Source organism: Epinephelus moara, chromosome 24 (assembly GCF_006386435.1).
Source record: "Epinephelus moara isolate mb chromosome 24, YSFRI_EMoa_1.0, whole genome shotgun sequence".
Classification (NCBI taxonomy): domain Eukaryota; kingdom Metazoa; phylum Chordata; class Actinopteri; order Perciformes; family Serranidae; genus Epinephelus; species Epinephelus moara.
This window is the reverse complement of record NC_065529.1, coordinates 36,238,982-36,304,310: the sequence shown is the minus strand read 5'-3', so window position 1 is coordinate 36,304,310 and position 65,329 is coordinate 36,238,982. Positions and strand designations below refer to the sequence as shown.

Here is a 65,329-nt window from a genome sequence, read left to right as displayed (position 1 = left end):
AGAGCTAATTTCTTATCTAGGCCTAACCGCCATATCGATTTTTACTAAACTTGGTAGATATGTAGAACAGGACGCCTCAAGGTGACTGGAGAAATTTAACTCCAATTGGTAACTGGGTGGCGCTATAACAACAGAAAAATGCTTAAAAATGGCTAAAATGCGACCAATCGCTGTGGCTCCCCCTGTGGACCAATGTTTGTTTTTCTTCTAATTTTTGGTATGACTAAGTCATGGTATGGTATGCTGTGGTATGGACTAGTAAATAAAGATTGACTGACTGATTGATTGATTGATTGATTGATTGATCGATCTGGGCCTGCAATTGGCCACAGTCTCCTGTCACGGGCTACTTTTTCCTAAAGCCTGACAACAGAACCAGTCCCTTTAAATAACAATATACTGAATGCTTACTATGGGATGTTTGGAGATTCAGATATGTTATGCTTGTAGCAGCTAATATAGCCTCGAGCCAATTCAGTCAAGTAAAGAAGGGAAGCGGTCTGAAGAGGTCTGGAAAGGTCACTTTTTTATCTTAGTCAACACTCCTAACTTGTTTCATTTTTCAAACTTGTAGGCCTCGATCGCAACTGAAGCTGAATTTATCAGACTTCTCGCAGCTCCCTCTGGAGCCACAAAAGACTTTACAAAACTTTTTTCACACATGCTGTAGTACTTCCCACAATGTCTAAAATCTGTGGAGTTAACCTTTAATAACCAGGTATAAAAGTGTGTTTCTATTTTGAGTGTTGAGCTGGTTTACCATCAGTTTTTAATAACTCACCGTTCAGGAGGCACTCCCTCCACTACCACAGTGTCGACAGGCTTGTATGTGGCCACCTGAAATGGTTTGTAAGGAGCCACGGGCCCCAGCTCCACAGCCAGCGGGGTCCTGGCTATGGCTTCCATCTCCCTCACAATACAAAAAGGCACAGATCCTGGCACATCTGGGCAGAACTCAAAGTACATAGAGGCAGGGAAATATCCATAGTGGTTCAGCGTGTACCGAACCACAACCTCATAGCTTTCCCCTGAGGGAGACAGAGGGAGGCAGAGGAGGAGCTGTGAGCATTAATTACCTCTTCAGTTTGTTTGTTGTCAATGAAAACAGACAGAGAGGGGGAGTGTTCTCACCAGGACAGAGGAACAGTGGGCAGGCTCTGGTCACTCTCCTCTCATCCTCCAGAGTGAAACAGCGGATCTTGTGGAGGGCAGTGTAGAACGTGAAGTGGACGCAGTCTGTGCCCTTGTTTACGATGTGGAACCTGACGATGAACAGCTCTTTGAGATTCACAGTGAACTTTACCTTTCCACCGGTCGGCACGGGGTCTGACGTGATCTCAATGCCCCCCTTGTCAGCTGTCAGCGCTTTCCTGTAGGAGAGAGAGGCATGATTAAGCTGCAGAATTTACAGCTGTAAGGCTTGTAACTAAGACGGTGTACAAGTCTGCAAAGAGAGTGCATCTTGTAACTGTCTCAGCTATGCATGTCTCCCACTCCTTAGTCTCCCTTCCCCCTTGTTTGATGTCTCCTAGGACTGTCTAATATCAAATAGATGATAAGCTTTGATTCTCTTCAAATCTGTTTTCGTTGGTGAAAAGATATATGTCATTTGGATCCCATAATTTCTCTTCAGTGGTTTTTATTTAATCTTTTGATCACAATCTCTTTTTAAGGCTCTGTTTGATAGCTGACAGTAAAGATATGACAGGATATTAAATAAGAGAAGAGAAATAGAGACAGGGAATGACATGCTGCAAAGATCTCTGTCAGGATGCAAACTGGGGAAACAGCAGTTCAATCATTAAAGCCTTTGCCCTGAAGCCAAGAAGCAACCTAGACAGCTCACGAGTCTATAGAGCCGACACATATAGACAGACAAACATTCACTCTCTCATCAACTCCTATGGGCAACTTGTCTGCATGTCTTTGAGGAAACCTACACAAGTTGTCCTTCTTCGGAAAACTTAACAAAAGTCCTGTGCCAATATCTTGTTAACTTTTACAAAGGAGCGCTACCGAGCATCCAGACTGGAAATATAACAAACTGGTTTGGGATGTGCACGCCGGCCCAGAGCTCTGCAGCGAGTGATTAAAACCGCCCAGAACATCATTGGTATCCATCTACTCTGCATCAGTGATATCAGAGAGATGAGGTGTCTGCGCCGAGCCCAAAGGATACCAAAAAGATGATACCCACCCGAGCCGCAGCCTGTTCAACCTGCTGCCGTCTGACGAGCGATGCAGAAGGAGCCGCTGTTGTACCACCAGACTACAGAGCAGCTTTGCTCCTCAGGCTGTTAGAGTCATCAGCTCCATCGGATATAAATGAGTCTTCACATAAACCTCAGCTGTTCTACACACTGCACTGCAACTGTGGATTTTACATGGAGCTACTCTGTTATGTTGCTCTTCTTAAACATATTACCATACCATTACATTTGCACTATCCTCATTCTCACTACCTCAAGTCTTTTACACTCTAACTTTCATACTTAACTAATATTTCAGACATATGTTCTTTAGGTGCAGACGTGACTGTTACCTTCCTTGTACATATAATTTAGTTCTAATTTTTTTCTTTCATGCTAACTTGATATACTTTGTTCTATTTTACTGTTTAATTATATTCTAATTTAAAATATTTGAGTATTTGTCTACATATTCTGTGTGTGTAGCATGGAGCAAGCTACAACTGCATTTCATTGTGCGATCCTGTGCTATGTAGAGCGGCAGTAATGCCGTTCATGTGGACTCAGCTTGGGGACCAGAGGGTCGCTGGTTCAAGGTGTGAGATGTATTCCCTTTTAACCATGTGTTCACATGCGCATGTTGGCTGCCTTGTATATCCTTTGTCCTTTTGGAGCGTTGGTGGTGCACATCCTCAGAAATTAAAGTGACATGACTACAACATGCAATACACACATGAACACTAGGGGCAGTGTAGACAGAACGTGTCATGACGTGCTTGATACATACAATCTACAATGGACCTTTTTTTTTTTTAACGTAATCCACAGTGATGTCAGAATTAATAATATAGCAACCTCCTCCACTGATGCCATGTTCATCGTTTAAATCGTGCAAATCTGGAAGTTTCAAACGGTCTTAGTTCGCTCAGGTGGAATCCACCAGTAACACACATATACATTGGGCCTATACAAAAAGTTATAAATCAATATTTAATTGACAGTATCAGTATGTTGTGCGTGCCCATTTCCAACTAAAGAGGCAAACTCTAGCTAAAAAATATAAATATATAAATAACGGGGAACGTATTTGTTGCCGTACATGCATGGGAATTATAAGTGTGTGACACATCAAAAGCCCTGATTGGCAGCCAGTGTGAGGGATGATATCATTAAAAAGGAGAGAGCCATGAGCGGGACAATGGATCGCTTTATTGTACGAAGAAAATCACAACAAAGCACCAGCGAAGACGACCTGCCACCGAAAGAAAAGTCAATAGTCAGTAATACAAAAGCTACCTGTCTTATTTTTTCTTATTTTAATTTTCTTATGTCGTGATAAGAGTGATATCACACCTTATAGAAGCTATTGTGCACAGATGTACAGGTGTGCCTTGAGATTTTGGCTTGTCCTTTGATGTGCCTTGGGCGTAAAAAAACGACTGGTATACACAACGTGGTTAAAAATCAAGTGTATCTCTGGCCTAAGTCGCCACATGGACCATATACGCAGTGTGGACTGGTAGATGTAGAGGAGCCAGTTTGCCTCCTGGGCACTACCAAGGTGCTCTTGATCCAAGCACTGAACCCCCAACTGCTCAGGGTGCCATCCTGTGAGGCAGGCAAATTTGTGAATCCTAGGATAGCAAAAGAATAAGCCTTCGTCAGTTGGATTGGTTAAGTGTAATCAAGAGGAGTGGGATTGGTTAGGGTGAGAATGTCAGGGCAAGCCAATCAGAGGCAGAGTAAGGCGAACCACTCCTTCGCTATCCTTGGATTCACAAATTCACGTGAGGCAGCCCCCTCACTCTAACATCTCTCCATACGTAATACATGTGTTGTCCATGCTGGGGGAGCAGACTGCGGGTGTTATATGTTGTGAATCCTGAGGCAAATTGTGATTTGTGACATTAGGCTATATATAATTAAAATTGAATTATAGGTGCTGTTTGTGTATTTGAGCTTTTGTGTGCCTGAATATTAAAGAATGTTTTCTTATTTTCTTTAGTGGCAAAAGCATCAAGTCACCAGTATGATGAAAGAGCTCCTCCTAGACCTCTTGTGGACTCTCAACCCCTGTGCTGATACCCAGCATTCACCTTAACCAACCCTACTGTTGTAAAGTTCATGTGCTCTGAGTGGCAGGTGGCACCTTGTACAGTAGCCTCCACAACAAGTGTATGGATGAGTGTGTGAACGAGTGAATGTGATTTGTAGTGTAAAAAGTGCACTGTCTACACACCAAAACAAACCTACCTGTTCGCCTTTAACTTGTGAAGGATTTCCGTAGCCAACTTCTTCTTGGGGGTCAGCACAGGGGTCACAGGTGTGGAGGGGGCAGAGGGGTGTGCAGGTGTCTCAGGTGTCCTCTGAGGGCCAGAGCTGGGACTCTGTGGCGACTGAGGAGGGGCCCGGGGCCTCCTCCACTGGTCACAGTAGACTCTAACCTACAGCAGGGGTTAAAAATATAATGCTTCCTCATTCTGTTTCTGTAATTTATTTTTTGCAGCAGCATATGTCTGGACTTGTCCCCTGACAGCAGCACCACCACAGGAATGACATCTTACCTGAGGTCTGACATTTATGTAGATCTTCCCCTGCCTTATGTGGGCTTTGTTGAATTTCAGTAGGACATGGAGAACTTTGTAAAAGGTAGGGTCTTTTATTCCTTCTCTGTGAACACATACACACAGAGAGGGAGTGGCATTATTATATTATTATACACAGCCCGGTGTAACAACAGCATGTGAAACACTCTTGTTTGTGCAGCCTACCTGCCCCTAAACTCAGATTTGTAGATGTCCCGAAGTTCCTTCACGCTGGTGATGGATATTCTGTCTCCCAGAAATTCAATGAAGTCCAGTCCGGATTCAAGCGACTCCTGAAGCGACGACATGCTGACACACAGGCCGCTGCTGCTGCCGCCGACTGTCTACCTCACACAGTCAGATGAGGAAGTTCATAGGCGGACCAACTATCAGCCTCAAATTCCACAAGTATTAATGTAGCTGTCGGTGTGGATCAATTCCCCGTTACGTAATACTGCACGACTTTTGCGCATGTTTACAGCATACGGAAGTTAAACTTTTACGCCGGCATCGATTTCTCATTCATTTTTTGACGCTAATTTATCGATTAAATGTGATATAAATCAACTATGTGGCGCAGTTTACCGCAAAAGTCGAGCTGGTGAACGGTCTCCAACGGCTACCGGAAGGGAGCGTCTGCAATTGTTTCACACAAAGAAAGCGAAAACACCTCAGCGACAGAACAAAATACAAAAGTTGAACTAACAACTTTATTGCGTATACTTGTGTCTTTGTATACCTTTCAGAGTTTAGCCGAAGTTTAAATTTCCAAACACGATTTTTAAGAGGAGTACACATCCTCTGACATGTTATTGTTGACACTCCCTGGGCTGCTGTGTGTGGAGTCATGTGAAATGGGCGTTTCCATCGATTAAAAATGTTTAACAATTTATAATATATTTTTTCATGATTATAAAACACACCGAACTGCATTCATCTCATACCAAAGGATAAATATGTGTCGTACATTCTGTAACTATGATTATTTCCCTTATTAGGTAATCTACTGGTTGATTATTGATTGATTGGCTCAAAGTGAGTCCTTTAAGACTGTTGTTTCTGTAAGGTGTTGCAGAGTTGTGCCTGCCTGCAAAGGTATGCGTGCACCTCGCGGGAGCGCGCACAGCATTAAAGGGATAGTTCAAGTTTTTTAAAAGCTGTGTTGTTTTGTTCCAGTTTTATCAATAGACATATATTACGTATATATGTCTATAGTTTTATCGACAACTATGAAGGTAAGTTGCTAATGTGCTAGGGCTAGGCTAGCTAGCTGGCTGAACTGACGAACGCTAGCCAAGGTAACAAAGAAATCTTTGTTAGATTTGACAACTTAACAGGCTATTTGTAAATTATGTTGTGACGATGTATGATTACCGTTAACTGCATTCATAACACAAATTAATATTAACGTTATCTCTCCATTCCCAACAGTTTCAAACAAAGAATCTGCAGGCAGAGTCAGCATCAGGGCTAATTGTTTCAGGTCCATGATAAAGAATGAAAAACCTCACTACCTCAGAGTAGGAAGGATAGTCTAAAAATAAGATGTTCTGTTCGTTCAAAGCCGCAAGCATCATGTTCTGGTTGTTTTGTGACTAAGGTAACAGGTCACTTGCAATTTGGGATTGAAACAAGCCTAACTAAGTTGCATTTAACAGTACTGTAAGTTAGCGATCATCAGCTGGTAGCTAGCTATCCTTAAATAGGTCTCGATTGCATGGAAACACCAGAAACTGGTTGTGGCATTGTTCAATGTTCGCTCATTCAGCGTTCACTTAGGGCCTACTAACAGAGTTTGAACGTGAGTAAATTGAGACAGGTGATAGTGCTTTGCCCCATGACAGTGTTTCAAAAAAAGCAGAAGTTGATTGCTTATTTCTTGCAGTTGATAATGTGACATGGTTCAGGCTAATCATATTTTATTAGGCCCACTTCATCAGCCTGCTCTCAGCTTTCTCACTTTCATTTGTATTGAAGTAGTGTAGTACTAGCTAGTGTGACATGACTAACATTTTGTTTCAATGCATACAGATTGTCTTAGAAGGCCGCTCACTGGTGGAGGCAGTGTGTTCATGCAAAGCTGGGAATGCCGTCTGCAACCACAGCATTGCACTGCTGTTCCAGACTGCAGCCTACTCAGTGCAAAACCTGGCTGCTGTCCCACCTGTCCTTAACTGCACTGAAACGGAGCTCTAGAACCTGTAGCTATCCAGGAGTACTGTAGGATGAAGAACGTGAACTACTGGCCCTGCGGCTTCGTCATCCACCCAGATGGCCCGTGGTTAGGGTCATCTCCTGATGGCCTGGTTTATGACCCCACCGAGAGCCCACCCTTTGGACTGCTGGAAGTTAAGGCAAAGAGCTACGTGGACTGTAGCTACTTGAAAATGCGTAACAACAAACTGAGATTGAAGCCAAGCCACTGCTATTTCTGGCAGGTGCAAGGTCAGCTCCTCATCACAGGGATGGAGTGGTGCGATTTTGTTATCTTTGCAGAGGAGGACATAATCATACAGCGAATCTACCGAGACTGTGGTGTGGCTGCAGCCATTAGGGAGAAGAGAGATTATTATTATTTTAATTATTACCTGATGGTAATAATGTGAGGGGAAATAGAACTCTGTGATGGACATATTGATAGTCTATGTTGGCTAGTTTAGCTGTTTACATGTGTGAAGCAACTGACATGTTAGCATGTACAATTCTGACACCATCCTTGTATGGTTTGTTCTGTGCAGTTTTACAGTAAATTCAGTGAATGAAAATTTCCAGAGAAGGACAACAGTAAAGACCAGTCAACTTTAATCCAGCCTTCGACTCTCCTTGGAATTCATCATGTTAGCTATCTGTCTATTTGTCATATAATGTTGAGAGTGAAAGCAAAATTATTCACCTGAACAGCCTACAGTCTGATCATTCTACCCAGCCAGGTCACCCAGATAATGTATAGTGTTAGCAGATTAAATCAACATTTTATTTCATGCAATACCAGTGGTGCAGTTAAAATATGTACATGTATAAATTGGACAGCTAACTACATGGCACTGTGAGGTCAAGTTGCCCATTCCTTCACCAATGGTCCATTTTGATAGTTGACAAGGAAGCAAGCCACACTGAAGAGCTCCTCAATGCTTCCACACACCGACAGTTGTATGCTGGTGTCGAACAGTTTGTTCTCTTTAAGGCGTCGAACGCAGCGTTCTTAAAAAAAGAAAGAAAAAAAAATCAAATTGCGTTTATATAACACCTCCTACAACCGAATTTAACTCAAGTACAAGACAAGACCTCCTCACCTACGTGCACGCGAAGATGTGCAATGGACTGAGTCTTAATGACATCCTCTCGACTCATCTTGGCATTCCTGGAGCAAAAAGCAGGCCGGTACACCTTAATAATAAAATTTTAAATTATATTTATGTCGCACACTTTAAATTACAGAGTAATTCTAAAGGTGCTGCACAGAGAAGGATAAGACAAACAACAATAGGTATACAATATACTACACATAACAACAAAGAGGCAACAAAGGCAGTGTGGAAGAGGTGAGCCTTTAGGCTAGATTTGAAAGCAGTAAGAGAGTCCAGTTCCCTGATCGATTCTGACCTTGCATGGAGCCACGTTCTCTATAAGAAACCCTTTATCCACCATGATGGCCATGTCTGGTGTGAGCAGATTGGTGATGCCAGACAGTTTGAAAATCTCTTTATCACTCCTGGATCCTGCATAGAGGCCAAAACCCCAAATCACATTTATCACTTGCATGATTGTAACTGGTAAACTGCAGAGTGAGTGTGCTACAAGAACAACCAGGAAATGTATAGTCTCAACTCCACACACTGACAAAAAAACAGAATATGAACAGAAGGTTGTGGAGCAAGGGGAGAGGGAGGGTGTGCCTAGGCTACCAATTGGGTTATACCTTGGGAGTGCAGAGATAATAGATCAACTTACCTGCATACAGGCCAGAGACAAATGTAACCGCACCATGGGGAGCCATGCCAATCATGGCCTTCAGGGTTGGGTGAGACTTGTACGATGAAAAGACCTCAATAATAATAATAATTATTATTATTTCATTCATAAAGTGCTTTCAATCAAAGTGCTTACTCAATCAAAAGCTTAATCAAAGTGCTTACCTCACTCTGAAGCAGAAGAGAGGATGGGGCCTGGATGCGTATTTCGGTACAGTCAAGTATTACTTGGGTATCCTGGTAACCAGCAAACTCTGGCGGAAGGTGTGCTCTCACAGCTTCACGTGGCATCCATAGACGCTGGCTTCCAAGCAGCTGGTACAGGAAGTGGGTCCACGTGGCTATAATCCTGCTAACTGTTGAGCGGTGAATGTCAAACCTGTGAGAGAAAATAGTACAATATCAAGCTTCTTCATGTATACAAACTGTTTATTCACCATTTATATGTAACTTCCTTTCCTACAGGCAAAACATTGTCCCTGTACAACAGCAGAGGGTTTTAAACTGATGAGAGAAAAAAGAAACACAATATGAATATGTTTAATATAATTATAAGAATTGAAATGACAAACCGTTCAGCTAGTTCCATTTGAGACTGGCCCGTTGACACGTACATGAGGAACAACAGCAGTTCATCAATGGGAGGAAGTTTCTGAGAAAACAAATGGTTTTAGGTCAAATGCATATTTATTATACAAATATGGAGGTTTTTCTTTCCAGACAAAGATTAGGAGATGAAGCTTTAAAGCCTTCCTTCTCTTTGTCTGAAAAGAAAAACCTCTATATTTGTTTAATTGAGTAGACGAAATGAACCTAATCGAGTCATATTTATTATACATTACATATTAGTGTTAGATATTGTTGTTATATTTATATATTAGTGTTGGGTGGGTGACAGCCAAAAGACAAACAACATGATAATTATTGTACATGTATCCACACTGTGTGATGCATACCGTTGTTGATAGAGAGAAATCAGAGCAGCTGGCAGAGGCAGATTCCACCAATTTCCAAAAGTCCATCAAGTGCTTATAGGAGGCAAACCTAAAAATTTGATAATGCTCCCGTTAAGGGTCCATTTTTAAAAAAATTTTTTTTTAACAAGCATCCCCACAGGAAGGATGTTTTCAAGTCATAGATTTGATATGGAAGCATATTGCATTCACTTGACAAAAAAAAAAATCTGTTTTATTGAGTTATTTTTTTCTGTTTTTCGTGGGTTTTTTGTTTTGTTTTTCGGGGTAATTTTTTTTCTGTTTTTCATGGTAATTTTTTTTCTGTTTTTTGTGGGGTTTTTTTTTTTCGGGGTAATTTTTTTTTTTTTGTTTAGTTTAATCCAGTTTTACTTTGTTTTGGGTTATGTGCCCAACTGATTCTGGAGAAACACTGCAATGTCCAGCAGATCTGAATGGGCTTTTCGTCTGAACAACCGCAAAGTCTTAAGGTGCCTGCGTAAAGTCGACAAACTAATGATAACACCATCTATATGACTTAATTATTAATGATTAAACTAAACAAGCGGGTCATGTTTGCTTCCATTATATCGAGCTCTCAAGAAAGGAATGAAAGCGTCTGTTGTTCTATTGCTCTCTTAACAAAGAAAAAAATACTCAGAAAAACAGAAAAAATCACCCCAAAAAACAAACAAAACAAAAAATACCACGAAAAACAGAAACAAAATTACTCCGAAAAACAGTTTTTTTAATTTGTCAAGAGAATGCAATAGGCTTCCGTACTTTGAAACATAGCAACACAACACATAAATGACAAGTTGATAGGAAATGAAGCATATTATTCCCCCGTCCAAATTACCGCATAAATAAGAGTGGCGACGAGTTCCTAACATTAATTATTTACCAAAGTAACTAGACAATCAAGATATATATTCGTACCCAAGCTAAGCTAACTTTATGCTTTTCAGAAAACTAACCTGGTGTAGAGGCGAATATGCTCGTCTGAGCCTGCATAGCGGTCTAGGCAACAACGCGTTCGCAGCTGTAGAGCCTCTGCTTTGTGCTGCAGCGGTCGGATCTCCTCATCCTTCTCTTCAAGCGCAGTGAACATCTCACCTCTCATCTCATCTGCCATCACTGCTGTTTTGGGAGTTGCACAGTAATCATGATCATAGGGTAACGTTACCATGTCCGAGTCGGAGTGTGAGTCTGTCTGGTCCAGTCTTGGTGTGGGGAGCGTGTCATTCCATTCAAAGAGAACAGGTATAGCTCCTTTCCTTAGGTATCTTTTCTTCCCCCCAGGTCCCACCTCAATATCTCCCGACAGAAAATGCTTGCCACAGACACGAGTGGCAGGCGTTGGAGAGAACTCGTAGCGTCTTATTTTGATCAGCCACTGTTTTCGCACCTCGGGATCTTTAGGAAACGTGTGGAAACTTATTTCCGAATTAAGACGAGAATCCCGGGTACACTTGGGAACACAACAATGTAAACTGGACATTTTCACGTGTTGAAAAGTTAATCTATGTTTTTTATTCTTAAAACAACTCATTGTTGGCTGCTAGCTAGTAGCTACCGTTGGACAGCGTAGCGTAAAGAGAAGCACCGGAAGTTGCGGCGCATACAAGCGGTGACGCGCCAGTTGACCGCCAGTTGACGTGCACGTGCACGGCCTGTGCAGGTCTTCTTCTTTTGATTTGATTGGCAGCTGGCAACCAACTTAAAGGTGCAATACCGCCACCTACCGGGCTGGAGTGTGGATCAGTAGATTAGTAAAATAAAATCAAATGCCTGTGCAGGTGTTTATCCATAGACAGTATATTACATAGAGTGGATGGCTGTTGGCAAGTCACCAGTTTGGAGAAGCAGGCTGGAACATGGAAGCTACACAATCAACTGTCTATGAGGGGGTCAGCCATTCTAGCGCTCTCTTCAATACCAGACTCCATTGAGAAAAACAGTAATTTAACATGGCTGAGGTCAGAAGCTGCTGGTCTACTGCTGCCTCGATTAATTTGTTTTTTTTGTGTCATTGTGTGACTTTGGCGTTTAAAAGGGGCTACTTCTGATTCACCAAAGTCACACAATAACACAAACAAACTAACTGATTGAAGCAACAATGGACCACGAGCTCTCATATTCAACAAGGCAAAATTACAGTTTTTCTCAATGGAGTCTGGTGTCTTTAACAAGAGCATAGATGGGGGACTTACAGCTTCAATGTTGGAATGAGCTGTCTGACGGGAAGATAAAGGGGTGAAAATACTCTCAATATAGCATACACTTAAACTGATATTGATTCTTTTAGGTGAGACATACAGTATTTTAGGGGGTTAAAAATGTTTTGTCACCGACCCCCATCCGCAGCAGTACATTGCATAGCTTCCATGTCGGACTCCAGTGTGCTTCTCCAAACTGAGGGTGTGTAAACTGTCCCTATAAGCGAAACTACCAGACTATATTTAAGGCTATAGCAGTGAAAAGCAATAAATCTTTACATTTGAAAACTTAGAAATATTTAAGCTTGATAAATGATTTAAATAATTATGTATTAATCTAAATTAAGGTTGCAAATGATGTTTATTTTCATCATCTGTAGATCATTCCCTCAATTAAATAATCGTTTGGTCTGTAATCAAAAGAATATCGGCAAAAGGCAAGGCAAAAATATCCATCACATATTCCTAGAGTTAAAATATACATGTTTTTTGTCCAACAAACCAAAACCCAGACATAAAAAGTTTACTATGATGTAAAACAGGGGAGAAACATTTGGTATTTTTGCTTTAAAAATGACTTGAATGAGTAATTAATTTGTCAGTTGTCTCATTAAGTGACCAATCATTTCAGCTGTGATCCAATAGTTGCCAAAAAATATTCTATGAATCAACTAACCGATAGATCAAAATTGTTTCGGCTCTAATGAGATAAAATAGAAATGAAAGTCCTCAGAATTCCAAGTTCACAAGAGGAACCACAGATTTATGTTCTTCATTATAAAGCAAATCCCAGTGAACTTCAGTCTGCAACACACAACGGAGTTTATAATTTGATAATGGCACAAGATATTTTTGCAAAATATATTTATGCATCAAGGACTAGAGCCAAAACTTCAGGAATACTGTGGATACTGGCCCAAATTCCCCCAGCACAACCCCACCCACCCAACATTTTGACAAGCTGCCAACCAAACTCAGTGAGATTTTCACTTAAATATTATTTATTAATCTAAAATTTTAATTATATATTCTCCAAATTGTGTCAGTACAATATGGTCTGGTGCCAGTTAATTCTACTGGGGAGTTCTACATTTAATTTCATTTAAATTAATGTAGTAGTTTGCCAAAAATTCAGTCTAAAAAAAGAGAGATTATGTCAGCTAGTAAACTCCTCCTCAGGTCAGTAATTCCCAGAGCCCAGAAGAAAACAAACAAACTCAACACATAAAACACAAACGATCGCAATTGCTTGAAGGTCATATTTTTATTTCATGAATAATAAATTTACTTACAGTTTGTATAAAAAATATAGCAAAAGCTAAAGGCAAACAGCTAGCAGGAGGACACCAATACTTTGTCAGTCCAGGGGGGTACAGAGAGAGTATCACTGAAAATGTCTCTCAACAACAAAAAAAGGGGGGTGGGGGGGGGTGGGGGGGAGCAAAATATGTTCAGTGAATGGAAACAGAAGAAACATTTACGCTTTGGCTACAACCCTACGTTCTGAGGGATGCGTACATATAAACAGATCTTCAGACTAATTTGATGTGTCAAGTGTCTTTCAGTTAATATATCGAATTGCATACAGTATTTGCCCTCTATCGATAAAAAACTATAGGAGATATTGGAAGCTCTTAAAGAATATCAGTTATGTTATATAGAGTGTAGATTAGTTTGCTACATGACAGTAAAAGGGGTTTTGGGAGGATCCATGTCTATTTTGAAGCACTGGGGATCAGAAGCTGTGTGTGTTTGACATGTGACTGAGAAAACGAAAAGCAGGGAGTGACCCGAGCTCTCACAGTGTTACTGAAGGCATTGTTTGTGAAAAAATAACGTGTTTGCAAATGAGCGACAGTTACACCACTCAATGTCACTGTAAAATGAAGGCATCCCCTCGTAGTGCACAACGGCAGCTGTCATTCTCTGTAAAACCCCAAACAAAATGTCTCTTTTTTAGAAAGACATACAGTACGTTACGTTTGCGTCACACGTGTTTGCGCGAGCATCAGCTTCTACCCAATTTGACGTAACCCAAACAGACTGTTCTCTAAGCATTCTGCATCTCCTTGCCAATCTTGTAGCTGAGGATCTTGTTCCAGTCGATCTTGGTGCGGGTGACCGGGAGCTGTCTGCGTAAGGCTTTGAACGTGGTGTCCGACATGGTCTGATAGTTCTCACTGATGGCCACCTGGAAAGGATAAGTGCGTCGGTCATTTGGCCTTTTAGCGAGATACAAGATGCACCATGATGTCGTCTGTCAGGGCCAGTTAATTGGAAATATTCAGATGGAAAGCTGAACGTGTGAGCTGTGGAAGATCTTTACTTGTATTGTACATACTGAGATGATTTAAGTGTGTCAAATTGAAATGAAATGGCTTAATATTCTGGTATACAGTGGATCAAAAATTGGAATAGCTGTTCAGTTTTGATGTTGTAGTTTGCTAACTTTGTCTCAAAAGCCCAGAAAAGAAGGACATAATTTAATTATCATTCATTGTGATTTCTCTATGTTTACACGGGACATTTTATTGTCAACATGTAGTTCTGAAAATCTGATTGTGACATGTTTGTACTTTTTGTGGGATTGTTTAAAGAGTATTGTTCTGGATCTGGCTCTACTGAATTTGTCCTGACGCTTGGAACAATCATGACGGGGGCAACTCTCGTTATTCGTAACTCACACATACCTGGTATTCATTCTCTGCATCCTCAATAATCTTCACCAGCTCCTTTGCAGTCTGGCTCTCATTCTGAAAAAACATACATTTGTAGGTTAATTAAACTAATTAACACACATCAACATAAATCAAATATGACAGTCCATTTAATTATTTTCTACTTGCTTCTCAATTATCAGTGGCACTTATGCCTTCTGTTCACTAGAAGACTTTGAAATGACCTCAGTAAGACTTTTCAAAGACTAAAGTGGTAAATGGCGCTGCACTTGTATAGCACCTTTCTAGTTTTCCGACTAGTTTGCCATCTGCTACTCAGCTCAAACACACTCACACACCGATGGACCAGTCATCAGGAGCAATCTGGGGTTCAGTATCTTCCCCAAGGATACTTTGACATCCAGACTGGGGGATCAAACCCCTGATCTTCCAATTAATGGACGACCCGCTCAACCTCCTGAGCCACAGTCGCCCCAGTCTGACATCTACAGACAGTCATGCACTGTAAGATTATGCAGGGTCACAACTTGCAAGACCAAAACTAGATTCCTTGTGTTTATTTCCCATCCTGCTCATGATGGGAAACATTAAGCCAAAGTCCCTTTAAGAAATAAGACATATTAAGAATTCCTTACATTTCCACAGAAGTACATGACTCAAGGAACACAATATAAAAGGCGTCATATGTTGACACTATTCTTGTCAATTCCGCATCATCATAATCCATAAAGACAAACTGTGTTTGTGTACAAACTTGAAAATAATGATTTCTCACTAAATTAAGTGCTGGTTGGTGGATCAGACACACCCTATAACTCCACCAGTTTCTCCTCCTTTCCCACAGGACAAGAGAACCAAGACTTTCACTGTTTACTGTCTAACTGGTTTGCTGCTTCTTGTTTGGTGCTGGAGAGAGCACAGCTATTGGTTGTTGACAGTGTTTACATCACTGAACTACAGTATTTGCACGAGCCAAGACTTAAAACTTAAGATAATATTGACCATGTTTGAAAAGTCAAGACAAGAAAAAGACTGACGGATTGAGTTATATGACCACCTTACACCAAATAATCGAGATCACACGAGGGTGCACCACCTGAGGTAAAACTCGTGATTTTATTCTGACACTGGAAATTTGTCTGTGACAAATAAATCACTTAAAAAGTTGTTTGTTGTGAGGTCGGCATCAGCTTAAAGTGCAAACACAGACCATGGTTTAACAAGAATCTTAAGCTTTCCTATAAAACACTCCACAGTTTAAAACAGAAAAACTATTACTAAGTTAAAATACTTACAGACACAGTCAGGGCCTCCTGTATATCTTTATGGCTGACCAGCTGCACATTTCCGTCCTCATAATAATGCACCTGGAAATGACAACAAAGAAGATGCAAACAACCGTGAAACAAAACTAACTTCACAGTTGAGTTCATACTACAACCGTTAATGACTCAACATACCTGTATTTTCAAGACTCCAGCCACTTGTGTTGTGGGTTGCGAGATACTGAACTTCCATTCAGACCGGCAGCGACCGTTCCTGGAAACAAAAAATGTTGAGGAAATTACTTGAAAATTGATCCCAAACACATCTAACATAATAACACATCATTGCCTCTGAACCACACCAATATAACTAAGTGAATTTAAATTGCAAGTTTAAAATGAGATCATTGTCCTTCCATTGTCAGCTTACCAGAAGTTTTTAGGCTCAAACTGATGACCCTCGATACAAGCGATAATAGTCTGCTGGCCATCGATTGTTTTCCCATAAACCTGGAGCAGATGAAACAGGATGAGTCGGAGATTCAGGGTTTCATGCACAATCATTTATTTGTGGAGGCCCATGATGATATAAACATCTGCCGCCATGTTTTGTTTTGTATTTCTGGAGCTGGGCATTCATTAAGAGCACTTTTGAATTACATATTCCGATAGCTTATTAACTGCAACACATTCGCAGAGCGCCCTGTGGGCACAGACGGAGCAGCAGAACGTCAGGCGCAGTTTAAGTGAAACACAGTTTATGGTGCCTCTGCAGCAGCTGCTCCTCTCATCCATCGATCTGATCTATTTAACAATGATCCACCCCATGACTTTAAACTCAACAAACTGCTGCTGAGGAAAAAGATAAACTCATAAGGAGTTCCGCATGTGCTGCGTTCACAGACCCCCCAAAACATTTGAATTTAGAGAGGGAACGAGACTGACACACAAGCAAATAAAGGGGAAAAAAAAGACCCAGAATGTTAGCGACCCCAATTTGTGGACATTTCTGACCTCTATTCTTCCTCTTTGATTTAGCTGCTAACTGCTCTTAGCTACTATTTAATCTCCCACAGTGGGTCGCACACATAACACATCATCAAAATTTCACACCCGTGCCGCCCACCATCTTGTCCTTCCGGCTGTCCTGTTTATACAGACATTGTTTCAGCGCTGTTACTACCTCCACTCCTGGCTCAGAGGCAAGACATCTCTGTCCCCCCATTCTGCAGTCGCACCTTTCATACAGCACTGCGAGGTGGCATAATAGCACGATATTCCCACCTTCAACAGGCAGTGTAAAAGGAGCTATAGATTCTAACTGTGTGGGAAACACTAGTTGATTTATTGTGAGCAGTGCTGAATGTGACAGCTGATGGCGGTGCAGACTGAGAGAGCAATCTTACAGTGCAAACTCCACTGGGGTAGTGCTCCTTGACGTAGGCCCTCAGGGCAGTATCACAGGCGTCTCTCCATGACCTGAGGGCAGCCTCGCCCTCGTGAGGCTGGGGGTCGCTGGCTTCCTTTCTCAGGTGGTCAAACTTGAAGGAGATCTTGTTGTGGGGGTCAAAGAAGCGGCCATTGCCCAGGTCTCCATGCTCCGTTATCAGGACCTACAGGGGAAACAGACAGAGAAACTAGTTGTTAATAAAACTGTTAACTAAGGCAATGTTTTAAGAATAATGATGATATCTTTGTGGGTTTAATGGGGAAAGCAAAAGATTTGTTTTACTTACCTGGTCGTCGTATCCATCAATTTTGGCAAGGGTGAACTGATCCATGTTGTACTGGGCAAAGGCACTGTAACAGCAAAAAAGAATACAACCACAAGTTGTATTTACATCCACTATATCATTATTTTAATACAATAAAAAAAAAAAGAATGACACTCACTGAGCCGCGCCCTCTCTGAGAAGACTATCATTGTTGAGCAGTACTCGCACATCTGAAAAGAAAAATTAACACAGGAAAAGCATTAACACATTGTTTTCACACACATCTAAATGAAGGCAGTCCTTCAGATGACAATCAAAATTAGGCTCACCATTGAAGACTTCATTGAACTCTCCTGGAGGAGCGTGCAGCACAAAATTAGCTGAAATACGGACCTGGGAATAAATAAAACATCTTGTCATAAAAATTGAAAATAAAAAAAAGGCATCACATCACTGCAGTGTGTAAATCCAGGGTTTAGTTCCCTTCTTGGCAAAAGACACTGCGGTAGAGCAGTCTCCTTAATCACTTGCCAAATCTGCTGCATGTTTTTGGAAAGCCAAGCCAATCTACTCTTCTCCCTCAGATATAGCAGGTGGTGTCTATGAGAAACAAAAACCTGCAAGTAGCCACTAGAGTGAAGCAGAGAGCAGTCTGCTAACTTTCTTGGCTGCAGGCTCATTAGCTATATTTTGGCCACTCCTTAGATGGCAAGCAGGGTATGTCACCCAAGGGCTTTTCTTAGCAGCCAGTATGCAAGTGTAAGCATGTGGTGTCAAAGCCTAGGGGGTGAAGAAGTTGTGGCAGGTACTTGTGCTCTCATATTCAGAAAGGACTGTAATAGGTATTGGAGAGTTAAACATAGTTGGGCAGCACATAGAAAGGTGGAAGCAAAGTTTACTGTCAAAAGAGAAGTTGAAATAACCCCCTATTCTTTTTATAACACTCATTTGTGACCTTCACAGCTTTAATCAGTCCTACGTCCTCCTGTCACCGCCACATTATAGTGTGGCTGTGCCAGCGATGCCGTCTGTCAGGCAGACAGGGTTATTTAGCCTCCAGGCTGCAGCTGGCACTGACCTACAAATGGGCTGTCCAGCTGAAAGGGCAGAGGGGCATAACAATGAGTAACCTAGATTAACTTTGCTCTCAAATAGTCACTCCATTCAGAGCCCAGAGAGCACTCCCAGGCTCAGACTACTGTGCAGCTTATGTCTGATACCTACACTATCACAGTTAGATGTCTCATAAAGGTTATAATGGGGAATTCAAACCTTCCATTGCACTAATTTCTTTTTAAATGTATTTCAAAGGTTCGCTGTAGTGCTGCTGGGAGCTGAGAGCTCCTATCACACCATCAGCTTTAGGAATGCAAAGCATTATTTTACAACATGTAGCAGCATGAAGCACACCAGTCACTGCAAGCTTCAGTAACACTGCAGGAAGACGGCATCTGCTTCATGAATACACTGCTTAAAAAGTTACATTCATAGCAGCTAAATACAAAACACATGCAAACTCAGCTAACATGAGTGACTAACTTCAGCTTCTGGTGCTGAACTGATATTATCAAGACACATATTAGCAGCTATATTCGGTGATAGTAACTGGGTGTGGATGGTATTGTGCTGCCGATGCACTGTCATTATCCTTACTGTAAATGCAGGAAGTAGCTCGACTTCCTTCCATTTAGCATTAGCTTCACATTTCACATTAATTCAAACACACGCCATGTTAAACATCAAACTCAGCCGTGTGTACGTGTCATTGTTAATCACAGAGTAGTAAAAGTTAGCTAACTTACACCACGTATTCGAGCACAGGAACAACATGCAAGCTACAACTCTGAGCTGTCAAATACAACACTGCCTGGGTTAAGCTAGCTCCACCAGCAGACACCCAACACGGCCCGTTTGGCAACTCATGCGACATATTGAGTGTTTTATAAAGCACGGTTGTTATTCAAGACGAAGGTTAAAGGTAACAGAATAATGACAGTATGAATTTATAAAGTATTACCTTCTCCTCATCGCTCAGCTCCTCGAAATCTGCCATCTTGGCTCAATGAAGTGTTAACAAAGCGGCGGTCGCAGAGTTGCCAGGTATGTGTGTGACTCCTCCCAAAACAACCGCAGGGCCGACCAGGAAAACTGTCCTGCGGTGGAGGAGCTCACTGTCTTATGTTTTCCTGAATACAAGACGTACATTTAATGAAATAGAAACGATTCAGAAAAATAAATGTCTGAATTCCGAACGACGAAATTAGTAGTCTCAACATTATCACCGTATTTATAAGTAATTAAGTCCGGGATATTTTTTAAAAGACATCTGTTAAATATTAACACAAAATATATTTTTAAATAAAACAATAATGTATAAATATTCACACAATTTCTATTACTTTTACATACAAGCTGAAGTAGATGTCCAAACCTGGCAACCCTGACGCGTTCAAGTCTTTTGGGAGGGCTTGTACAGACCGTACAGACGTTAAGGATGTTTATGTTTACAGCTTGAAAAGTTTACATGGTTGGACATTTCAAGACAGTTGTAGATAAACATTGCAATTGGTCGTGTGATGTTAAAAATTACTGCGCATTAATAATATAAAGCATTTCATTAATTACATTTGGGTTTAATTGCCCGGAAAAGGATTTCCATCTGTCCGGAGATCGAAAGAATCCACATTTGTTTGGTTTTGCTTGGTATGTGTTCATATACTGATGTGAACTTTTAGAAATAATCGATTCTCGTGGTCTTAATTCTGACCTGGACGTTGACATGAACGCTATTTACACAATGAAACTCCTAATTACGACAACTCCGAATTAACTTGAACGCAGCATCAGCCCAGAGTATGGAGCCATGGAGAAGTTGCACCTCACGTGATACTTTCATTTGAAGCATAGTGGCAGCATGAAGGCGTGTTTGGCTTTTTAATTCGCATTTAATAATATAATTTTAATGAATTAACACAGTCATATTACAGGTCTGAATTAAGAGAAAGAAACAAGACAAGAAAAGAAAGAAAGACCAAGGGTATAGGAGTAAATAATGAATATGAATCACAATAACGCTTAGACATCCCTTAAATGTTATAGTTTACATGGAAATCTTAGATCATTGCATGAGTGACAGGTGAATAGTCCAGTGGGCTCACTCATCTTTAAATTAGGGTCATTCACTGTAGATCACTGGGCAACACACATACATTTATAAGGCTCATTCTAGCTTTTATCTTGGCAGTGAGTTTATTTGGGAACTTAGTCTGTTATTATTATTTAGATGGTAGGAAAACCTGCTAAGGATCCTTGCAAATATTGTGTTTCCAAATTGAATTGACCCCATACATACACTTCAATCGTATTTATTAAAATCTTTGCAAAATAAAGACATGATAAACACAAATTACAGAAAGGGAAACAACATTTTATTGAGAACTACTGAGAAAGTCTTCAGTGCCAATCAGATAGTAAGACCATGGACAAGGCAAGACAGCTGCTGTCCACATGTGGAGCTAAAGGACACGTCACACAGAATCAACAGTGCCAAGACGCCTGAAGAAAAAGAACAAACAACCTGAGCAGGATGCTGCTGCAGAGAAACAGGCACACACTGTACGGACAGCTTGTTTACAACCCAACATTGGCATAAATGCTCCCTGTGTGGTGACACAGCAGTTACTAGTGTCATTAATGCGAGGCACAAGTGGCCCCATAGTCAGTACATGCTTGACATGTAATTCTGTGTTGGTTGAGGGGGACACAAGCTTAAATAATTTTCTCAACAACTTCATATGGACAAACAGATAAACGAGGAAGAAGCTTATTATTCTTATTATGCCTTAAAATAAATTATTTCTCCATTGTGTCCAGTAAATGCCTGCCTGTCTTAATACTGTACGACATATTATGTTATATTCTACACTAAGTTATACTATATGCAATGTTATATTGCTGCTCACTATTTATTATAGTTGTTGTACTGTACTATATATCATTTTATAGTAAATCACTGTCCTTCACCTTGTGGTATGTCTAATATCCTCTACTATATCTTAATCAGAATCAGAATCAGAATCAGAAATACTTTATTGATCCCCGAGGGGAAATTATTTATGTTACAGGTGCTCCTTGCAAGAGAGGAAAGATACGTGAAAATATAAGAAATTTAAACAATAGTATTTACAAATATATAGTTAAATAAACAGGAATTATTAACAAACATAAACGTAAATAAATATATATATATACATATATATATTGTAAACTGAACAAGATTATTTACACAATGTACCATATTATGTTATTATACTATATTATCTTAATATACTACATATGCTTCATTATTTCCTGTCTTTGTACTGCTGCAACAACCAAATTACCCCACTGAGGATCAATAAAGGTGTATCTATCATATTTTCTGTGTGGATGTATAAACGTGTGTATCAGTTACTACTAATGTTTGCATAAATACTGAAAAGCAGAAATGCATAATACTTGTAGCAAAAACTACATCATGGATTATTATTATTTTTGTATTTATTTTTTTTGACAAGCCATGATACTTCAGAAATTTGTGGACAAATTAATTATAGTTCCACACAAAGCAGTAGATTTTACAAGTCAGTAGGGGGCGATGTCGTTCAATAGTAGCCGTGACCGTAGAAGAAGAAGACTGCCGTAAATCAGATCCCTTTGCCGTAAATGAAGTAGAAGAAGACAAGCGGCTTTGTGGAAAGCAAGCGTAATCGCCAGGACCTTTTCGTGGTCTTGAGAGTTTGTACACGGATATAAAATTCACTTTGAAGGTGAGTGAATAGTTGCTTTACTGCCTTTAATAAAACGGCATGTGCAGTGAAAATATATACCGTAAGGCAGCTGCTCATTTAACTGTTAACTGCGAAGCTAGCCGTGTGCTAGCTAAGCTAACGAGAAGTAGCTATCGTTTGCTAACCTCGCTACGAGCACATCGCAACCGCATAGTAGTTAACTATTGGTACATAGATATATGGCGGTGTGAAAGTGCAACGATATAAATACGATTTTTAACGCCAAAAACAATCTAGCTAGCAACAATATGTTCCCACGAGTCGTTACTGTAGCGTGCGGCGCGGCCATTTGCAGCGCGACCGGTGTCCCGGCCTGCCCGCCGAGTACAACAGGCACCTCGCGGGGACGCGCACCGCTAAAGCGAACAATCAAACACTGTTTAAAACTATACCCAAGTACTGATTATTAAATGTGCGTACGAATTAAATTCGTGACAACCGTATTTAGTAAGAATGTTATTACTAGTCCTATATTACTATATGTTTGCGGATAGTTTCTGTTCTACTTGAAGTCTGTCACATATTGCATAAATACAGATGGTCCGTAATCCAGGGAACATTATATCCTGAGAGTACAAAGTCACAACAGTCAGCTGTTGGATGGATGGATAGATAACTGATAGCTAGGTAGCCATTTTGGAATACATTTAAACCATTGTGCGTTCCCTATAAATAATATATGGGAACACAGTTAGTGTGTACAAAAATATTTGTTCTTGTTTCATGCCTAAATTTAATAGCGTTTTTATTATGAAAATCCATTTGTGATTTTCCAAAACTTGCTGATTATATACACGTCTTAAAGTGAACTTGGCTTTCATTATTACCTTCAGAGACCATTATCAGTTTAGTGTCAAGCTACTACAGACAGAGCAGTGATTTCCAACCCCTTTTCTATCATTGAGTAAACTGGTGATCATTGACTAAGAGACATTTTGTAGATATGTCATATTATTTTCAGTGCGTAACAGTAACAGTACAGAACAACTGATACATTGTACAATTAACCCAAATAGTGAATCCAAAACTTGCAAAAGCAGTTTGAATTTTGAGCTGATTTCTTTTCTTTGAATATTATGTTGGAGACGAGTTTCCTGATTTTTAGAAACGTTTTGTTTTTTTTGGCGAAACTCTGTAGTATGCATGCATGTTTTTAAAAAATCATACATATACCAAAGGCTGTGTTCCTAGAAATGTGTTTTCTTCTCCCTGACTTTCAGCTATTGTGCAATTAGCTTTTTCGTTGTTTAAGGTGTGTACTTTTCTAATGCAGGATGAGGCTATTTACCAGATTAAAGGCTCCGTGAGTACAGCTTGTGTTTAGGTCTTCACTGTGCCCATATCCTGTAAGATTGTTTAAAGTTTGTATGTTGAATAATAATCTTCAAAAATGAAAGATGTAGTAGGCCTACTGTATGTATATATTTTATGTTTTCTTACACCTTAAAATCAAGAAAGCCTCTTGACCCCAGTGAAGCTTTGGCATCCCCAAGTCGGAGTTGGGACCCCCAGTTTGGGAACAAGTGTGTAGTGCATTTGAAGTGTTGTATTTATAAAAACGTGTTAAGTTATTGATTTTTTTCTCTCCTTTTCAGACACTTGAGGTTTTTGAATTAAGTGGCTGTAGACTCCAGTGCATCCAGGTTTAAGTTAAGGTAGGTAAAGGGTTGCTCCTCTAAAAAAGTATTTTGTTTTATTCCCAGCCATGCGTGTAATTTAACACAAATACCTTCACTTTCTAATTTCCGTTTGTAATGTATGTGTGTTGGGACTGAAAACATGTAGAGATTGTCTCTTGCTGAAATCATATTAAATTGTGCCACGTTGGCCACTTAAAGACATCAACTTATCCTCGAGACTTAAGTTTCTTTGAACAAAAGCAGACATTTGTATTTTGGTATTTTCAAGGTGATCATAAGCCTGTGGTTTAATTTCATCAGTCCGATTTTCCTCAAGATATTTTTACCATTTCACGAGAAGAGGATGATTTGAATAAATGCTGCTTTTGATTTGTTGGAAACTCTGTTCGAGATTTGCCCGCACTGCTTTTTAGTGAAATCATGACGACCTAACTGTGGGAAATTTTCCTCAACAAAAATGAACTGAAACGCTGTGAGCTGCATTGCTTAACAGTTTTACAGAGAGACAAAGTTGGGATGGGTGATGCGACTCTAAACTTATGTCATGGAACATTTTGAACGTCTGATTCTGGGATCGTGACAATTTACCGCCAAGAGTCCATTTTTATGTTGCGATGCTGAGCTTCATCATGCTGGAGAGTTGACGTTCGCTCGGTATTTGACAGCTGGCGCCACTACAGGATTACGTTGCGATTTTGATTTGCGTGAAATGTTCACGGCTTCACATTGCATACTGTGAAATGTGTTTTTCACAACCAACTTAAAGCCATTCTTCAACAGTTTTGACAGGTAGCTTGTCTTCAGATGGCTTATTTTAGCATAAAATGACATGGCGGCACAGAGTCATGTCACATTTGATGTAATGTCATGGTAGCCAGTTTATATCATTGCACAGTCTCTAACGGCTTGCCATTAATACAGGATACACCCGTCGGACAAAGTTCTTATAAAGAAAATCACTTCAGGCTTGTGTTGACTTCATTTTCTTTTCCAACACATTGCCTCGCATCTCTTGCTTTATAAAGCCAGATGGCATCTTTCATTCTCCGTTCTCACTACAAGATATTAGTGTGGGAGTCCAGAGCAGCCACCCTGGTGGGGGGAGAAAAGTGTGCTGTAAGTTCAGCAAGTGTACATTTGATCAGGTGCAGAAACGGTTTATCTGCGTTCCTTCATGAAATGATGTTTGTGTCAAGCAAAAGACGTTGCCAAACCACAGTGGGTGAAGTGAAATTGCAGGCTAGTTAGGTAAGGCTTTCACATCCCTGCTGGAGGGATAATCGGGATGGAAGTCCAATGGATCACCGAATTTGCGTGACAGATTTACATTTGCGTTCAATAACGTACATTAATTATACACCGATGTCCCACTGCTGGCTTTGTGCAATAACTCAAAGCTAGCTCACTCAAATGCAAACGTCCAGTGCCGTGTTGATCTAATATCCTGCTGTGCAAGTGAGTGCCAGAAAAATGCAGGATGCGTTCAGATTTTTTTTAACACAAGGTTTCCGACGAATTCGCACTTTAACCAGCACGATTTGTTCCAAATTTGAATATTTGCTGCATTTAAAAATGAATTTTCCACAGCATTTCCATTGTCTGAACTTTGATGTGATTTTGATCTGCAACTTTTGCTCTGCTAAAACTTTTCATCTTTCCCAAGGAATTTGATCTCTTAACTCACTGACATGTTTCAGGATTGTGGACGACAATTTAAAGGCGGTCATTAGCGATCGAATCGAATATTTTCAAGCATTTGAGACCCAAGAAGAAAGAAACCAGTAAAGCCTTTGGATCAAGTCATGTCTCGCAGAAGAAGCCGCAGCCCATCACCGGGGCGTTTTTCACGCTCCTGCAGCAGTAGCGATCCGAGAGATTTGGAGAGGCGCATTTTTGTTGGGAATTTGCCAACCTCCGACATGGAAAAGAAGGATTTGGAAGACATGTTCAGCCCATATGGGAAGATACTTGGTCAGTAAAACACACTAAGTTAAATTCATGGCAATAATTTGAAATGTCCAGTAGCGTTAAGCATCATGAGTCGTGTTTATTCATGAATTGCAAGTATGTAAAATTCGTAATGGTGTCCCTACTGATCATTTTTTAAAGTGGGTAGACCGGTATTCAAAATGTTCCTCAAAATGATCCTAAGTCTGTGCCACTTAAAATGTTCCTCTTCCAGGCGTGTCCATGTTTCGTGGGTTTGGATTTGTACAATTTGAACGTGTTGAGGAAGCCGAAGCTGCAAAGGCGGCCCAAAAGGGTCGAATATATAAAGGTTATAAAATAGGTAAGCCCCAACTGCAGTGGGTATGATTGTTTGGCTAGAAAGGAACGTTTTTATTGGTGTACAATGAACAACAAAACCCAAGTTAATCAGTATGGTTAAGTTTTTGTGTGGAAACCTTTGATGACTGGGCATGAAGATTTAACTGTTAATCCTGAAGATAATCTGCTTTTGTGGATTTGGTGATTAACAAGCGCAAATTTATACTAGCTGCGACCACGCAGGCGCAAGCATCAACCCATTGCAGCACCCCCTTGTAGTCAATTGGCATGAAGACAAAGGCACATACACACACACTTGACCTCCATGCCAAATTTCAGCTTCCAAAGGGGAAAAGTGTGGTTGCCAAAGGGCGGGTAAATTTTTGTGGACTCACCGACTGACCAACCAGTCAATTGACAGAGCGAGCTATAGACCTGCTGGTCGCAGCTAATAAAAATGCCGGCAAAGACAAAGAAGCAAATAAGCAATCTTAAGGATTAACACTTTCTGTGATAAAGGTTTTGTATGAAAGCTGAGATATCCTCCATTTTATTTAGTGAGGAAGAAAAAGCCTAAAGTGATCTGTTCCTTTAAACTCAGTTTTAATGATGTGAAATGCTGCATCCAGTAAATGAAATGCCCATAACAACTGATAAAAGTGGAGCCCAATGCTTGTCCACATCTAACCTCTCAAAGTGTAGGATGTATGATTCGACCTACAACTATGAAAATGAAGGTTTAGTTCTTATGATTTTTCTACTTCAACTTTCCTTTTTGTAGATTTGTTACATCATTGACATACAAAACAAATAAACAAGTGCATTATTAAATTCTGGCAAAGCCTGAATCTCTGAAATCTCTTGTTTTATTTTCAACACTGTCGGAATTTTCTTCAGCGTTGATTTAAATGTGTCACCAAAGATGAGCAATTGTGGTTTTGGGAGTTTCTGAAGGCCAAATTTCAAGCTTTGCTTGTGTTAAGCCAATTTTTTAAAGGTAGAAAAGGACTCCCTTCATTTCTTTTTCATCCTAAACTCAATTCGATCCGATTTGCTGCATTTTGACTCTCGTCCAGTTTGGATTTTTCAAGCTTGGATATCGGAGCTCAATTTCATTTGGATCGTGGAAGTGTTGACGCGGCCACTCCGTTCTGCGTGAAAGCATAAGCTGATTTACATGTCACTGTTGTGTTCAACGTTTGGATTGATTTATTTTCAGATGTAAATATGGCAGTGGAGCGACGGCAAGCTAAACCTCAATCCCAGCAGAGCCCTCCACGAAGGTAAAGTAACGTGAAATGGGTATGAAGAACTACCATCACATCTGAGGTGCCTGTAAAGCGTATAACTTTATCCTCAACTGACATTTCCACCAGTGGTGAAGTCCTCTTAATGGAATCCGCCGTATCTTTTAGATGCGTTTGTGATGGTTCATGGGACAGTCAATATTTCACTCTAAATTAAAATTTCCAGATGTGTTGAAATAAAGAAAATAGCCATATGAATGTAATTTAAAGTGTCTTTGTCTCAAAGATTCTTGTCTTATGGCTTTTAACCGCTTGTGTTCGTAGTGTAGTTTTCTTCCACATTTCATCTTATCGCTAGAATATGCCACTTTCCAGCTGAGGAAACACAATGCTAGTCCCACCCTGCCACATATCTGTTCAGCAGGTGCTTGGCCTTTAATCGTAAGAAAACTGTGGTCTTAGGAACAGACTGATGCTCGTTCATAACAGATGATTCAGTACATGCAATAAAACATGGCACACATTGAGAAGGTTATTTCAGGGAGATTTGGGTGCGGGGTCGGGCTTTCACACACACAGTATCACAGACCAAGGTAAATAATGCTTAATTTAATGACCAAGTTGCATATTGTAACTTTAAACTGTTGTGATGCTCAGTTTTCTCAAGGAAATGTGGTAAAAGGAATCCTTTGGTTTGTTTTATCTTTCCACTTTTAAACATACAACTGTGCCTCACTTGGGAGTTGAACATCATGGACACGAAACACGACAAATTTTGAGGGTTTAAGCAAAGACGCACATTCTAAGAAAACCACCTGAAACTGCTGAGAGGTCCATTGCCTTTGTTTAAATTCTACTAAAGTGAATAGTTGTGGGAGAGCATCTTTAAAACCTAGACACACCAATCTGACATCAATGAACTAGTGGCATCGAAGGCCAGCGTCGCGTTGCCTCACGTCACCTGTGTTTCGGCAAAAAAGTTGCGCTTGAACACGCCGCAAAGACTACAGCCAACGGCAACAAGCACGTTCGTTCTGTGCTTGTGTGCGAGGAAATAACTCCATACCAGTGGGTGGCAGTAGTCTGTATTCGTCATTCAAAGGGGAAACCAGAAGACTGACGGGACGGATTCAAGATTGTAGTTAGGCAACTAGCACATAAACAACCTGATGTGGAAAGAGGAAATTATATTAACTGTGCCTAGCGAATAATAACAAACAGTTGTGAACTGTTTCTACAAAAGAGCTTGAGGGCTAAAAATTTTAACTTGCGTCTTCTTGACTTTAGGTGTTTATTTGCTTTCACTTGGATTTCACTTCTCGTCCACTGAGCTGAACTGCCAATTGGCGTGACTTTTCTTACCGTCAGACTCTGCTGTCTCAGACACTGATTCAACACACTGAATCAGCCAAAACACACAGCAGACAGGCCGACTGGTGCAAATGGTGCAGGACACTGCAAAACTAAGGCAAGAGACGTTCACCAATGGCTGACCATTGTCTTGGTTTGTCAGGGCCCTTGGTAAATAATGGCAATATCCAAGTATCCAACTCCAACAGAAGAGTGAGCACCTATTCACCTTTTCTTAACATGAAAGGTTCAAACTGCCACTTGTTTACACCTCGGGCACATTTTTAGGAACTCCTAGTTAACTCTAGTCAAAGTTTTGGACAGCTTGATTTGTTTTCTGTACAATTCAGAATATTTTCCTCCTGAAAATGAATTGAAAATTATCAAAGGCGAGATTAATAACTTTTACTTTTCCATTTTAATTTATTTTCTTGAGAAAATTTCAAGCAAATACATACCTTTTGCCTTTAGCGTTTTTCTAACCCTATACTTGCAGTATGGGAATGTGGCTTTCTGAAAAACGAATCGCAAATCTTCACAAGCAAACTGTGCTAATAGTGCAAAAGAAACCACCTCGTTCGAAAAGGTTAAACAGCGAGGGTACTTGTGTATTTTTTTAGCTGGGGTCAATCTTCAATAAACATCAAATGGTTGACAAATCGATGTTGTTGCGTACATGGATCGCTGGACATTTCCAAAAGATCGTTGTTGAGAGGACTCAAAGCGGAATCACCTCCTGGATCGAAATTGAGCTAGCTGCCTTTGCGAACATGAAAGCTGCTTTCCGTGACTCTGCTTCAGTTCTGCGAATAAATGTATTCCATCTTTTCATATTGAATAAATACAGATTCATTTGATTAATTATACAACACCAACTGTAGCCCTGTCCTCATGAGATGTGGACAGAAGTTCCCATTACCCTTTCTAGTATTTCATAGGCAGCCTAAACTCTTGCTTGTCCTTGCACTAATTGATGACTTCTCTCTCAGGGCCCAGTATGGAAGTTATGGGGACAGCAAAGATCCCCGGCCTCGGTCACGCTCACCCCTCTATGCCCGTGATACTCGGGACAGCCGTGAATCTCGGGAAAGCCGTGATGCACGTGATGGGCGTGAGTCCCGGGACAGCCGTGATGGGAGGGATTCAAGGCCGGGTCGTGACCATGATTACCGGTACCGTAGCTCAGAGAGCAGAGACAAAGACCCCAGAGGCCCAGACCCCAGGGGCGTGGATCCCAGGGGCCCGGATCCCAGGGGCCCAGATCCCAGAAGCCTGGACCCCAGAGGCCCGGACCCCAGAGGCTCAGACCCCAGAGGGCCAGACCCGCGAGATCCCCCATACAGGTGACTACTGACACTCAGTCCACTGATTAGAAGTCCAGCATTAAGCGGTTGCAATATCTCTGAACCTGAAATGTTTCCATACAGCAGAGAAGACTATGACAGATACTTCCGCAGTAGCAGTGGTGCAGACGAGTATTACCGGAGGAAGGATGAACCCTTCAGAGATGCTTACAGAGACCCCTGGAACGGACGGCGTGAGCCAGAGGGTATGTATACTACACAGCGTACGTGCACAATGCACATTTTATTGTAAGAAGTTTGCACAGCGGCAGTATTCGTAGTGTGACAGAGTTGAACCAGGAATTGTCTGACAGAGGTTTTGTTTGCTGAAAATTTCACTGACATTAAATTTTCCACTCCCCTCCAACCTTCAGCAGCAGATGATCGTGCTCGACCTGAAGAGCGTCGGCGTAATGAACTGTATCGACAGTACTATGAAGAACTCCAGCGGCGCTACGACACGGACCGTCCTGTAGACTGCTCTGTGATTGTCGTCAACAAGGCGCAAAAGTATGTCCACTTTCTGACATTCAAAGGAAACCCAGATCTTGATCTTGAAACCTCTCTGTAAATGTTCGACCAGTATGTGGCATTTTCATTTCATACTGCTCCTTTGTGCGTCTTTGTGTGTGTGTGCGTCTGCCCGTGTGTACTTGTGCTTCAAAAACAACTGTAGGGAGTATGCGGAGACGGTCGGGCGGAAGGTTCGTGATTTGGGCATGGTGGTGGATCTGATCTTCCTCAACACAGAAGTGTCACTAACCCAGGCTCTGGAGGATGTAGGCCGAGCCCGCACTCCTTTCGCCATCATCATTACCCAGCAGCACCAGGTCCACCGGTCCTGCACTGTCAACATTTTGTTCGGCACACCGCAAGGTAACGTGATATGACAGTATGCACCTGTTGGTTGGTGCATTTACTCCACAAGCAAAGAGATCAGCATTTCTAAGGTGTCTATCTTTGATGTTTTACATACTGACATTATGTTCTGTTTTGCTGTAGAGCACCGAAACATGCCGATGCAGGACGCCATGATGCTGGTTGCCCACAATTATGACGCCTACAAAGTTGAAAACCGTGAAAAAGAACGTGAGGAGATTGCCAGAAAGGCTGCCAAGATGGCGGACGACGTGTTACTCAGGGAGGCTGACAGAGAGAGCCATCCTATTTCTGTGCTCACCGCCATCACACTCCTGTCTGAAAACAGGTATCTGCTTTAATATCTTGTGTTGTGTAACGTCTTGAATGAACAATGAAATTAAATTGGAGCTTTGAAGAACGTAGGATTTAATGCAATGTACAGTTTACATGTTGTAGGTCTACTTTTAGTTTCTCATGCATTGTTTTAAGTCTCAACACTTGGAATAATGACTTTTTTTCTCTGTGTGGTTGCCGGGTAGATTTGTAACCCCAGAGGAACTGGATGGTCTCATTGCGTACCTGAAGGACAAAAGAGCCCGGCTGCTGCGGAACACTGCAGACCCTCTCGCAGGTAAGAGGAGAAAGAATAGGTTCACATTTGTTCACGTCTGTTGTTAAAACAATGCTAGCATAACATCAAAAAGAGAAACTGGGGCCTGTAATCCATCCTGTTCATACTGGCCCTGCTGTAGTTATTGTAAGGCTTTAGCACTCTGAGTCAGACAAATCAAGTATTTTCCAATGTTCACCTTTTCAGTTTAAAATTCCCTCTTAGTCACTAGTCCTCTGATGCAGCTTAGCAGGGAAACGGTGTGTGTAAATTTGTGGAATTTTTCACTAAAAAGACAGAAGAAACATATTAAATTCCTGTAACTCAGATATCTGAAGCCTTGTTAATTGTAGCTCAATTTCACAATACATTTATAAACAGAATGAAGACTGTAGATTTAGTCGCACATCACCACATTGGAATTGTTTAAAAGAAAAATCTCAGCCAGTATTGCAAGAAAGAAGCCTGGGAACCAGATGAATCTGCAAACTCATGTTATATTTGCTCTGGACGTTACGTCTCATTCCCCTCCTTTCAGCCGATTTGCATTTCCTGGGGTAGCGAAGGCTCGACCTGCCCTACTGTACCTATGATTGGCTAGTACTCACTGCCTTTGTTGGTTGGGTTAGTTAGGTTCTAGCCAGAGGAGTGAGGTTGGATAGGCAGAGTAAGGCAGGTCATGACTTTGCTATCCTACGAAACACAAATTCGTCTGTCCTGTTCTATTCAAACAGATTTCCAGGAAATAACAACTGTTTTTTCTAATATGGGGGCATGTTTCAGATGATGACTGATGACTCAGAGCCTTTGCACTTAACGCAAAAGATGCATTGATGTCATTCATAGCTCACGCACCCTCGCACTCGTGACACACAAACCTAGCTTAGTAAAAAGGTACACCATTGAGGTATTTCTGTAAACAGCCAAAATGGCTGCGGCTGAACTGGAACTTCTGTTGAAGTACTTTTTTCAAATTCTGATGGCAAAATGGCACCACAGACATATTGATGCTGCACCATCACAGCTCATCTCTGTACCCTGCAGTCTATTCATATTCAGCCATCTCTGAGTGCTGTGTCACGATTCATTGCTGTGAGCAGTTGTAGGTGTATCCAATTGCATCCAGAGGCATTTTGATCTACAGCTGTTGAAAGTAAAAATGAACTGAGAGGTTTCAGACAAACTTGCATTTGAGATTTGGTCTGGTCAAGTCAGGCTGGGGAGGAAGAACTATTACAGCAACCAAAATCTTTTTGGTGTACATTTCTGAGCATAGCTTTTTTTTTAAAAAAAAAAACACAAAAAAAAGTAAACTTATCCCTCAGTAATCTTGTAAAGTAGGATTGTAAAAGAAATACTGCTCCATTTTCTCTGTTGAAAAACAAGTTTGCATGTTAAACACTGTAGTTTGCAGAGCATCATTCTAACTGAATCTGTCACCCTACAGCTGCAGTCCATGTCTCAGCTCCTACAGCAGTGCACCATGAAGTTGCGTCCTCCGCTGCAGGACTTCCTCCTCCGTCCCATTCTTCACTCTCTGCCCCACAGAGCAGCCACCTCGGCCTCTCATCTGCTGCAAGCGGCGGTGCAAACCCCAGCCATCAGCAGGAGCTGCAGGCTAAAATCCTCAGCCTGTTCAACAGTGGCACGGGGGCGTCAGCAGGCGCTGCTGGCCCACCCTCCGCCTCCCAGACGCAGGGCTACGCCTCCCTTATGCCACCCAGCTCCCAAAACCCAACCCGCCCACCCTTACCTGCCTCAGCTGCAGCCCAGGGCTATGGCCCCCCGCCAGGCCGCATGCCAGGTGCACCAGGTGGTCAGAGACCCCCCAGCTCTGCTTCAGGTATCAATTTTGACAACCCCAGTGTACAGAAAGCTCTGGACACCCTCATTCAGAGCGGACCGTCTCTCAACCACCTGGTGGGCTCGGCACAATCTCAGCAGGCACCCCCCAGGCCTGCACCAAGCATGGGCCAGGTCCCACCTATGTCCATGTATCCCCGACATTACTAAAAGGTTGTAGTGAATTAATTTCTTCTCCTAATGTGAGGTCCACTCTCCCTGTGACACAAGTAGACACTCAGTTCTCTGTGCAGTGATTTACCAGCTGTGTATAGGTAGATTGTGTGGTTGGATGTTTTGTAAAAACTTTTAATCTTTTTATTTTATTTTTTATTCAGAGTGTCGTGTTCAGTTGCTGAAATTGATTAAATTTACTTTGATGACTCGACCGGTCTACCTAATGGTCTGCATCTTCAATTGTTAGCCAGAAGATCAATATTCAGTCTTCTTACATGTTGAACTATGAGACAGTTGCATGTGTCAAATACAGTCTGTTTTGGTTTACGATGGACTCGTTTTTTTTTCCAACCATGAATTATTGTGTTTTATAGTTTTGCATAGTGTCTTTTTAATTTGTATCAACTGCATTGTCAAAACAACATGATTAAAAACTCCAGACACAATTGCTGTAATAAAATGGTATTGGTTTATTGCATTTTGTGCTGACAAATCTATAAAATGGAACGGGTATCGCCAGAAGCCATAGAGATATAAGCATTTGAAATGTAAGATAAAACTACTTTTTCCTCTTTTTTTAATGTACCATGAAACACAATAGAGAATAATACATGTTTGTTTTTTTAAATTTTAGAATATTTAACTTACACTGACACAAAAAAAACACCTCCACACTAACTGTATTTGATTTATTTACACGTAGCCCCCTCCCACCCCCGCCCCCAGCAGTTACAAGTGCACATGTACACACATACACACTCCCACAGAACTGAAAGGAACACACTACGGCTTTACCATAAGACTAGGTACAGTATCAAGGAAGAGTAATGAACGGTTCTGAATGAAAAGAAAAGAACATTTTCATACTGAAATTTGATACAGGTGTGTCTTTGTGTGTATGCTGTATATATCATCTATATCTACATCCACTACAGTTATCAAGCATCCATACAAAATGTTTCCCACAACTCCAGTGAATTAAAAACAGGCCATGATAAGACTCCTCTGGAGGGAGGTACTGGTTAGTAAATTAAATAGTGTTTCTCAAAGGCCATTAAAAATGTTTTGGGAAATTGGCGTATCCTTAAGATAATAAGAATATTGATATCACTTAGGGACTGTTTGTTACTTATGAGGGGGGAAGTATGTCAAATAATTTTTTAAAGCGCTGGGGCGGGTTTTTATATCTGCTGAGAAGAAAGGCACACAAATTAAAATAGTTGTATTTATTTTACCCCACATTTTTTTTTCTTTAAAAATTGCCCAAATTCCATCATTTATCACAGCCAGAAATAGTAAAACCAGAAATTATGATTGGATTTTCACATTTCTGACGGTCTTTGGACACATCATGTGCGACAAACGCTTATTTCAGAAAGCCAAAAAAAAAAAAAAATCATCAAAATCACTTTACTCCTAATCTCATTTAAAATCTGGCCAAAAAAAACCCGCTAATTACTAATGACTACTATTCAACTTTTAACCTAAAACTTTCAGACATCAAAGGGTACGTTTTAAAAATCTAATAACTAATTTATGGTGGAGGGAAGGTCGTGTATCTACCTCCAGTCACTCAGGGAGGCTCAAGGAAAAACATTTGTAGCTTTGGGAAGGGTCAAAATAAAAATAAATAAATAAATAAAAAACAAAATCACACCTTAGTCACCCCCCTCATCTGATAAGTAAAGAACAGTCCCTTATGTCAGCTGAATATGAAGCTACAGCAGCTAGCTAACGTAGCTTAGCTTAGCCATAGCTTAGCACAAAGACTGAAAACAGAGGGAAACAGCTAAGATAGCTCTGTCCAAAGGTCACAAAATCCACTGCTAGCACCTCTAAAACCCAATTATTAAATTGTTACATTAAATCATACAAAAATTAGGGTGTTAAAATTATAATAGTCGTTTTATAAGGGGGTTTTGAACCTGACTATTTCTTGGTCAGGATCAGTTACTTCCTGGAGTCTGCTGTTAGCCTAGCAACAGCTACAAGCCAAGATAGCCTCAAGTTTTTGTACAGATTAAACCAAAAATGCTCTATAACCTTCTCTAATTAAACAAACTTCATATTAGAGACACTTGTAGGTGGATTTTAAACCCTTAAACAGAGCCAGGCTAGCTTATTACCACGTTGCTAATCTCTGTGCTAATGCTAACTCAACAAGAAAGCGGATACATTTTCTCCCAAAATGTCAAACTTTTTCCTTACAGGTTGTCTGAAAGCTGATAAATCAGACCAGTTTTGAGAGCTGGCATTTTTAAGTACTTAATTCACTGAATAAAATCACATTTATACGCTGAAAAGTTGGCAAATCAGGCTCGCTTTATGCAACATCCATCAAATTGAGGATTTGCAGGCATCTCCTCTAACACTTTGGCACTTTTATAGTTTTACCCTCCTGAAACAATATTTTTTTTGTCATATAATTAACTGATAATTGTGAAACATTTTTGCAATAAAGTAAACACGTCGTCAGCGTCTAATTCACTGGAGCACACATTTGCACACCCTCATCTATGTAGGTAACTGAAATATACTTTGGTAATCAGTTTATCTGCAGGTAATATCTGACACAATGAGAGGACCTTGTCAACAAATCTACCATAAAAAATATAATCTTGTACTATAATAATAATAATAATAATAATAATGATGATAATATTCATCTCGGATACAATGATTGGCCAGTCCTAAGGAAAGAAAAAAAAATAATACTACTAGAAATAAAGTTTATAACTGATATAAACAAAATACTTTTATATCACAAACACCCAATATATTTTCAATACACCTTGTTCAGGGTAATTGCATGCATGCACTGAGTTACACAACATGACTGGGACCTGGCTCTGCGTGCACCGAGCGGACAGCAACTTGAGTTCTTCTCTTAAACTCCCAGAGAGATCAACTGTGAAATGTAAGTGCAGCTTTACCTCCAGCATCAGGCACATGTGTCTGACGCTTGTGTGAAAATAAACTGAAGGGTACAATCAGCTACAGACTGCGCCCTCTCTGCCATAATCTGGGATTTGTTTTGTATGTTCTCTGTTGGTGTCTTAACAGGACAGCCTCCTCAACCCGGTAACAGATGTGTTTCAGAGCCCTTAATATCCATTTAAGGATGGAGACTGAGTAATGATCACCGGCAAGTTTGTCTCATGCTACAGTTGTGCAGGCGAAGGATCTGATCTACGTCACGGATCAGCTGTGGGGAGAGGGGACGTGCTGGTTTTCTAAGTCGGCTATCCTTGTGTCGTCCAAGCAGAGCCAGTGCCAGAATTGGAAGCGCGAGTTTTATATTCTTTGATCATTTTTCAGAATTATACTGCAATCACATTTAAAATACAGAGCTGGGGTGGATTCAGTGGCTGGGATGGGGGAGGCTGGGGATGTGGGGCGGATTTGGGGGTGAGGAGAGGGGAGTTTGGGGGGGTGGAGGAGGGATTCTGGGAAGGCTCACCTCACAGATTGAGTGACAAGCACTATAAATTTAACAGTTACTATTATTCTTTTTTTTTTCTTTAAAGAAGTTTGGCAAGAGAAAGGAAAGGATGTGATTCATGCTTAGATGTCCGAGTAAGATGCTGAAATGATAGGATGTAAACAAAATCAGCAGGTAGATCTCTGGATTAGTGCAGTTTAAAACTGCTGCAAGATGATGGGAACTAATTTAGAGTCTGAGCTGTCAGACCTCAACGGCTGGCTGTAATACACTCGTGTGCCACCAGAGATCACTGTGGGATAGAGTCTGTACAGAGTAGGCTGGCTCTTGTTCGACCCCCCCCCTTGCTCCTGCAGATTGATCCTGTCACAGAGTACCCCCTCAGTGTAAAGTGCTTTGCTGTCTCAGCCACATTTGGGATGAACACTGTAGATCTTTATTGTCTGTAAGACCGGGTGACAAACATTCGGATGAAGTAAGTGACACCTCCAGTTGTTTATAGAAAAGAACAGAACTGTGACATAATGAAAATAAAATACCAATGTGAGAACAATATTGCACATAATCTTACAAAACTCTAAGACTTTGTCCACAGTGATAGAACAGTGTACAACAAAAGACAACACTAGTAGGTTACAGTGTCTCTGACTTTAGTGATAGTATATATACAAAGGTGAAATGACCGTTTCGAAGGCCCATCCATTCGCAAACTCAAAATCTCCTATTACGTTACATAAGACTATTTGAGCAAGATTGAAATATAACAAGTAACAATATAGTGAACTCATACTTTTTCTTATTTTTTGCAAAAGACTTGTTTTCAAGGTCTAGCCGTGTCTCCGACTGAGCGCCGAACGCTCCGGAGTGTCTCGAAATCTGTAACTCAGTGAGAACATTTGGCAACCTTTAACCCCGCTCTGCACCTTGAACATGTAAGTCATCACTATAGAAACCACTAAAACAAATATCGCCACGTAGTACCATGCAAACAGCAATTATAAAACATTTATAATTCAATAAATAAATTCATTTCCAATAAACTTCTCCAATATCTTTTCTTTTGAATAAATTTAAAAGGCTCAGTTGATGCAGGCAATGTTGTGGAGACAATCCCAAAAATAGCCGTGTTCTTCAAAAACTGATGTGAGCGTTAAACGACCCCCTTTTTGTCAGAGTTAAAGTGTGACAAGCATAGTAAAGAAAATCTCCGTGACTTGGCACCCTAAAATCTTTGAAAACTCGGAGTGGCTGCTTCTTAAGTATCACAGGTGTCAAAGGTAGGTGTGTTAAAAATTCGCAAACAGTAACGTTTAGCAGATAAATATTTTTATATATTTAAAGATCTTTTTTTTTTGGTGATTCCTGTAAGTTTCTTTAAATTAATAATCTCTTAAAATTGGTTCACTTTACTCATGGGATTAAAGATGGTGACAATCAAGAGAGCATTTTACTTTAAAAAGAGAATAAAAGGGTGGAGGGTTTGCCCTCAGTTGGAAATATTGCATCAAGGTATTCAGTTTAGTTTTCTACTAAAACAGAAAGCTAACCCTGTCCAGAGATCTCAGGCCAAATGTTTACAGGTACAGCCTCGTCTTGTTAAACAACCACCACCACTGATATGTATGTCTATACCCTTATTCATCTTTAATGTTGCTTTAGTCATCTCTATTTACAGTACAAATAAATCTATTGATACTAGCAGCATTCACAACATATGGTCCGACATTCAAGCAACACTAAAAACATTTAATACTGTTCGTAAATAGTTCTAGAAACTAATTTGTTTTGCTTCCCTATATTGTATATACTGTATATTTATATATATACGTATTTATTTATATTTCTACTACAAGTGCAAATGACCAAAAACAGTTTCTTTAAGAAAAGAAACAGAAATAATCAAAGTAAAGTGACAGCTGTCCTTGGTCAGAGTGAGATGATTCTGGATTTCTTTTTTTTTTTTCAAAGACTTACGAAATCTACATATACAAAATATATGTGTAAAAAAATAAATAACATGGTCACATGAGTCCGGATTTTCAACTATTGCACATTCCTTCCAAGATGCACTTTTTGAACCTAAATATGATTTGCTCACCAGTCATTCAGTCAGGGACGTGTGTGGCTCAAATCTTAAACCAATCTAGAAGATATAAAATCTCACTGGAGAGTCTACTGCATAGAGTTCAGTCTTGTGGACAACGTGAGTTTCCTAGCTACAGAAGCCATTGTCCTCTCTATTTGTTTAGACTCGACCCTATAAACAATCAGTCAAGAGATGTTCAGAGTCTCACCTCGGTGAGAGCTGATAAACTCCGAACCTGAGCGTCTGAACATCTGTTCTTTCATCATCTGTAGGGCGACTTTCCAACTATAGTGTCGTTACCGTGCTGGCGTCACGTAAACACATCAGTTTTCCTTTTTTTTTAACACACTTTGTTCACTCTGATTCAACCAATAGAATTTTTGTTCACTATTTTCTCTTTGAAAAATACTTAAATATGGCACATTTAATGTATCTAAATTAGGCAAAACAACAATATATCTTGTGACAATCAAAATGACATACATCTATTTCATCAATATGTGATAACTTCTGTCTATAAACATAAATACATATTTGTTCTCTAGATGAAAAAATAACATTTAGTAGTTTGTTTTTTTTTCATTTAATGACTCTGATGAACTCATCAAAATTTCACTTGTTGCACAGTGGCGGACAGTGCAGGTGCAGTGCTTGTCGAGGTTGCAATGACAGTTACCATAGTGACAGGAGCCTATGCCATCCAATAAATAAATAAATAAATTAGATAAATAAATTTTAAAAACAGCGTTTTTGAGCTGTCCCTCTCAGCGAAGGAACGTTTTCTCTCCACTAGAAGCTTTTTAGTATGTCACAAAAATACTACACTCATACTGAACAACGCGTCAGAGCTTGTACATTATTTACAGTGATCCACACGAGGGTCGAGGGGTGCTGGCAATGGTAATCTCCTCGGGGGTGTTTGTACTGTCTCCCCACTCCGCTGTCACACCAGCCTTCTGGTAGGAAACGCACTATTCACAGTTTTAATTACGTGTCAATCTCTACAAACTAAGCTAGCCTTGTTGTATTTTTTTTGGCACTAACAGTGGCCACGGGGATGAACAGCCACTAAGAAATGAGTTGAAAAGGAGGACGGGGGGAAATGGCAGTAACAGAACAAGTGGAGTAAAAACACACACAGTTATAAGGACGCCATGCTAAGGACTGATCAGGTTAAAGATAATACTGCAGGTTTGATCCACGAGCCTTTTCAGTCTTCTTCGAATGTGAATTTCACAGTTCATACTCAACAACTCTATTCCTCCTTCCAGCTGGTGGTCCTGACCGTGGGTAGCAGTGTCTTTTTGCCTTGAAAAGATAAATCACATCGAAGACAACAGGCTGGAACGCTGTGGGAGGTGTCCGATCACCACGAGGGAACTAAACAGACAGTCCTACACTGAGCTCATTTCAGCTGGCTCTCGTTCTTTCCAAGCAGAAGCCGCTGCTATGCCACACTTGTATTTGAAAGAAACAACAAACAAAAAAGAATCGGCAGAGATTCAAACAAGGACGGACACATACATGCATGTGCGCTCACACCTCAGCTAACAACCCACACCCAACACCACCACCTCCTCCTTTACTGAGTGAGTCCAAGTTACTACAGTAGATTACACACTAAGCGATGAAAAGAAAAGTCTCTTTAAGAACAAATCTAGATAGCATCTAAATTAGTCTAGAGCCGACAATAGTTATAGTAGCTTACTGGACTGGAATGAAGGGTTTTAGTAGCTGAGCATGTAATACTGCTCATCGGTCTGCTGGGGATGGAGCTGAGGGAGAGGTGCCGAGGCTGAGCTGGGCCATTGGCTCGGTGTGAGAGGACTATCTTACAGAAAGAAACGGTAAGAGCGACACAATGATGAGGCAGCGTTGATGAGAGTGTGGGAGAAAAGGTGACACAGGAAGAGGGCTGAGGGAGGGGTGGGGGGAGGGTGGAAGTGGGGGAAGGGGGCTGCTCTTTCAGGAGTAGATAGTGATAACCTCGCGGCCGCCTCCGCGGACCAGGAGGACCCGGTTGAGGCCGTCAGTGAGGACCTCCAGGAACTCCATGTCTGGGAGAGAAGTGTTAAAGAAGCTAGAGGAAGCAAGTACTGATACTGGGTCCACAAAATGAAAACTCAAAGGGACAATCCACCCCAAACTATCAAAAATACAGATTTCTCCTTTTACCTGTAGCGTGATTCATCAATCTAGATTTTTTTGGTGTGAGTTGCCCAGTGTTGGAGATGTCTGCTTTCTCTTATGCTGGATTCACACTACACAAGATTGCTGTCCATTCCGATGGTCACTATGTCAGATTATGTGATTGTGGGGTCATAAAATCGTGCCGTGATTTATCCGACAGACATTACAGACTACACGTGGGTCCACGACCAGCCATCCCTGGTCATCTTTCCCAAATGTGCGTGATGTCATCGGGTTATTCTTGTCGTATTTTTATTATTATTACTATTATTTCAGTCACTGTGTCTGTTCATGTGCCAGCCGAAATGTTGTTGTAGTACCGTTAAAAGCGCCACCAGATGGCCCCACCAGTACCTACGAAACATTCAAGTTACTGAAACCTCCGCAACAAGTTCCCGCAAATGTTTCACAATAAAAGCCTATTTAGAAAATGAAGGGATTCTCTCGACCAAAATTATAAGGAGCTTTTAATTTTAAACAGATACAGGAAGTGTTGAAATGACGGCGCGATGCGTTAACTTTATCAAGGCAATCAGGAGTGGATAAAAAGTAAAAATATAAAAATACAGAGGGAATGATAAATAACGGCCCGTTTATAATGTAGTCTGTTTCAAATGAAGCTGAAATTTTATTACTTTATATCCTCCATTATGAAGAAGTAACATTGTTTGCTAGCTTGATGCTAATGGCCCTGGGTTGCTAAAGTGCCTCTGCTGTTTCACACCATCAATTTCCCCTTTTTACCCTGTGTGGTTACATCCCTAGAGGAAACATCATAAAGGCTGGGGTGTTGTTGTCATACACTTGTCCACGGCAGCAGATCACTCTGTGCTCCTATTGGTCAAAGTGACAGCTGTGACGGGAGCAGTCGTGAACGGCACAAAGCAAAAAACATTGTTTCTAATCTCAGCCATGTCTTAAACAACGAATACAGATTGTTACCATCGTACCGGAGATACAGGGTCCCACGATTCAATAAGGTCAGAGTGAAAAACTCTTTTGTGTCTAGTGTGAACCTGGCATTTAACATAATGAAACTAGATGGCACTCAGCTTGTGGTGCTCAACGTGCCAAAAAATATATTTGGAAAACTCAACAGCAATGTCTCCATGTCAAACTATTGTTTTAAGACACACTGTTTGCATTTACCTGTAGAAGATGATCAAATATTGATTAGTGCAGCTTTAAACTTCTATTAATATCAGATAAACCTCCCATTGACAGGGGGTAAAGGCTGCTACAAAATATGGACAGTCTCAGCAACATATTTCATATTTTGTGTTACTAATCTCTGACAAAAATCCTCTTTGAATCCAAATGCAGTGTGCCAAGAGAGTAATTAAAAAGAATAAAACTAATATATTACCTGTAAATGTTATTTGAAAGCTCTGCCTTGTTCCTGCAGTGGCACTGTCTGCTCCTAAATCCTAATTAGTTATTTGCCTCCGCTGCCATCTCACACATATTTTCTGATAACAAATCACAGCTATTTTTATCCCTGAAGTCGATTAACTTACCATTTATTGCTTAAAACACGAGTCTATTCCAGGGGTAGGAAAGTGCCTTGAGGCTTAAACTGATTTGGACTGTATCTGTAGAGCGCCACGAAAAGTTTCACTGTTTTTCACAGCACCTGAATTAGGAACGAATCTCTTTATGATATTTACATTTACGTTTCATCAGGATATTAATGGGACATGATCATTTGAAAGTGACATTCTGGGTGTAAAACTTCAAACACGCATGATCAAATTGTCTTATTTTAGAATCCCACCTATTAGTGACAAAAGTCTTTGTTTCAAGGTGACAGTTTTTCTTCCCGATGTGTTTGAGCGTCTCTTATATCTTGTAAGTCCTGAGGATAGTTTTCAGATAAAATCATTTGCTAATACAGATTCACATGACTGCATTTTAAGCCTCCAGCCTTGTTCGCAACAATTTTTTTGAGCCCTCCAGAGTTGGAGGTACCTAAACTATCCTAGGACACAACAGTCGAAACCCCAGTGACTCGACAGTGTCTAAGCTCACTACTCGTGCAGTACTGCTGTCTCTAACACATTAGCAACTCCTCCTCTCAGTAAGTCTACCTCTGTCCTGGTGAAGGATACAGTTCTCGTCACCTGTCCTGTTCTTGGGTGGCCCGGGCATGTTGAGGAGGACTAGCTTGGCCTCTGAGGACTTTTTGATGATGACTTCATTCAGCCGGAGCGCTGTGTGCATGCGTCGCACATTGGACTGGTTCCTGCGTTAAGACACAGCAACAGAAAATGAGGTCAAATGGTTTCATGCTGATTAAGTGACATTTTATAGCATGTTACAAAGTATTTCGTGATGCTAAGCTGGTCGAGGTGACAGATGCTCATTCACACGCATGTATTCCATCTTCATGTGCTCATGTGGCTAACCTGGTCAGAATGAGATGTGAATGGACTGAATGAGGTTTATAGGAGCTTCAGTTACTTACAGGTTCTCCCACTCGCTGCAGCATGGCAAGAAGAGAAACACATGATCAGTACTAAGCTAGTCTACCTATTACAGGAGCTGCATATAAATCCTTTCACAGCAGTGTGGCAGACCTCTTTGGTGCTACACTTTACAGAAAGAAAAGACTCAAGGCTCTTTTTGTCAGGAACAAGAGGGTCATTCACCTTTACAGCAGGTAAAGGTTCAACGAGCATTTCAAAGCACTCACGGCTTCATGTTGAAGATGTCTTTGATGCCCTCTGGTGTGGCTGCGCCAGGCGGCTTGGCAGGCTCGCCGTCTAACTTCTCGGTCCAGGTCATCTGGACCTGCTCCCCGGGGCTCTTAGCCCCCTCTGTGGGGGTCAGCGGGGTGGCCGGAGTTGCTGGGCTGGCTGGGTTGGTGTTGTCGTGGATAAGCTGGACCTGAGCAGGGGGGGACACAGGGGAAGAGGCCGACTTTGACTATGAGACGAGAGGAAGAGAGGACGGATGTGGATTTACATGTACATTGCATGGAAGGTTGAAAGAGTCACGGTTGAGGTGGAAATGTAGGAATGCAGGTCAAAGTCACAGAGAGCCACAGTGTTTGAGAGAGGGAGAGGGAAGAGAAGTGTTGTTAGGGAGCCTTACGCTGTGCAGTCTGCATATTATGTGGTTTCTCTTACAGTTACATGGGCTGTGATTGAGGCAAGGAAAAAGTGAGTCTGAATCACGTTACCTTAAAATTAACCTGCAGTTAAAAAACATGATGCAGTCAGTTTAACAGAAATCTAAAACTGCGGATTAATTCAAGAAACATAAAACCTGCTCAACATACCTGCTACTACTATCGTGGCAATACCATACCTCATATAGTATATTTCACAAAATGTTGGACTATTCCTTTAAATTATATAGCCTTGTACTATTAATAATACACCAAACTTCTATTGATAGTGTTCCTTTACTTTATGTTATGCACTACTATGTTATTCAGTCTTTGTTTATCATGCAGATCCTTTTGAAATCTTATATCTTAAAGGGACAATTCACCCAAAAATCAAAAATACATATTTTTCCTCTTACCTGTAGTGCTATTTATCAGTCTAGATTGTTTTGGTGTGAGTTGCAGAGTGTTGGAGATATTGACCTTAGAGATGTCTGCCTTCTCTTCAATATAATGGAACTAGATGGCACTCAGCTTGTGGTGCTCAAAGCACCAAAAAACACACATTTGAAAAACTCAACATCAATGTCTCTTTCCAGAGATCATGTCCCAGTTACTCAAGTTAATCTATAGACCTTGTTGTGAGCAGTTTCATAGATGAGAGGTTTGTGCTTGTGACGGCATGAGATGTAAACATTAATGGTGTCCTCCTTGGCTGAGCTGTAACGTTAGCTAGCTCAGTGGTGCTAGGTAAGCTAGCAGTTGATGCCAGGCATCCAGGGTGTGCGCTGGGCTTTGAAGTCAATTTTTCTAGTGGTCAAATAGTCCAGTTACACCATCACATGATGCCCTGCGGCCCCAGAAGACTTTCCTATTTACTTACATGGCAAAAGAGACATCTGTAAATCAGTGGATACATTTTTTTGAGTGTTAACAACCACCATGAACTGACTCGTTTCACTGGTGGGATATTATCCATTTGGTCCAATAACATTTGGAAAGTCTAGAAGAGCTGCACGATAGTTAGTGGAGCGCTAAACCGGAAGTAGCCAGCTCAGCCCGCAGACATCTCTAGTGTGCCTGCTCTATGGGCTACACAGTGCGGAAGCAGTGCCGATCATTCAGGTAATTTTATTCGTGACATTTGAACTATTTTGGCTTCATGCGCCACTTTCATAGGAATGAACCAGGCCCTGCTTGCAGGTCTGTATTCAGTTCTCTTCATACATCCATGGTAGACACATGAATAACACACTTTCTTTTGGGCGGTGATATGGTTGGCTGGAGTAGTTTGGTAGAGAGAAAATAGTTCTTGAGTAACCAGGTCACGATTTCTTTGCTTTGAGCACCACAAGTTCAGTGCCATGTAGTTCCATTATATTCAAGAAAAGGCAGACATCTCTACAACCGATATCTCCAACACTCGGCAACTCACACCAAAACAATTATAACTGATACATTATACTACAGGTAAGAGGAAAATTGTGTATCGTTAACTGTCCCTTTAAAGAAGAAGAAATCACAACACCCTTGGGTGTCCGGTTTAAATCTTCTCGCTCAATCTGCCACTTTTTTCCTTCGTGCAACTTCTGTGTTGTACACAGCAATAACTTCAAACTAAGGTCAGCTGTGCTCTACCTCTTCCTCAGGCTTCTCCTCCTTGCTGGCTGCTGGTGGTTCCTCGGTCACACTCAGCTGGGTGGTCACAGCGGCTGGGTTCTTGCGTCGGATTGACCCGCGGGATGAATCAGTGATGCTCTGAATCTGTGGAGATACAAATGGAGCAAAGCAAGGAGGAGGTGATAGGAGTGGAGATTTCTTTTTTTTACATACAGAGACCATGCTCAATATTTATGAGAAGCAAGAAAGGTCAGGAGTGTGTTTTTAGGAGACATTTATTTACTGTATATCGCAGCAATGACTCACAAAGGTGAGGTGCAAGTGAGGATAATTCCACTGCACTTATTAAAGTTATTGACGTGGAGAACCAGGCAATCTTTAAGTTCAACAAAGAACTCGGAGGAGCTAATAATAGAACAACACTCAGATCGATATCTTTTATTTTTCACATCTGTCAAAACACCATCATGCTGTGATTCACAAAAGCAAAGCGTTTGGTGCTGTGGCTGTAGCCAGCGCTGATAGAGCGGGTAAATATGGTGTCCCACTGCTCCGCTTTAACCGTAGACATGCTTTTGTCCAGAGGGGCTTATGTGTCATGTCAAGTCACATCAGGCCAAGCCATGCCATGCCAAGTCGCCCTGTCAAGTCACGTCAAGTTTATTAGTGCATCTTTGAGTGCAAACAACAAAACTTAAGACTTAGGCGAACTTTCTTACCTCTCTCTCACGCTCAGTCTTGGTCAGGTTGATCTGTTTGAGCATCTGCGACCGTTGTTCCATCACCAGGGTCTTCTCGTAAGTGTAGGCTGAGATGTCGCTGTCATGCTGAGATGAAAAGAAATGGGCGGTTGATTTGTCTTTTATTATTCTCGTTATTTTTTGTGCTCGTCACAATTATTCACCAGTATATTTATTTCCAAGTCACTCATGAATAACGCTGTCTCTCCCCCTGCTGAACCCTGAGTGAGATCTATGCTTGAAACACGAGCATAAACTGGTTCGAATGACGTGTCGATCCACCGACCATGTCTCAAAGCAAATGTGCTAATATCTATTCTGTATGGCCGCACCTGAAGGCAGGGTGAAAAGCCAGCCTGCACAGAGAGGGGCAAGATACCGTGATGACACAAATGGGGATAGCAGTGCACACTTTTGAGCTGTCTCTCCTCGGAGGCATTCACGGTGTCTCACTTGGTTGTGCACACGAAAATGACACGAGTCATTATGTGGAGAATGAAAAAAAGAAAAGAGCTCAAGAGAGAAAATGAATTCCTCCTCCACATACCCGATTCATTGCTTCACAGTGTGGCTGTGTATCTCAGAATGTTGGTTTTTTAAATAATTGTAGGACTCATTCCCTCCACCTCTAACGTCGGTAAGACGAGAGGGGAGGATTTACAGACTCTGTTTGACCATCCGCCGAGCACTTCAGTCGAAGCATACTGAAGCCTTAACACACATCGTATTTCACGCTGTACCTCGCACCAATCAGCTGGTTTATGTAGCGCAGTTCCCAGGGCAGTCATGCTTCCTTCCGCCTGTGCACAACGCTGGTCGTGTTCACTAAAGCAACTGGCCGAGCCCACGGCACCGCTGGGTTCTCTGATTATGTAACCAGCTGAGTGCCACTGAGAATAAAGCTCTTATAGATGTACTTTTACATGTATTTCTTTTTCATGACATCAGTGGTCACACATACTTGTCTGAAGAAAACTCACCATTTCTACGACTTCCACCATGGCGTCGATACGGAGATGATAGAGGAATGTGGTCAGGTCTTTTTTCATCTGGATGCTGTTGTCGTCCAACTGGGCCACAGTGAAGATGCGCATCTTGCACTTCCTCCAAACCTGAGGAGCAAAAACAACACGCTGACATATCCTTACAGTATTGTTTTGTGACTACTTTATGTAGGTTTTTATCATTAGTAAATCTTAGTGAATATAATCTTGTCCACCCCTTTAGAACTAAGAAAAATTGCCACAAAATTCAACAACAGAAACTTCTCAGCTGCATCTCTGTCTTGTCTGTTTTTGCAGTAGTAACTGTATCACAGTACCTTGTGCTGGCGGAGAAGGAAGGGCAGCAGCATCAGCATGCCTCCATCGTGGACGATCCACCACACATCAATGTGACCCTCAGTGAAGCGCTCTCCATTGGACGGGAAGGCTGAGATGTTCTTCGGGACAAGTAGAGCCAGGTGAGCGGCGGTGGTTTCTCTGACCAGCTCTGCAGAACAGACACGTACAGAGAGGCTGAGGTGTTAGATCTGAACTGGCATGTTTTGGTTACTTTATGTTTTGGCATGACTAATTCTGTCATCCATCATCAAATATTCCTTCTTTTCTTTCATGCTGTCTTATTAGGGAAATGTTCTCTTCACTTTCCCCCTGAGCAGAGAGGTTAAACAGCAGTATGAGCTGCTCAAAGCTTGAGCTGGTAGGGATTGGGATTTTGTCTTGTTGAGATGCTCCCATAAAAAGCTCCCATAAAACGACAGGTTCCAAAGAGCTTGGAACCTGTCGTTCTTGGTTGAAGAGAAGTACACCACTTCAACACACTACCCCCCAAATCTGCTGAAGCTTTTGAATTGAATTATCAGGTGATTTGCTTCCCCAGTGACCCACCAACAAAGTTCCTCCAGGTCTGGTGCTCGTCGCCCTGCCTCCAGTTGCGCGGCCAGGACACCAGCACAGCGTTATGTTTCAGGCCACCAAGCCCGCTGGCCTGGATGAGGTGGGAGGTGGCATCACGCAGGTTCGAGGACACGGTCACTTGACAGAAGCCCTTCACCTTCTCAGTCTCCATCAGTTTACGCAGCGCCTGGAGAGGCAAGATAATATATGTGACTGAGGCGCAGAGAACAAGTGAAATATAACATCCAGGTTTCAACCTATAGTATATGATCAACTGACTGCGGATCAGTTTCATTGAAAAACAAAATGAATTAATAAACAAAAGTAAGACCAAGAAAACAGCAATATGACATGAATATTAGTAAGTACATGCACTTATATGTCAAGCGGCAACCTCCGGGGCTGAAAAATGAAGCCAACACAGAAGTGCCACTTGAGGCTTGCTCCAGAAGCCAGTAAACCCCACAGACCCCCATATTAAACAGTAAAAATAAACATGTTTACAGCCTGGTACAAAAGACGGTTTTAGATTCCATAGTTAATTTCCCCATGCCTAACAATTGTTTGGTGGGTGAACTTATATAACTCACCCATTTAAATGTTACAACGTTGGTAAGGTAACATAACCACGGTGTTACCTCTGATTCACTGAGTATAGGTTAGCTGTAGCTATTTCAGTTCATGAAAGTCAATTGTAACGTTTCAAGTCTTGCTCAGCGTTTTTTGCTAACGAAATTTAGCGTTAGTATGATCACAGTTAACCCTATAATGTAAATGTACCATGCTAACCAAGCTAGCAGCTAGTGTTAGGGTTAGTGCTACCTTCTTGTTTAAATATGGTCACTTCTGGCTCCAAAAATCCAAGATGGCGACAGCCAAATCCCAAACTAGGTGCTTCAAAACAGGAGTCCACAAACCAACGGGTGAGGTCATGTTGGCTACATCCATTATTTTATAATAGTCTAGCAGCTAGTGTTAGCTTCACCCTCTTTTTCAAATGGTCACTTCTGGCTCCAAATATCCAATATGGCGACAGCCAAAATGCCAAACTTGGGGCTTCAAATGGGAGTCCACAAACCAATGGGTGAGGTCATGTTGGCTACATGCATTATCTTAAACACTCTTGCAGCTGGTGTTAGAGTTAGTGTCACCCTCTTGTTCAAATATTGTCAATTCTGGCTCCAAAAATCCAAGATGGCGAAAGCCAAGATGCCATACAACGGGCTTCAAAACCGGAGTCCACAAACCAATGGGTGATGTCACATTAGCTACATCCATTATTTTATATAGTCTAGCAGCTAGTGTTAGAGTTAGCTTCACCCTCTTGTTCAAATATGGTCAATTCTGGCTCCAAAAATCCAAGATGGCGACAGCCAAGATGCCATACAATGGGCTTCAAAACCGGAGTCCACAAACCAATGGGTGATGTCACGTTGGCTACATCCATTATTCTATACAGTCTATGGTACATATACATAAGTGCCCATATATTCACACATTTGCAAGTACACTAAATAAAACAAAGGTATCCCAGGTTAGATAAATCCCCTGATCAAGGTGGAGGCAATGTCTTTTGACTTGTATGTCTATGTTCAAGTAGCCTATGTCTTTGTGCCAGCTAGCTGGGCATGGTTTCTTGTATGTGATTCAGTTTAATGACATACATTTTCTTCCACAAAAGAATTTGAAAGAACTTTCTATTTAAGATTTAAGGGCTCCCTACCTGCTCTGCATGCTGGGTCTGTTCGTGGTTCTCCAGGAAGGTGCCCTCTAGAGCCGTTCCCACAATGGTCAGACCTTTACCCGCCTTCAGCTGGTTGGTCAGAGAGAGCAGACGAGGCTGCTCCACGTTCTGCTCTGCGTCTGTGCTGACCAGCGTCAGCAGCTGGGGCCTGAAGAGAGGGGAGAGCAGAAGAGAGAGAAAGTGAAAACACAGGGCAGAAAAAAGTTGAGGGAAAGAAATGCAGGGCAGGGAGAGCGATGGAGAATCAAATGAAGGTGTGGCAGAAGAAATGTGGGCAGAGTTAAAGTCCTAGTTGGGAAGGAGAGGGAAAAAAAGACAGCATGAAGGTTGACGTGTTAATATGAATTCACAAACACAGCTCTGATGAAGAGAATCACATTAACTGAGAGAGGATGGCTCAACATGTACAGACATGATGTTAATTAGAACCATGTTAAAATAACACAAGTGTGACTTTGCCCATGTGCATCATACCTCCAGTTCTTGGTATGCGGCGGACCTTCCTCCAGCCGCATGAGAGCGTAACGTGCAGCACTCAGAGACAGACCTCGTATCCCGTCGCCCCACTCTTTCTCCGCACTGTGACACACACACGAACGCCAACAAATATTAGTCAATCAGAACATGAACAATAGTTTTGCAGCTTCGTTCTAAATCTAAAAAATGACAGTGATACAGTCAGCATGCTGAAACAAATCTACTTTTAGATGACGGTTTGACATAATGCAGTGTGATTAAGGATTAGGCATCACTGGTAAATGTCAAGTTGATATGATGTCACTCACCACAGGGAATCACAGCACTTAAATGCTCAGTGTGCACAGCTCAGTGCAACTCTTTTATAAGTATGGATGGATTACTGAGCGACTGCGCAGGGGTCAGAGGAGCCAGAGCCACTGTTTAAAGGGCCAGTGTGTAAAATGGGTTGAAAACAGTGACATCAGTGGTCAAATTCTAGATTGCAGGACTCACTTGCTCACCCCTCCCGTCAGGTAAATGACGGTGGCCTCGTAGGGACAAAAAGCTTTGCGCACGAGTTTTTCAGGAGTAGGTCTATCTAGCGACGAGGTGAATGTTTAATTAGAAATCTAAACCATGTTACGATATTGTAATAAATCACTCACGAGCAGGAGACCAGAGGAGCGTTCGGGGAAAAGGCCAGTTTATTTGAGCACTCCAAAAACTCCGGTAACACTCCAGGGGGTAAAAGACTCCGTCCCAAACTCTGACTCTTCTAGCGTAACACACACACACTTCATACACACATACTCGTTTACCATACCGAGTGGGGACCCCCTCCCCTCTCTGCTCCACCAATCTCCAGCCCGCACACTGACTGACAGCGTAGCCTGTAAACAGAGCTCAGCTGTTTATTTAGCCTAGCAATATCTCCGGACTATAGTAGCTGCAATGGACGACTTTGAACGCGATTTTGAAGAGTTTCTTGTAGCGGACACAGACCCAGAGCCATACCTGTTTGAGCCGGAGCATACAGATGAGGAACTCCATGTGTTTGATGCTGAGCGGGCGAGAAGAGAGGCTGAATGCACAGAATGGGATTCGGTGCTACTGCTACCATCGTTGGGGAGATATATCATCAGGAGGAAAAGCGCCGCAGAGAGTGCATCACAAGGAGTGAAGTTGCGTCTTCTTTTCCTCGCAGATGACGGTTCGGGTTCATTCTCTCCTGTTGCGTGGTAAGTGTGGTCCATTCGCAAACTTTATAACTAAAAAAACTTTTCACTACTCTCTATCGACGAACTACTAACACTCTCTGCTGTTTCCTCCTCCTTCTTCCTTCCTTCCGCTGTCTTCGTTGGTTCATTTATACACGCGAAACGCTTTCTCTGGCTGGCTGGATTGTCCGCTCGGTCTGCCGTACATACTGGCGGCGCAAGATGGCGACCTCTCTAAAGCAAGACCCTTGCTATATATATATATAAAAGCATAATTATAAGGCTACGAAAACCAAACGAATTTTATTTTATAGCGATTATACACTTATATAAACATATTAATGGGTAGAATATTCAGATTCAGATTCAGATTGACAATAAACTATGCCAAATATTACACACTGGCCCTTTAAAGTGACTGATCAGTTCTTTTTTAAGGGAAAGTTTGCCTTTATGTGGATGTCTAATCAGTGTCGATGATAAATGTAGTCGACTGAAGCAATAAATTCCTTGGTGCTTGCTGTACTGACCGAGCTTGCAGGTGAAAAAGGCGAGGAAGAACTAATTTCAGCTTGGATTTCGCCTCTGGGTGGTCAGGGGGCATGCTCCACATGCCGCTCAAAAACAGGACTTCCTTGTTCCCTTTGCTTGTATTGCAAACTAGCTACATTTCAAGTATGAGTTTAGAGGATGTTATAGACGAGGTTTCATTAAACAGTGTTTTGGCTGACTCAGATATTCAGCCATATTTCCTCGAGCCAGAGTATACGACCGAAGAAATAAAGTGCAGAGAAGCCGGGCTGCAGCTACAGAAGATGATATAGCCGGCAGGGACTCTCCAGAACCTGAGGTGCCATGAGCAAACAGCAACTGGTGGTGCCTTTGCTCAAATTGCCCTCGGATGCCAACAGAAACTGAATCATTCTGCTGCAGTGAATCTCAGAGTGGGCAGTTTCTGTTGGATGGTTGTCTTGAGGTTGGCCAACGCCGACCTCGAAGGAGCCTGAGTGTGCGTTACTATCCTTATTTGGACAGAGGTGTGCTGGAGGCTTTCTTCAGGATCCCGAAAATAAACTGGAAAAAACAAGCGAGACCAGCACGGCTGAGAGGGCACATGACCACTAAGTGAGTATTTTTGTTTGCCTGGGTGCAGACCTTTGAATCCGCCCACTCCACTTACTTTGAGTTGACTGATTTTGGTCTGGCATCGTGACATGAAACACCAATTTCAGTTGAAATAAAAAACAACCAATGAGTGCCTCAGAGGGACTAAAAAATAACCACTTAGTGCCATGGGCGGTACTAACAGCGCTGTCATGCTGTTTTCAAGCGTCGTCAAGCCACGTACCACAACGAGTGGGCTGATCCACGCACAGCTGAAGTGAGTGTTTTTCCATCACAGAGCAGGGCAGGTAAAAGAAGTTCACCTGCTGGAGGTGAGCTGTTTGCAGAGGTGCAGTAAGAGCCTGTTGTCTGCAGCTCTCACTGTGGCTGGTTCTGCTTTTACTCTTCCTCCCTGTGGTGTTAGTAGTTTTTTTGAAGAAAAGCCGCTAACAAAGTTAAGCTAATTTGGTGATAAACACATTTAATATCCTGTAGATCCTTCAGAATATAAGTCCCCTGTTATTTTGTTATTAAAAGCTTTTATGGTGAAGCAGCAAAATAAGGTAATGTTGGGTTTTCATTAGCAGTAACTTAGCACGACTCTCACAGAGCTGAGAGCGAACATGAAACGGTAAAATAAAGCAGATGTTGTGATGGCTACGCAATACGAAAATCGGTTAAAATGGACGCAATGTCAGACTGAAGATGGAAATGGAGTGGAACAAGTTGACAATTCTGTCCCATATCAGGCAATGTTTTTGTCACCTAATGATATTTTTTGGCCAACAAAGTAGTAGCTATGGGCTACGAGTATTGGAAGGTTTTGGGCGTCACACACAAGCTCACGTGCAATGCATCCTGGTACATGTAGGCACTGCCGACACAGCTCCAAGAGCAGGAGAACTCAGTTTTCTCGGTCAGTATAGCAGGCACTGAGGAATGTATTGTGTCAGTTAACTACATTTACCATCAACACTGATTAGACATCTACATTAAAGGTGGCTAGGTCTCACCTTAATACTTACTATCTATAAAATACAGTAAAATAAATAATGATATTTAAATTAGGACAACAACATTGCCTTACTTTATGAAAACAGAACCTTCATCACAGCTTTTTTTTGCTGTTTTCTATGTTATTTGTATAGTGTGCTGTAGTTGTTCGTATAATATCTGTGCAGAGGAGTGTCAGTGTGTATCTGCTGTGGCAGGAAGCCTTAGACACGAGTCAGAGAGCGTTGCTTTATCTCTAAGGTGAACTAAATGCAGAAATTCAGGTGCAGTTTTTGAACCAACAGCAGCTCTGGTTCACTTGGAAAATGTCATAGAAATAGATGCAAAGTGACAAATTAAGCAGCCGTAGTTTTTGAGCTATCACCTGCAAAACATCCCTGAAAGAGGCACAAAAGGATACAGCCTTTGTAGTCTCATTGAGTCTGGGGGTATGGCTCCTATGTCAGAGGTGTTGGGGGCGTTTTACATGCCCATGATGATAAGGAGAACGTTACTTGTAACAGATGGTATCTACATGTTTCACATCATGAGCACTCTTTCATAACAGAAAATGACAGAAGTCCCAACAAACAGTGGAACTAAAACCAAAAACCCCTTTGCCTTTAAACCCTGAAACAAAAAATATTGATGTAATATTGAAGAAGCAGAGAAGTATTCAAATACAGCACACACACACATACACACACACATTCAACACACTTTCCAGCAAAACTCAGAGGCAGCCAGCAAATCCAATCTCTCCTGGGGTTGCGCTCCACTCACCCTGCGAACTCGATATACTTGTAGATAGAGCCGGCAATAACCATGGCGACGATGGCGTAGTACCAGGAGCAGAGGAACATGAGAGTGAGACACAAGCTCATCCCCAGGAATGACAGCGCCCTGCAGTGATGGATGGCGAGACACATTTAAAATTGATTTAAAAATACACAACACTTGAGCTGCCATTTGTCGCAGTGGCTGCCGAACTGACCAATGGTAGAACTTGAAGCGGGGTCTCCAGTTTGGAGTCCTCAGCAGCGTCTGCAGAGCACAGGCCAAGTTCACAAACATGTAGCACATCAGGAAAAACCTGCAGGACACACACAAACACAGAAACTCGATTAAAACCTTAAAATTCACAGCTCCTCTTATGTCTCGTGACATAATAGAGTGATTTCACCCTGATTGCAGCCCATTGAGTATGTTATCTTAATAGCTGTCACATTCCCTGGTATTTATATGTATTACTGGAGCAGAAAAGCAGCCTGCCCTTTTGTGCGATGAGCTAAATCCTGAGCCCATAAAATTTGGCATTTGCATCGTTTAAGGAATAGCAGGGGGAACTGGCTGCTCTGAAATCTCCCACTGTTGGTTTTTCAAAAATGGCAGTAAATTAGAGAGTTCAGTTCTCACATGGAGAGGATGGGAGCCACCGCATCCAGGGAAGCGATGAGGATGCCGCTCTCGCAGATACAAGCTGTCAGCAGGAGGGACCATGTGGGTTCTCCATTGGCCTTTCCGTGGCCAAAGATCTGTGGGGACAACACAGAAACATGATAACACCAGTGTTGTTGTCGGAGTGTGTCTGCTTGGAGTGGTGTTTGTCCCAGTTTGTAAAATCATTAGAGAGGAAATGAACAGTGTAAATAAATAGGAAGACTGACCCGAAGGGCGGGCACGATGCCGTCCTTGGCGATGGCCTGCATGAGACGAGGAGCTCCCGTCAGACTCTGCAGCCCAGCCCCGCAGGTGGAGAAGAAGGAGCCGATCACGATCACCCATGGTGACGGCCAAGCCAACGTGCCGATCACCAAATTCCCGTGGACTCCCTCTCCGAATCTGAAGGAGATGGGAAAAGATCGCTTGCCATTTCAAACAACATGACATTGTTTTTTCAAATTGTATTATTGATAGTAAGCATGTTGCTTTTCTTCGGCTAACCAAAGATGGACTTACTTGTCCTGGAGGACCACACCCTCGATGCAGGCACCAAACAGAATCACACTGGACATGTCTGAGCAGTTCAGATCAGGAAAGTAAAGGCATTTCATAGACAGATGTCATGTTTTTAAAATGGTAGGTATTTGTTTAGCCAGCATGAATGCTCCTTAGAAGACACCTGTTTGTGATTGACGAAACCTAATTATAAAAATCATAAACCAATCCCTTTGACAACGCACTTAATAATATGATAAACCAATCAACTGCATTTGCTGAAAAAAGACATTGCATCAATCGATTTTGTTTAGGATAATATCTCAGAGATCAGTGACACTGTAACTAATATCCTTCTGCTTTATTAACTCACGATTGCATAGGCAGCCCACTGATGCGATTAGACGTCCTAATCGAATTTGTTGAGACCCCCGAGCCGATTACTCCGAGATGCATGGAAGACATTCAAGATGGCTGCTTCAGAGTTCCTGTAATCACATCTGTACATGTGTAGCAGCCAAATAATGTTTCACAGGCCACTTTTTTAAATGCTCAGTGGTGTTTTGTATCAGCATCTTTTACATGTCTTCAATAATTTTACAGAAGAAATTCAATATTTGATCAAATACGCAATGCAATTCTTTCACTAATAAAGAGTTGTTCTCTCCTGTAAATGATACAGACAATCAGAAAGACAATGCAATACCCCGAGTCAAAATCCAACTGGTATTGTTGCAGTTATGCAGGTTAGCAACAGATTAATCTACAACTTTGTGTTTTATCTTCTCATGCAGATGTGTCCCGTCTCTTCCTGATCAAATGGATTTCCAGCTAATCTCAGATGGTTCAGGCTGATTACAGCTGTTTAATATGGGGCGGGCTTCAGACGATGACTAACAACTAACAACGCTGGGGACACTAAAATGCGCACAAACCTAGCTCAGTAAAGAGCATGTTTTTGAAAACAACCAAAATGACTACAGCTGATTTAAAACTTTCTGTTGAAGCTCTGTTTTTAAATTCTGGTGGCAACAACAGCAACACACACCATCACAGCTCATCTCTGCACACTCTCATCTGTTTACATCTGTCCATCACTCAACATTATGTCACATGTGTTGTTGCTGTGGTTGGTTTTCAGTCTCTCCGATTGCATTCAGAGGCATTTCGATCTACGGCTGTAGATAACAACCCTTGGAAATCAAAGATGAACTGAGAGGTTCCAGACTAATTTGCATTTGCAATTTGGTCTGACAGTGTCAGGCAAGCAGTTATGGCCTTTCACAGTTTAAAAAGTTGACCTTTAATTATGGTGCTCCCTGCAGGTCAGTGTGTTTTTGTTGCAGCAGAGCAAAGCACCATCATCGCTTCAAGTCCTGTCAACACTGGACCAGTGGTGTCTGACATTGCACTGAGCTTAAAATACAACGTGAGTGGATATCAGGCTGGAATACTTGTAAAACTTTTAGATGTCTCGTATAAACAAGGTCATAATTAGGATCTGTGTGACATTAACAATCCTGGGGAGTACATCTGACTTATGGTGTTCTTTCTGGACTCATCAGTAGGTTATAATACATAATACATAATCCTCCAATTTTTCTGTGCAGTGACCCCTGTTATCCTGCAGGGGGCAGTATGAGAGGATACAGACTATAGAGGTGGTGGTGATGGCTGCAATGGTCCCAACGGGGATCGACTTCTGGGCATCTCGCAGATCTCCGGAGCGGTTGGAGCCAGCCATGATCCCTGAGCAGATAGTCGGGAAGCAGACATTAACAAGGTCAGAGTTTTACACACTTACAGACACAGGGTGGAATGAAGGAGTATGATCAAGAAGAAGATAAGAAATAAAGCTTTTCACCTGTCACAGAGGGGAAATAGATGCCGACTAGCAATGTGAAGAAGCTGGTGATGTCGGCCAACACGTAGCGGTTTGAGCTGGTCAGAGGGTCGTCCTGGTCTTCCACTGACTCCATTTCTTTTCTGGCAATCAGATCCCCCTTCTCATAGTAGTTCCCAAATAGGTTCTCTGGACAGGTGAGAGGGACGTAGGGAGGAATAGAGTCGCAAGGGTGGAGTGAATGTTTTGTGTAAACCAGGTTTAAAAAAGGATAGAAACGTATTCATAGATTAGAGATACGACTACCTGCTTTACTTTACCTCATGACTTCATCAGTGATATTTAGATTTTCCAGTTATGAAGCTCTTACGTTTGTGTTACCATAAACAAGCCAAAAAAAGCATTACAGAAATTATTTTGCAGAGATTTGGACATTAGGCTCCAAAAGGCTGTAAGGATTACTGTAAATTTATTATGTTGATCTGTTCTCTAGACACATCTATCGCACATCCGTCTGTCCTGGAAGAGGGATCCCTCCTCAGTTGCTCTTCAGCTGTGACGGTCCAAGGACAGAGGGATGTCGTGTGCTGCAAAGCCCCCTGAGGCAAACTGTGATTTGTGATATTGGGCTTTATAAATAAAATTAAATTGAAAAGGCCTGGGCTTACATTTGAGTTCAAATGTGGTACATGTTGTCTCCCACCTAAACCTTGTGCTTGAACTGCAACTTTTACGACGAGCCCCCAGAGCACAAAAACATGGCATTCACATCACGAGTGTAACCACTGGTTAGGTTGATTACATCTTCATCTTCTGAACATACGAGAGTACTAAAAAGTTTTCACCCCAATGAAGGTTTTCATGATTTATTGTTTTACAGCATCAAAGAATCAAAGTAGGTTTAACATGACTTGTTGGTTTTAGAAGTCTCTGACGAACTGTGACATTTAAGAGCCTTTCTGTTAAAATAATAAAACATAAAAACTTCCAAAGGGGGGTGCATACTTTTATATAGGCACTATATTAACAATGGCCTCTGATTTTCAACACAGGGCTTCCTGTTAGCCCTGTAACAACTGCTAGAGAGAAATGAGGTTAAGCTAGCCCTGGGCTCTCTGTAGCCTTGGGTTTCAGGTAGCCCTGGGCTGACAAATGGAAGTGCTGCTGCAGTCGGGGTGTGTTACTTTCTTCTGCTTTAACTTCATCATTTTCTACATTTCCTAGAAAGACTTTCAGATTCTTTGTATGGCATGATACACATTTATATATCATCTCATGCATACAATACAGTTGAACCCACTTTAGCAAAGTCAGTGTATGTATGTGGTCAGCACAAACTATATCAGAGAAAATTCTGCAGCCACTTACACTGGAGATATTATGTATCCACATTTGATGACAAATGTTTGTACATCAGAAAATCACTCACACACAGTCATAACCTGTTTTAAGATGACCTTTGCACATCAGTACAGGAGAAACCGCAGACACCACCACACTATCAGTGACTCAGCAACATATTAAGACAGGAGACAGAGAGACATTTTCTGTACTGTACACAGAAGTGTGTGTATCTGTGTGCTCACTGTATGAAATTGATTTAAAGCGGATGAACCAACCTGCCAGGATTCCACTGGTGACCCCCGGGATGCCCTGGATCTCAGACACATTATTGGCTATGAAGTATTTGTCGCAGGTAGCATTGAGGAAAGGTGAGTCACAGAACATGCGCCACAGCTGGGTGGTGACTGTCCCATTAGCTGTCTCAAGGGTCTTGGCACACACATCGAAGGCCTTCCACACCAACGTGCGGTTACCCAAGAGACACACTCTGGAGAAAAGAAAAGCATTAGCATTTAGTTTGGACTTCTTGTATAATACATTGGTAACAATAACATAATCTAAAATCACAAAATGAGTGCCACATTGTGCCTGCAACTTTAGGGCTCCTCGATTATGACAAAAATCATCATCACAGTTATTTTGGTCAATATTGAGATAACAGTTATTTAACAAGATTCCTCATCATCTTTGAAAAGGGTATGCATTTATTGAACTTAAAAAAAAGTGGATTTTCTTAAACTTAAAAAATAATAAAACTAAAACAAAGACCGAAACACGCCACAGCCTGACGGTGAGTTTGGACTTTCAGGGAGGGGTGAAAGCACACCTTTGTGAGAGGAAAGGGGTGTGTTGGATTTATAACACGACAAATTGAGAACGTCATTGCAAAACAGAATGCGGCACAATAATTATTTTATTTCAATTATCTTGTTTTCATAATTGTTGGAGGCCCAATCGTAATTGAAAATATAATTTGATTAATTGACCAGCCCTACAGTTTCATCTGATTCTTTTGAATTTGATTGGTTTGATCGTATATGGTACAACAGATCTACAGATTTAAATACTCTGGTAAAAAGTAACTAAAATAATCTAAATAGCAAAAATTAAACATAAAATAAAACAAAATAAATGTCATTTGTTCCAAGGTTTATACTTCAACCTCAAATAACAATATTCTCCCCGGGAAGGATTGATTTAGTGAACACATCCAGACGTCTCAGCTACACACGGGCTAAACTGGGTTTAAAAGTGGACAGATATGTTAAATATAACTGGTGATTCATCAGCAACTTAATGACTATACTTAGGTGTGAAGCAAGTTCAGCTCCATTTTAAGCAAGCGACAGCCTCCAAGGCTTAAAAATGACGTCAACGTGGAAGTGCCAAACCTGCAGTTCCTCTAATGGCCACTTGAGGCTGGCTCCAAAAACGAGTCAATCCTCATAGACTTACATGTTAAAATGTCCAACTTTACAGCAGAAATAAACATGTTTACAGCCTGATACAAAAAACGTTTTCGTCTCTATAGCTACTTTCAACATTCATGACAATTGTACAGGTGGTGAATTTTTTATATGACTATCCCATTTAAATTTTATTAATACTTAGTAGTATACTATAGTTAGTAGTTATGCATATTTAAAGGAATGGCCACTGAATGACAGGCTGTCTGCGAGGCATTAGCACAGTCTGGGAGTCATATTCACCCCAAATTCTAAGATGGCGACAGATGAAATGCCAAATTCGAGGCTTCAAAAGTGGAGTCCACAAATGAATGGGTGACATCACGATGGTTACATCAATTATTTTAATACAGTGTACGGTTTTAACCCACAAGTCTAGAAGTCGAGTAGAGTTATTGGCACATGAGGGAAAAACATCTGAACAAACAGAAACACGTCTAAGCAGGCGGCTTATTTCAGTAAAAACAAAAACAATACTTACGTCAATTCCAAGCTTTCAAATCAACGCAGGTGCTGTCTAGCATCCAATCAATGTTGTGACATGTTGTTACAAACCTAGCGTGTGTTGTGTGCTGGGTGTGTATTAAATGTGTCCAGGTGTGTTTCTCTGCTCGGCTGTCAGAGTTATGATTTGTGTCTGAGCTTATATTCTGTCACTGCTTACGGGAAAACAGGAGGTTCGACGGCGGTCTTGATGACCCCGGCGTAGACGGCCAGGATGGAGAGAATGACGCAGGCCAGAAACACCAAGGCCAGCTTGTTGACGTACTTCACGCCGACAAACACCACCGTGGCCATGGAGGTCAGCAGGATGGTCCCGTACACTCTCATGTTGTTCAGCAGGGCGGCCTCTGCCTCGGCACCCTCCAGACCCTCCAGGGGAAAGATGGCCGCTTTGGGCACTATGTAGATCTGAAATAAAGGGATAACATTATTATTCCCCCTCCTCTCTATATATCCAGGGACATCACACCTGCAATTTCCTCATAAAAGTTCTATACAATCTCACTGCTGCTCAAGGGCATCTTGGTGGTAGTTGTTTAGGGAGTGTTACTCATCCACTTTCCCATCTCACTTTTCCCCAGCCTGTCTGGGGATTTAAACTGGCACATTTCAGGTCACAAGCCTGCTCCTCCAGCTCGCTGTTTACTGCTGGATTTAATAAATTTCACCCAGGGTGAAAAAAAAGGACGAAATATAATAAAAGAGAGGTGAGAAAAGCATGAGGTGAGTAAGGAGGACAACTCTGTGAAGTGTGAAAACATGTGATGCTCACATTAACAGTCCTCCACTGGAGCTCGGAGCAGCATAATACTGCCCTGCTATTTCAATCCAGCTTAATTAAAGAACTCAAGCATGGTATTAATTTTCAAAATTAACTGCCATTATTACACTTTTACTACGGGTCAATCTAAGAATAGTCCCATCATATATAAAACGGTAAACCCCTAATTAGCCCATCAGTATCTGTCATCAGCTTTAGATGATTCATGCCGGAGCTGTTACATAAGCATGGGAATTTCTCTTTTTTTTTTTATAATTATCTGGTTTCCACCCAAAACACTTGAATCACCATGTGAGAGGAAATAAAACTGAACAAGGAAAGAATATAAAATTGAAACGAGCAGGGAAGTCGGGGCTCATTTCGGTCATTTGGCTGGAGAGAGTGATCTGATGCTAAGAACAGCATTATCACTAGGCAAACAAATCTCCTGCTTCACTGTGAACTGTTCATGCTTCCTAAAATAGCAGCATCAGTTTGTGTTCTTGGCTCGGGTGGAAGGATGAAACATATTCAAATCAGCCTTCTCCAGATCCGCTCCTTACAATTCTGCAGGGATTGTTATTTTACAATGGAAAATAAGCCAGCTTTGACCCAGAAGACAGAATTAACCTCCAGGCATGATCAAACTCTGCATATCCATTAGAGGCATCCACAAGGAGAAGAACGGAAGAATAAAATAAATAAATAAATAAATAAATAAAACACACACTGGTATGTTGATAACAGTGGACCAAAGTGATGAGAGCTGTTTCAAGGAATTGTCTTGTTACTCCGCCAGTGTCTTGATCGCTCGCTAATGCAGTATTTGCATAATTACCCAATAGTCCGTGCAGCATGGGGGACTGCAGTGGAGGGAGTGGAGAATAAAAGGCAGAGGAGGAGGAGGTGGAGGAGGAGGAGGACGAGGAGGAGAGGAATGAAGATCGAGATGAAAGATCCCTGCATTTTCATCAACTGATCAGAATTCACGTTGAAGAACACACAGCTCGAGAAAAAATAGCTTCAAAGGGCTTTGTGGAGGAAAATAAACTGAAGGAGAACTCTGTTTTCAACAAGGCACACAGTGGCACATAGTGATGCACTGCTAGCTTTCTTTTTTTTTATTGGGAGCACAGGTTTTTTTTTTTTTTTCACATTTGCCAATTCATTAATTTCACTGCGCTGACAGTGTCAGAGTCCACAGCAATCAAGCTGCACTACACTTTGCTGTCAAGGATTACAGCGACGTCAAAAACCCTTCTTGGATTATATTTTCTGCTTGAACAGACTCTGATAAGAACCAACTAAAGACACAGTGAAACAAAAAATACATTTTACAAGTTCTAACCCTGCGTCTTTGTGTCTGCTGTTCAGTTATCGCTTGATTTAAATATATGTAATCTTTGAATATCTTTATGTTCTCATGTTGAGAGAGAAGATTCCACTCTCATGTTTACTGTCATATATATGAAGCTACTTCCATCATAATCTGGCTCACAGGATGTGAAATATGTGTATGAGCTTGTCATGTCCAAATTTTTTTTTAGACGGTTACTGTGTTCAAAATCCCTGTTGCTACTTGAATCTAGTCTCACATAGCCGGACCTGTCTTCAAATTTTGTCCTAGCGCTGTAAAATGTCTTGTAATATCAAATGTGGTACTTCCTATTATGGGGATTCAGCCATTTTAATGCCAGAGCTCGCCTCCCCACGTGCAAATGGTCCACCGAACAAATACCCTCCCAGCACCACTTTGCAAGGTCATCATTGCTGCATCCTGGTCTTAGTGCCGCCCAGGACAACAGTGATTGGTTCTAAGAAATGCAAACAGCCCAGAGCCTTTAGGGCAGAATAAGGAAGGGTTCAGCTGGACCTTTCTTAAGTGTTAGCTCGGTGCAGGACAGGCCTGGCTATGTGAGACTACCGCTGACATGTTGGTTAGCTTAGCTTAGCATAAAGGCTGAAAAAAGAGAGAAACATAGCTTAGCTCTGTCAATAGGTAAGAAGCTTGTTGAGCCCATGTCCAGATTTTTTAACATACTAACCGGATGAAGCGTCATATTGAATGTGCAGATACAAAGAGTAGTCTCAATCTTCTCCATTAACTCAGTGAGAGAGTGCACGTCAGATTATTTGTTGAAGTGAACTGCTCCAAGAGACGACTACTGCAGCTTTCATGTCAACTGAAAACGACATCAATAGGACTGATATGTCAGTCAGATGACGGCTAACATGAACAAACCGTCAGACTGATTAATGAAGCAGAAACAAAAATGGTAATTCAGTCTGATTATCAGAATATGCCTGGTCTTAATATAAATCTTAATATTAATGATACTTTTGCCTGGCTTAGGAAAAGAAAGCAAGATCCATCATTTTCTCATCAGACACCAGTGATTGGTTTTTAAATGTGTCTGCCTCTGCTGGTTCTGTTTGGCTCCTTGCCTCATATCATTGAACCGTTTCCAGTATTGGCACCAGTTTTGGGCCGGAGCAACGTGGAACCAAATCTTTTATGTATCACCAACATAATTTAATCTAACGGGTCATATTCAATCATGGCAACTCTGCACTTGATGCTCAATGACATCACCTTCCTCTCGAGAGCAGCTTTTTGCGGACAGTGTTATCACTGTGACTAAACTGTCCAAGTATGATGTTGCAGAGTTTACTGCGCAGAAGGAAAAGCAGTGATTTGAGTGGTCATCCTCCACTACCCTGGCACCGCTATCCCATCATTTTCCCTTTCACTCATTGTGGTCTGGCAACACCGTGGATGAATTGGCTTGAGATGGATGTCATTTCAAGTGTGCTGTACAAAAGAGGGTCTCCTTTACTTGCATCAACATGAGCCCACTCACTGGGCTGTCAGTGGTCTCTGCTTCTAATTTCTGGTTGGAGAAAACATGGCAGCTGTTCTGGAAGTGAATCAATTATTAACCAGATTCTCAGAATAAATCCGAGGTGAGAAACGGGCCAAAATCCTGCAGAGAAATGCTCCATTTCATTTCTACAATGCCTAAATTGAATATTTGTTATCAAGGTTGAGTCCCTTGATCATCCAAACGTTTGCTGACTGGTCCGACAGACTGGGCTGAATCAACCCTGCTCTGAACCACACACGCACACA

General features: G+C 41.5%; 5 protein-coding genes across 12 annotated transcripts in view; 1 reads left to right on the top strand and 4 right to left on the bottom strand.

Annotated features, from left to right (window-relative positions):
* mov10a (Mov10 RISC complex RNA helicase a) overlaps positions 1–5,388 on the bottom strand; it is a 23,727-nt gene extending 18,339 nt beyond the window's left edge. The window contains exons 1-5 of the mRNA XM_050037032.1: positions 4,961–5,388; positions 4,754–4,859; positions 4,443–4,633; positions 1,132–1,370; positions 782–1,028 (exon numbers count right to left, since the gene is read on the bottom strand). Of these exons, the coding sequence (XP_049892989.1) occupies positions 782–1,028; positions 1,132–1,370; positions 4,443–4,633; positions 4,754–4,859; positions 4,961–5,082 (905 nt within the window). The 5' untranslated portion in view covers positions 5,083–5,388. The remainder of the gene's footprint in view (positions 1–781; positions 1,029–1,131; positions 1,371–4,442; positions 4,634–4,753; positions 4,860–4,960) is intronic.
* Positions 5,389–7,826: 2,438 nt separating this feature from the next.
* LOC126385392 (uncharacterized) lies at positions 7,827–11,290 on the bottom strand. Of its 2 annotated transcripts, none has more exons than XM_050037033.1 (8): positions 10,676–11,290; positions 9,702–9,789; positions 9,318–9,397; positions 8,911–9,124; positions 8,726–8,819; positions 8,378–8,493; positions 8,068–8,161; positions 7,827–7,975 (listed from the first exon to the last, which is right to left on the bottom strand). In XM_050037033.1, the coding sequence occupies exons 1-8, from the start codon at positions 11,248–11,250 to the stop codon at positions 7,827–7,829; spliced, it is 1,410 nt and encodes a 469-aa protein (XP_049892990.1). In that variant the 5' UTR covers positions 11,251–11,290. The 2 variants fall into 2 exon arrangements, with proteins under 2 accessions (XP_049892990.1, XP_049892991.1); XM_050037034.1 differs by having other exon boundaries at positions 7,837–7,975; positions 8,068–8,135.
* Positions 11,291–13,162: 1,872 nt separating this feature from the next.
* On the bottom strand, positions 13,163–19,681 carry LOC126386389 (F-actin-capping protein subunit alpha-2-like). The gene is made up of 10 exons (XM_050038693.1): positions 19,593–19,681; positions 17,905–17,968; positions 17,754–17,805; positions 17,597–17,660; positions 17,267–17,473; positions 16,291–16,370; positions 16,056–16,134; positions 15,891–15,962; positions 14,608–14,670; positions 13,163–14,108 (listed from the first exon to the last, which is right to left on the bottom strand). Exons 1-10 carry the CDS (start codon positions 19,626–19,628, stop codon positions 13,968–13,970), a joined length of 858 nt encoding a protein of 285 aa, XP_049894650.1. The 5' UTR covers positions 19,629–19,681; the 3' UTR covers positions 13,163–13,967.
* Positions 19,682–22,262: 2,581 nt separating this feature from the next.
* On the top strand, positions 22,263–34,188 carry ncoa5 (nuclear receptor coactivator 5). 7 transcript variants are annotated; one of them, XM_050037402.1, is made up of 12 exons: positions 22,263–22,383; positions 24,000–24,059; positions 25,742–26,015; positions 26,227–26,334; positions 27,532–27,595; positions 29,899–30,252; positions 30,340–30,458; positions 30,630–30,762; positions 30,926–31,128; positions 31,255–31,459; positions 31,653–31,744; positions 33,171–34,188. In XM_050037402.1, the coding sequence occupies exons 3-12, from the start codon at positions 25,847–25,849 to the stop codon at positions 33,734–33,736; spliced, it is 2,013 nt and encodes a 670-aa protein (XP_049893359.1). In that variant the 5' UTR covers positions 22,263–22,383; positions 24,000–24,059; positions 25,742–25,846; the 3' UTR covers positions 33,737–34,188. The 7 variants fall into 7 exon arrangements, with proteins under 7 accessions (XP_049893359.1, XP_049893358.1, XP_049893357.1 ...); XM_050037401.1 differs by having other exon boundaries at positions 30,627–30,762; XM_050037400.1 differs by having other exon boundaries at positions 30,337–30,458.
* A 117-nt stretch (positions 34,189–34,305) lies between these two features.
* LOC126385914 (solute carrier family 12 member 5-like) lies at positions 34,306–62,047 on the bottom strand. Its single transcript, XM_050037957.1, has 21 exons — positions 62,011–62,047; positions 61,600–61,885; positions 59,745–59,956; positions 58,147–58,314; positions 57,933–58,031; positions 56,304–56,361; positions 56,012–56,186; positions 55,761–55,879; positions 55,339–55,437; positions 55,128–55,247; positions 51,046–51,150; positions 50,551–50,719; positions 48,819–49,014; positions 48,251–48,420; positions 47,910–48,041; positions 46,909–47,016; positions 46,208–46,333; positions 44,153–44,385; positions 43,925–43,939; positions 43,569–43,702; positions 34,306–41,327 (listed from the first exon to the last, which is right to left on the bottom strand). Exons 1-21 carry the CDS (start codon positions 62,045–62,047, stop codon positions 41,236–41,238), a joined length of 2,853 nt encoding a protein of 950 aa, XP_049893914.1. The 3' UTR covers positions 34,306–41,235.
* Between the last annotated feature and the right edge of the window lie 3,282 nt (positions 62,048–65,329).

Excerpts from the sequence above, each read along its gene's own strand:
- LOC126385392 (XM_050037033.1), bottom strand. The coding sequence starts at position 11,250 with ATGAGTTGTTTTAAGAATAAAAAACATAGATTAACTTTTCAACACGTG. Across the intron at positions 8,820-8,910 it reads CTCTTCTGCTTCAGAGTGAG|GTCTTTTCATCGTACAAGTC; the intron begins GTAAGCACTTTG and ends ATTATTATTGAG. Across the intron at positions 7,976-8,067 it reads ACATCTTCGCGTGCACGTAG|AACGCTGCGTTCGACGCCTT; the intron begins GTGAGGAGGTCT and ends TCTTTTTTTAAG.
- LOC126386389 (XM_050038693.1), bottom strand. The coding sequence starts at position 19,628 with ATGGCAGATTTCGAGGAGCTGAGCGATGAGGAGAAG. Across the intron at positions 17,969-19,592 it reads AGCTGAGCGATGAGGAGAAG|GTCCGTATTTCAGCTAATTT; the intron begins GTAATACTTTAT and ends ATTTATTCCCAG. Across the intron at positions 14,109-14,607 it reads ATGCAGAGAATGAATACCAG|GTGGCCATCAGTGAGAACTA; the intron begins GTATGTGTGAGT and ends TATCCTTTCCAG.
- ncoa5 (XM_050037398.1), top strand. The coding sequence starts at position 25,847 with ATGTCTCGCAGAAGAAGCCGCAGCCCATCACCGGGGCGTTTTTCACGC. Across the intron at positions 30,763-30,925 it reads GTCGTCAACAAGGCGCAAAA|TAGGGAGTATGCGGAGACGG; the intron begins GTATGTCCACTT and ends CAAAAACAACTG. Across the intron at positions 31,460-31,652 it reads ACACTCCTGTCTGAAAACAG|ATTTGTAACCCCAGAGGAAC; the intron begins GTATCTGCTTTA and ends GTTGCCGGGTAG.
- LOC126385914 (XM_050037957.1), bottom strand. The coding sequence starts at position 62,047 with ATGTGCCAGTTTAAATCCCCAGACAGGCTGGGGAAAA. Across the intron at positions 58,315-59,744 it reads CACCAGTGGAATCCTGGCAG|AGAACCTATTTGGGAACTAC; the intron begins GTTGGTTCATCC and ends TCACCTGTCCAG. Across the intron at positions 51,151-55,127 it reads AAGTATATCGAGTTCGCAGG|TGCGGAGAAAGAGTGGGGCG; the intron begins GTGAGTGGAGCG and ends TGTGTGTCACAG.